Below are 71,589 nucleotides of genomic sequence, written 5' to 3'. Positions count from 1 at the left end.
CCGCGAAGATCTGAGTACAGGCCAGCCAGGGTGGGTTTAAATAGCCTCGGGCGCAGCCTAGCAGCGGAAAGGGCGGAGCTTCACTCCTCCTTTCCATCAGTCACCCCCAACTTTCCCAGGCTACACCTCGTAGGAAACTGTTCTCCTGCTTTGATTTCATGCGCCACCTTTGGGACAAGCTAAGAACTTACAAGTTTTCTTGGCCAGATATGTTAGGAATTGTATGCACTGAAACACTGAAAACCAACTAGTGGTTCTGTGGTTCCCACGTTGTGGTTTTGACACCAGCAGCATCCTTGCCACAATCAAAACCCGGAGATCCACAGATCTGCGTTGTAACAAGACCTCCCCCTGACCCTGATGCATGGCAGTTTAAGAAGTCTTTCCGTGTAAGCGAAAAGACTTTGAAGAAAAGGTGGAGATATGCGTTGTATAAACATTCTTTTGCTCTGGAACCACGTAGAGACTTGGGAGCCAGTTGGGTGGAGCATTCGTTGGATGAGGGTGCTCGGGTTAGGAATATCAAGGTGTGGCTCCAGATAATCCAATCATCTAATTAAGATTCCAGTTATGCTCATCTGTTTCAAAATTCCGTTTGGGTAAATTCTTTTAGTCAGACTGAGAATGGCAAAGCCTCAACCCCAATTTCCAGGGAGGGTTGAGAGCCTCAGGTGGAGTTGATCACCAATAGCCTATGGTTTAACCCATCATGCCTATAGAATGAGGTCTCCATAAAAACCCAAAAGGACTGGGATCAGAGAGCTTCTGGATAACACTTCCTGGAAGGTAGTGCGCCCCTCCCCACATGCCGGGCCCCACATTAATTTCTGAACTTTTTGCAATGTCCGCTAAAATACAACGGCAAATGTAAGTGCTTCCCTGCGTGCTGTGAGCTCTTCCAGCAAATGAATGCAACTAAATCTGGGAGTGGTGGCAACCTGATTTATAGCCAGTTGCTGAGAAGCACAGGTAAAACCACGTAGGGCTTCCCATTGTTATTAGTGTGGGAGGCCTGTGTGGCGGGACCCGGCCCTTTGGAATCTAATGCTATGTCCCGGTAGGTAGCGTCACCATTGAATTAGAAGACACACATATGTTGAGAATAATCTTTCTGGTCATTTGCTGCATGTCTTATTTACAATATGTAATCAAATTCTTTATCCTGACCTTATGGCACCTGGGTTGAGAACCATGATTTGAACCAAACATTGGTCTGTCACGTTCTGAGTTTGAAACTTTAGTTTGCCTTTAGCGTTTTGCTATTGCTTTTTCGTTTTCTTTGGTTTCGTTTCGTTTCTAAGTTCTGGGGTATATGTGCAGGATGTGCAGATTTGTTACTAAGGTAAACGTGTGCCATGGTGGTTTGCTGCACCTGTCAACCCATCACCTAGGCATTAAGCCCAGCATGCAGTAGCTGTTCTTCTTAACGCTCTGCCCCCCGAAAGGCCCCAGTGTGTGTTGTTCCCCTTCCTGTGTCCATGTGATCTCCTTTTTCAGCTCCCATTATAAGTGAGAATGTGGCGTTTGGTTTTCTTTCCCTGGATTAGTTTGCTGAGGATAATGACCACACATCACCACTGTTTTTGTTTTTTTAGTATAAAGAGTAGTATTTTATTGAATAAGATTTGCTCCCAGAAAAATAAGCTTAAATCTACAATGAATGCCAGACTCTACAGCAGAAAGCAACTTTCTCACTTTTCCACACACAATGGTTCCTACTAAGTGAAAAAAAGCCAGAAAATTTCATTCACAAATGTACTACTCTGTCTCAAAACATCTCACATAATCATGCACTCGACTAAAGCCATTAGATCAGTTCTTCAGTCAGGTTAAAGAAGTATCCCTCTAATAACTGACTTTTATAATGGTATCAATATCCACTCCCAGTCAGTCTGCCGTGGTTAATGGTGTACAGCATGACTGAATACAATGGAATTGATGACGCCCATATCCACGGACAAACCGTGACTTATGATGGTTTGATTTATGATTTTTCCACGTTATGATGGGTTTATTGGACTATTAGATGCGTTTCTGAGTTACACTGGGTTTATGAGCATGCGACCCTAGACTCCAGAAACAGCTGTATAAGGAAAAACAGGTGTACCTAATAAACATATGCTTAGTGACTTGGGATAAACCAATAGATGTTCACAACTGATGGAGAGCCGTGAAAGAGAGATAGCGGTAAATAGTTACAATAACACAATCTTCCTGCACCTGTCGTGGATTTCCCCAAAAAAATGCAGAATGTGGGATGCACCTAAGGCATATGAAAGAGAGAGGGCAGAAGGAGTAAGAGAGAAGTAGGAGGAAGGAAGGAAGGAAGGAAGGAAGGAAGGAAGGAAGGAAGGAAGGAAAGAAGGAAGGTAGGAAAGAAGGAAGGAAGGAAGGAAGGAAGGAAGGAAGGAAGGAAAGAAGGACGAAAGGAAGGAGAAAACACCCGGTGTTACTAAAACCCCCCAAAAAAATGGTTTCCCCCTGTGGGTAAGCCTACAATGTGGATGAATCTTGAAAATATTGTGCTACGTGTTATGTCAGTCATAACAGCTCACCTATTGTGCAATTCCGTTTATAGGAAATGTCTACAATATGGAAATCTATGCATATGGGATTGATGGCACTAGGTAGTTGCTACCTAGGGCTGAGGGTCAGGGAGAGGGTTTGAGACAGAATGAGGAGTGACTAATGTGTACAGGGTTTTTCTCTGGTCGGGGGTGATAAGACGTTCTACAATGGATTGCGAATTATAATTGAATGTGCACAACCACAGGTATACTAAAAGCCACTCAATTCATGACTTTTAATGGGGGAATCTTAAGTGGCGCACTCTCATGGAGACCACGGCAGACATAGTGAGAGAGAAAAAGGTGAGTAAATATCTGAAACGGAGGCAGAAACAGAGAGAACGAAAAGCCCTGTGAAAGGAAGGGAGAGCGAAAAGGGAAAATGGTCCTATTTAGAAATGACAGATGTGAAACTGGGGTTCACATCAACAGTGTCACTGCCAGGAAGGAGGGTCATGCTAGCCATGTCACCGGTAGTGTGGCCCGCAGGGACGCCGACCTGCTGGAGCGTCGTGCCAGCATGGGCTCTGGCAGCCACGTGGGCCAGCAGGAGGGACCCGCTGCACAGCTGTGGGGTGAGGATAGACTGGGTGGTGATATCGGCCATTACAGGGGCCTCTTCTGCTGGCAAGAGTGTGACAGTAGCAAGTAGATGGACATGCCTGCGTGTGAGGACGGAATGCAGGAGGAGCTCTTGTGCGGCTGGGCGTGGGGCCCTCACGGGAACCGTGGAGAAGTGGCCAGGTAACTGCGTCATGTGGGCTAGTAGATTGGCCAGGGCTTCGAACTGAAGGACAATAACGGCGAGTAGCTGTCAGGCCCTGGGAGTGTCTGAGTGTAAGTGGAGATGGGTTTGGGGTCACTGAGGGATGCGTGAGAGCCATCCCTGTGTAGGTACAGGTCATAGGGAGATAGTCTCGTGAGGCCTGTGAGTGTCTATGGTTGCCCTGGGTGCCTGGGGCTGACTGTGGCAGAAATCTGGGGAAGGCTGGAGAGAAGCTGGGAGGCCCAGGAGAGTCCCTTAAGGCAGGGGGTGAAGAGGTGAAAGAAATGGGGGAGGGTGGCAGTAAGGTCCGTGAGTTTGTAGATGATTCCTGGGTGCGGGAAGCTGACTCCAGGTGCAATCTGGAGATGGTTGGAGAGTAGCTGAGAGAGACAGAAGAGTCCCTGAGGGCTGGGGGTGAGAACATGAGGGAGACTGGGGAGTAAGTCAGTGAAATTCGTGAGTTCGGTGGTGTATCGTGGGTGCCTGGAACTGACTCCAGCTGGAATCTAGAGAAGTTTTGAGAGTAGCTGAAAGAGACACAAGAGTCCCTGTGGGCTGAGGGCAAAGACCTGAGAGAGACCAGGGAGGACCTCAGTGAAGTCTGTGAGTCTGTAGGTGATTCCGGAGTGTGGGAGGCTGACTCCCGCTGAAATCTGGGCGTGGTGGGAGAGTAGCTGGGACAGACAGGAGAGTCCCAGGGGGCTGGGGGTGAAGACATGAGAGAGACTGGGGAGTAACTCAGCGAAACTGCTGAGTTTGGTGGTGATACCTGGGTGCCTGGAACGGACTCCCGCTGAAATCTGGGCATGGATGGAGAGTAGCTGGGACACACAGGAGAGTCCCTGAGGGCTGGGGGTGAAGACATGAGAGAGACCGGGGAGTACCTCAGTGAAACTGGTGAGTTTGGTGGTGACTCCGGGGTGCCTGGAACTGACCCCAGCTGAAATGTGGGCGTGGTTGGAGAGTAGCTGGGACAGACGGGAGAGTCCCTGAGGGATGGTGAAGACATGAGAGAGACTGGGGAGTAACGCAGTGAAATTGGTGAGTTTGATGGTGATTCCTGGGTGCCTGGAACTGACTCCCGCTGAAGTGTGGGCGTGGTTGGAGAGTAGCTGGGACACACAGGAGAGTCCCTGAGGGTTGGAGATAAAGACGTGCTAGAGACTGAGGAGTAACTGAGTGAAACTGGTGAGTTTGGTGGTGAGTCCGGGGTGCCTGGAACTGACTCCAGCTGAAATGTGGGCGTGGTTGGAGAGTAGCTGGGACAGACGGGAGAGTCCCTGAGGGATGGTGAAGACATGAGAGAGACTGGGGAGTAACGCAGTGAAATTGGTGAGTTTGGTGGTGATTTCTGGGTGCCTGCAACGAACTCCCGCTGAAGTGTGGGCGTGTTTGGAGAGTAGCTGGGACAGACAGGCGAGTCCCTGAGGGTTGGAGATAAAGACGTGCTGGAGACTGGGGAGTAACTCAGTGAAAGTGGTGGGCTTGGTGGTGATCCCTGGGTTCCTGGAACTGACCCGCGCTGAAATGTGGGCGTGGTTGGAGAGTAGCTGGGACAGACTGGAGGGTCCGTAAGGGCTGGGGGTGAAGACGTGAGAGAGACTGGCGAGGATCCCACTGAGGTCTGTGAGTTTGTAGGTGTTTCTGGGGTGTGGGGTAGAGACTGCCGCTGAAATCTGGGCGTAGTTGGAGAGTAGCTGGGACAGACAGGCGAGTCATGGGTGGCTGGGGGTGAGCTGCTGGATGATGGCAGTAAGAACATATGGTATATTATTGATGAATGAGGTGACTGTGGAGAATCTCCAGAGGAGGACACGGGAGAACACAATGACATGAGTGACTGTCCTGCTTGGTTAGGAAAGGGAAACGTAAAGTTGTGGAGTTCTGTTGATGATGGATGTGAGAGTGGTGAAGCCCTGCGGGGTGATGTAGAGTACTTCCACATCCCTGGTGAGGAGCTGCCCCTTGGGTCTGAGTTTCTGGGAGGGGAGAGGGAGAAGCTGGGTGAGGCAGGCATGAATCTTGAGGAGTCAGGGCTGGGGGACCGCTCATATTCTCCCGAGACGTGTGAGTCTCTGGGGGACTCCTGGGTGCATGGGGCTGACTCCCGCAGGAACCTGGGGATGGCTGGAGAGTAACTGGGAGCCACAGGAGAGTCCCTGAGGCCTGGGGGTGAAGAGATGAAAGACACAGGGGTGGAGCACCGTGAGGCTCGTGAGTTTGTAGGTGATTCCTGGGTGTGGGGGGCTGACTCCAGCTGAAATCTGGGGTTGTTTGGAGAGTAGCTGGGAGACACAGGAGACCCCCCGAGAGCTGGGGGTGAGCTGCTGGGTGATGGCAGTAAGAACATGTGGTATATTATTGATGAACGTGGGGACTCTGAGGAATCCTCAGAGGAGGACACGGGAGAGCCCAATGGCTTCATTGATTGCCCATCACGGTGAGGACAGGGAAATGGGAGCTTGTGGGATTCTGGTGATGACAGAGGTGAGTGTGGTGAAGCCCTAGGGGATGGTGAATGGTAGCTCCGGATCCCTGGTGAGGAGCTTCCCCTTAAGCCTGAGTTTCTGATAGGGGAGAGGGAGAAGCTGGGTGAAGCTCACATGGACCTTGGGGAGTCCGGGCTGGGGGACCGTTCATAAGAAGAGCCAGACAAGACCCTACTGTTCTTAGGTGCAGACATGATTAGGAAACCTGCAGCTCCCAGGGGCCCCTACTAATTTTCTAACTCGCAGAAAGAAGGAGTGTGTGTGCGTGTGTGTGCGTGTGTGTGTGTGTGTGTGTGTGCGGTGTGAGGTATGTGCCCCTTAAGAAAATGGAAATCAACCAACCAATCAGACAGACAGACAGACAGACAGACAGACAGACAGAGATTCACTTGCCCAAGTGTTCTGTCCTGTCCTCTGAATCCGCTTCCAAGTCGCAAGACGCTGTGAGCTCCAAGTCCACGCAGAGTCCGCCAAACGCTCCGGCCGCTGATCCGCTCCGCGAAGATCTGAGTACAGGCCAGCCAGGGTGGGTTTAAATAGCCTCGGGCGCAGCCTAGCAGCGGAAAGGGCGGAGCTTCACTCCTCCTTTCCATCAGTCACCCCCAACTTTCCCAGGCTACACCTCGTGGGAAACTGTTCTCCTGCTTTGATTTCATGCGCCACCTTTGGGACAAGCTAAGAACTTACAAGTTTTCTTGGCCAGATATGTTAGGAATTGTATGCACTGAAACACTGAAAACCAACTAGTGGTTCTGTGGTTCCCACGTTGTGGTTTTGACACCAGCAGCATCCTTGCCACAATCAAAACCCGGAGATCCACAGATCTGCGTTGTAACAAGACCTCCCCCTGACCCTGATGCATGGCAGTTTAAGAAGTCTTTCCGTGTAAGCGAAAAGACTTTGAAGAAAAGGTGGAGATATGCGTTGTATAAACATTCTTTTGCTCTGGAACCACGTAGAGACTTGGGAGCCAGTTGGGTGGAGCATTCGTTGGATGAGGGTGCTCGGGTTAGGAATATCAAGGTGTGGCTCCAGATAATCCAATCATCTAATTAAGATTCCAGTTATGCTCATCTGTTTCAAAATTCCGTTTGGGTAAATTCTTTTAGTCAGACTGAGAATGGCAAAGCCTCAACCCCAATTTCCAGGGAGGGTTGAGAGCCTCAGGTGGAGTTGATCACCAATAGCCTATGGTTTAACCCATCATGCCTATAGAATGAGGTCTCCATAAAAACCCAAAAGGACTGGGATCAGAGAGCTTCTGGATAACACTTCCTGGAAGGTAGTGCGCCCCTCCCCACATGCCCGGCCCCACATTAATTTCTGAACTTTTTGCAATGTCCGCTAAAATACAACGGCAAATGTAAGTGCTTCCCTGCGTGCTGTGAGCTCTTCCAGCAAATGAATGCAACTAAATCTGGGAGTGGTGGCAACCTGATTTATAGCCAGTTGCTGAGAAGCACAGGTAAAACCACGTAGGGCTTCCCATTGTTATTAGTGTGGGAGGCCTGTGTGGCGGGACCCGGCCCTTTGGAATCTAATGCTATGTCCCGGTAGGTAGCGTCACCATTGAATTAGAAGACACACATATGTTGAGAATAATCTTTCTGGTCATTTGCTGCATGTCTTATTTACAATATGTAATCAAATTCTTTATCCTGACCTTATGGCACCTGGGTTGAGAACCATGATTTGAACCAAACATTGGTCTGTCACGTTCTGAGTTTGAAACTTTAGTTTGCCTTTAGCGTTTTGCTATTGCTTTTTCGTTTTCTTTTGTTTCGTTTCATTTCTAAGTTCTGGGGTATATGTGCAGGATGTGCAGATTTGTTACTAAGGTAAACGTGTGCCATGGTGGTTTGCTGCACCTGTCAACCCATCACCTAGGCATTAAGCCCAGCATGCAGTAGCTGTTCTTCTTAACGCTCTGCCCCCCGAAAGGCCCCAGTGTGTGTTGTTCCCCTTCCTGTGTCCATGTGATCTCCTTTTTCAGCTCCCATTATAAGTGAGAATGTGGCGTTTGGTTTTCTTTCCCTGGATTAGTTTGCTGAGGATAATGACCACACATCACCACTGTTTTTGTTTTTTTAGTATAAAGAGTAGTATTTTATTGAATAAGATTTGCTCCCAGAAAAATAAGCTTAAATCTACAATGAATGCCAGACTCTACAGCAGAAAGCAACTTTCTCACTTTTCCACACACAATGGTTCCTACTAAGTGAAAAAAAGCCAGAAAATTTCATTCACAAATGTACTACTCTGTCTCAAAACATCTCACATAATCATGCACTCGACTAAAGCCATTAGATCAGTTCTTCAGTCAGGTTAAAGAAGTATCCCTCTAATAACTGACTTTTATAATGGTATCAATATCCACTCCCAGTCAGTCTGCCGTGGTTAATGGTGTACAGCATGACTGAATACAATGGAATTGATGACGCCCATATCCACGGACAAACCGTGACTTATGATGGTTTGATTTATGATTTTTCCACGTTATGATGGGTTTATTGGACTATTAGATGCGTTTCTGAGTTACACTGGGTTTATGAGCATGCGACCCTAGACTCCAGAAACAGCTGTATAAGGAAAAACAGGTGTACCTAATAAACATATGCTTAGTGACTTGGGATAGACCAATAGATGTTCACAACTGATGGAGAGCCGTGAAAGAGAGATAGCGGTAAATAGTTACAATAACACAATCTTCCTGCACCTGTCGTGGATTTCCCCAAAAAAATGCAGAATGTGGGATGCACCTAAGGCATATGAAAGAGAGAGGGCAGAAGGAGTAAGAGAGAAGTAGGAGGAAGGAAGGAAGGAAGGAAGGAAGGAAGGAAGGAAGGAAGGAAAGAAGGAAGGTAGGAAAGAAGGAAGGAAGGAAGGAAGGAAGGAAGGAAGGAAGGAAAGAAGGACGAAAGGAAGGAGAAAACACCCGGTGTTACTAAAACCCCCCAAAAAAATGGTTTCCCCCTGTGGGTAAGCCTACAATGTGGATGAATCTTGAAAATATTGTGCTACGTGTTATGTCAGTCATAACAGCTCACCTATTGTGCAATTCCGTTTATAGGAAATGTCTACAATATGGAAATCTATGCATATGGGATTGATGGCACTAGGTAGTTGCTACCTAGGGCTGAGGGTCAGGGAGAGGGTTTGAGACAGAATGAGGAGTGACTAATGTCTACAGGGTTTTTCTCTGGTCGGGGGTGATAAGACGTTCTACAATGGATTGCGAATTATAATTGAATGTGCACAACCACAGGTATACTAAAAGCCACTCAATTCATGACTTTTAATGGGGGAATCTTAAGTGGCGCACTCTCATGGAGACCACGGCAGACATAGTGAGAGAGAAAAAGGTGAGTAAATATCTGAAACGGAGGCAGAAACAGAGAGAACGAAAAGCCCTGTGAAAGGAAGGGAGAGCGAAAAGGGAAAATGGTCCTATTTAGAAATGACAGATGTGAAACTGGGGTTCACATCAACAGTGTCACTGCCAGGAAGGAGGGTCATGCTAGCCATGTCACCGGTAGTGTGGCCCGCAGGGACGCCGACCTGCTGGAGCGTCGTGCCAGCATGGGCTCTGGCAGCCACGTGGGCCAGCAGGAGGGACCCGCTGCACAGCTGTGGGGTGAGGATAGACTGGGTGGTGATATCGGCCATTACAGGGGCCTCTTCTGCTGGCAAGAGTGTGACAGTAGCAAGTAGATGGACATGCCTGCGTGTGAGGACGGAATGCAGGAGGAGCTCTTGTGCGGCTGGGCGTGGGGCCCTCACGGGAACCGTGGAGAAGTGGCCAGGTAACTGCGTCATGTGGGCTAGTAGATTGGCCAGGGCTTCGAACTGAAGGACAATAACGGGGAGTAGCTGTCAGGCCCTGGGAGTGTCTGAGTGTAAGTGGAGATGGGTTTGGGGTCACTGAGGGATGCGTGAGAGCCATCCCTGTGTAGGTACAGGTCATAGGGAGATAGTCTCGTGAGGCCTGTGAGTGTCTATGGTTGCCCTGGGTGCCTGGGGCTGACTGTGGCAGAAATCTGGGGAAGGCTGGAGAGAAGCTGGGAGGCCCAGGAGAGTCCCTTAAGGCAGGGGGTGAAGAGGTGAAAGAAATGGGGGAGGGTGGCAGTAAGGTCCGTGAGTTTGTAGATGATTCCTGGGTGCGGGAAGCTGACTCCAGGTGCAATCTGGAGATGGTTGGAGAGTAGCTGAGAGAGACAGAAGAGTCCCTGAGGGCTGGGGGTGAGAACATGAGGGAGACTGGGGAGTAAGTCAGTGAAATTCGTGAGTTCGGTGGTGTATCGTGGGTGCCTGGAACTGACTCCAGCTGGAATCTAGAGAAGTTTTGAGAGTAGCTGAAAGAGACACAAGAGTCCCTGTGGGCTGAGGGCAAAGACCTGAGAGAGACCAGGGAGGACCTCAGTGAAGTCTGTGAGTCTGTAGGTGATTCCGGAGTGTGGGAGGCTGACTCCCGCTGAAATCTGGGCGTGGTGGGAGAGTAGCTGGGACAGACAGGAGAGTCCCAGGGGGCTGGGGGTGAAGACATGAGAGAGACTGGGGAGTAACTCAGCGAAACTGCTGAGTTTGGTGGTGATACCTGGGTGCCTGGAACGGACTCCCGCTGAAATCTGGGCATGGATGGAGAGTAGCTGGGACACACAGGAGAGTCCCTGAGGGCTGGGGGTGAAGACATGAGAGAGACCGGGGAGTACCTCAGTGAAACTGGTGAGTTTGGTGGTGACTCCGGGGTGCCTGGAACTGACCCCAGCTGAAATGTGGGCGTGGTTGGAGAGTAGCTGGGACAGACGGGAGAGTCCCTGAGGGATGGTGAAGACATGAGAGAGACTGGGGAGTAACGCAGTGAAATTGGTGAGTTTGATGGTGATTCCTGGGTGCCTGGAACTGACTCCCGCTGAAGTGTGGGCGTGGTTGGAGAGTAGCTGGGACACACAGGAGAGTCCCTGAGGGTTGGAGATAAAGACGTGCTAGAGACTGAGGAGTAACTGAGTGAAACTGGTGAGTTTGGTGGTGAGTCCGGGGTGCCTGGAACTGATTCCAGCTGAAATGTGGGCGTGGTTGGAGAGTAGCTGGGACAGACGCGAGAGTCCCTGAGGGATGGTGAAGACATGAGAGAGACTGGGGAGTAACGCAGTGAAATTGGTGAGTTTGGTGGTGATTTCTGGGTGCCTGCAACGAACTCCCGCTGAAGTGTGGGCGTGTTTGGAGAGTAGCTGGGACAGACAGGCGAGTCCCTGAGGGTTGGAGATAAAGACGTGCTGGAGACTGGGGAGTAACTCAGTGAAAGTGGTGGGCTTGGTGGTGATCCCTGGGTTCCTGGAACTGACCCGCGCTGAAATGTGGGCATGGCTGGAGAGTAGCTGGGACAGACTGGAGGGTCCGTAAGAGCTGGGGGTGAAGACGTGAGAGAGACTGGCGAGGATCCCACTGAGGTCTGTGAGTTTGTAGGTGTTTCTGGGGTGTGGGGTAGAGACTGCCGCTGAAATCTGGGCGTAGTTGGAGAGTAGCTGGGACAGACAGGCGAGTCATGGGTGGCTGGGGGTGAGCTGCTGGATGATGGCAGTAAGAACATATGGTATATTATTGATGAATGAGGTGACTGTGGAGAATCTCCAGAGGAGGACACGGGAGAACACAATGACATGAGTGACTGTCCTGCTTGGTTAGGAAAGGGAAACGTAAAGTTGTGGAGTTCTGTTGATGATGGATGTGAGAGTGGTGAAGCCCTGCGGGGTGATGTAGAGTACTTCCACATCCCTGGTGAGGAGCTGCCCCTTGGGTCTGAGTTTCTGGGAGGGGAGAGGGAGAAGCTGGGTGAGGCAGGCATGAATCTTGAGGAGTCAGGGCTGGGGGACCGCTCATATTCTCCCGAGACGTGTGAGTCTCTGGGGGACTCCTGGGTGCATGGGGCTGACTCCCGCAGGAACCTGGGGATGGCTGGAGAGTAACTGGGAGCCACAGGAGAGTCCCTGAGGCCTGGGGGTGAAGAGATGAAAGACACAGGGGTGGAGCACCGTGAGGCTCGTGAGTTTGTAGGTGATTCCTGGGTGTGGGGGGCTGACTCCTGCTGAAATCTGGGGTTGTTTGGAGAGTAGCTGGGAGACACAGGAGACCCCCCGAGAGCTGGGGGTGAGCTGCTGGGTGATGGCAGTAAGAACATGTGGTATATTATTGATGAACGTGGGGACTCTGAGGAATCCTCAGAGGAGGACACGGGAGAGCCCAAAGGCTTCATTGATTGCCCATCACGGTGAGGACAGGGAAATGGGAGCTTGTGGGATTCTGGTGATGACAGAGGTGAGTGTGGTGAAGCCCTAGGGGATGGTGAATGGTAGCTCCGGATCCCTGGTGAGGAGCTTCCCCTTAAGCCTGAGTTTCTGATAGGGGAGAGGGAGAAGCTGGGTGAAGGTCGCATGGACCTTGGGGAGTCCGGGCTGGGGGACCGTTCATAAGAAGTGCCAGACAACACCCTACTGTTCTTAGGTGCAGACATGATTAGGAAACCTGCAGCTCCCAGGGGCCCCTACTAATTTTCTAACTCGCAGAAAGAAGGAGTGTGTGTGCGTGTGTGTGCGTGTGTGTGTGTGTGTGTGTGTGTGTGCGGTGTGAGGTATGTGCCCCTTAAGAAAATGGAAATCAACCAACCAATCAGACAGACAGACAGACAGACAGACAGACAGAGATTCACTTGCCCAAGTGTTCTGTCCTGTCCTCTGAATCCGCTTCCAAGTCGCAAGACGCTGTGAGCTCCAAGTCCACGCAGAGTCCGCCAAACGCTCCGGCCGCTGATCCGCTCCGCGAAGATCTGAGTACAGGCCAGCCAGGGTGGGTTTAAATAGCCTCGGGCGCAGCCTAGCAGCGGAAAGGGCGGAGCTTCACTCCTCCTTTCCATCAGTCACCCCCAACTTTCCCAGGCTACACCTCGTGGGAAACTGTTCTCCTGCTTTGATTTCATGCGCCACCTTTGGGACAAGCTAAGAACTTACAAGTTTTCTTGGCCAGATATGTTAGGAATTGTATGCACTGAAACACTGAAAACCAACTAGTGGTTCTGTGGTTCCCACGTTGTGGTTTTGACACCAGCAGCATCCTTGCCACAATCAAAACCCGGAGATCCACAGATCTGCGTTGTAACAAGACCTCCCCCTGACCCTGATGCATGGCAGTTTAAGAAGTCTTTCCGTGTAAGCGAAAAGACTTTGAAGAAAAGGTGGAGATATGCGTTGTATAAACATTCTTTTGCTCTGGAACCACGTAGAGACTTGGGAGCCAGTTGGGTGGAGCATTCGTTGGATGAGGGTGCTCGGGTTAGGAATATCAAGGTGTGGCTCCAGATAATCCAATCATCTAATTAAGATTCCAGTTATGCTCATCTGTTTCAAAATTCCGTTTGGGTAAATTCTTTTAGTCAGACTGAGAATGGCAAAGCCTCAACCCCAATTTCCAGGGAGGGTTGAGAGCCTCAGGTGGAGTTGATCACCAATAGCCTATGGTTTAACCCATCATGCCTATAGAATGAGGTCTCCATAAAAACCCAAAAGGACTGGGATCAGAGAGCTTCTGGATAACACTTCCTGGAAGGTAGTGCGCCCCTCCCCACATGCCCGGCCCCACATTAATTTCTGAACTTTTTGCAATGTCCGCTAAAATACAACGGCAAATGTAAGTGCTTCCCTGCGTGCTGTGAGCTCTTCCAGCAAATGAATGCAACTAAATCTGGGAGTGGTGGCAACCTGATTTATAGCCAGTTGCTGAGAAGCACAGGTAAAACCACGTAGGGCTTCCCATTGTTATTAGTGTGGGAGGCCTGTGTGGCGGGACCCGGCCCTTTGGAATCTAATGCTATGTCCCGGTAGGTAGCGTCACCATTGAATTAGAAGACACACATATGTTGAGAATAATCTTTCTGGTCATTTGCTGCATGTCTTATTTACAATATGTAATCAAATTCTTTATCCTGACCTTATGGCACCTGGGTTGAGAACCATGATTTGAACCAAACATTGGTCTGTCACGTTCTGAGTTTGAAACTTTAGTTTGCCTTTAGCGTTTTGCTATTGCTTTTTCGTTTTCTTTTGTTTCGTTTCGTTTCTAAGTTCTGGGGTATATGTGCAGGATGTGCAGATTTGTTACTAAGGTAAACGTGTGCCATGGTGGTTTGCTGCACCTGTCAACCCATCACCTAGGCATTAAGCCCAGCATGCAGTAGCTGTTCTTCTTAACGCTCTGCCCCCCGAAAGGCCCCAGTGTGTGTTGTTCCCCTTCCTGTGTCCATGTGATCTCCTTTTTCAGCTCCCATTATAAGTGAGAATGTGGCGTTTGGTTTTCTTTCCCTGGATTAGTTTGCTGAGGATAATGACCACACATCACCACTGTTTTTGTTTTTTTAGTATAAAGAGTAGTATTTTATTGAATAAGATTTGCTCCCAGAAAAATAAGCTTAAATCTACAATGAATGCCAGACTCTACAGCAGAAAGCAACTTTCTCACTTTTCCACACACAATGGTTCCTACTAAGTGAAAAAAAGCCAGAAAATTTCATTCACAAATGTACTACTCTGTCTCAAAACATCTCACATAATCATGCACTCGACTAAAGCCATTAGATCAGTTCTTCAGCCAGGTTAAAGAAGTATCCCTCTAATAACTGACTTTTATAATGGTATCAATATCCACTCCCAGTCAGTCTGCCGTGGTTAATGGTGTACAGCATGACTGAATACAATGGAATTGATGACGCCCATATCCACGGACAAACCGTGACTTATGATGGTTTGATTTATGATTTTTCAACGTTATGATGGGTTTATTGGACTATTAGATGCGTTTCTGAGTTACACTGGGTTTATGAGCATGCGACCCTAGACTCCAGAAACAGCTGTATAAGGAAAAACAGGTGTACCTAATAAACATATGCTTAGTGACTTGGGATAGACCAATAGATGTTCACAACTGATGGAGAGCCGTGAAAGAGAGATAGCGGTAAATAGTTACAATAACACAATCTTCCTGCACCTGTCGTGGATTTCCCCAAAAAAATGCAGAATGTGGGATGCACCTAAGGCATATGAAAGAGAGAGGGCAGAAGGAGTAAGAGAGAAGTAGGAGGAAGGAAGGAAGGAAGGAAGGAAGGAAGGAAGGAAGGAAGGAAGGAAAGAAGGAACGTAGGAAAGAAGGAAGGAAGGAAGGAAGGAAGGAAGGAAGGAAAGAAGGACGAAAGGAAGGAGAAAACACCCGGTGTTACTAAAACCCCCCAAAAAAATGGTTTCCCCCTGTGGGTAAGCCTACAATGTGGATGAATCTTGAAAATATTGTGCTACGTGTTATGTCAGTCATAACAGCTCACCTATTGTGCAATTCCGTTTATAGGAAATGTCTACAATATGGAAATCTATGCATATGGGATTGATGGCACTAGGTAGTTGCTACCTAGGGCTGAGGGTCAGGGAGAGGGTTTGAGACAGAATGAGGAGTGACTAATGTCTACAGGGTTTTTCTCTGGTCGGGGGTGATAAGACGTTCTACAATGGATTGCGAATTATAATTGAATGTGCACAACCACAGGTATACTAAAAGCCACTCAATTCATGACTTTTAATGGGGGAATCTTAAGTGGCGCACTCTCATGGAGACCACGGCAGACATAGTGAGAGAGAAAAAGGTGAGTAAATATCTGAAACGGAGGCAGAAACAGAGAGAACGAAAAGCCCTGTGAAAGGAAGGGAGAGCGAAAAGGGAAAATGGTCCTATTTAGAAATGACAGATGTGAAACTGGGGTTCACATCAACAGTGTCACTGCCAGGAAGGAGGGTCATGCTAGCCATGTCACCGGTAGTGTGGCCCGCAGGGACGCCGACCTGCTGGAGCGTCGTGCCAGCATGGGCTCTGGCAGCCACGTGGGCCAGCAGGAGGGACCCGCTGCACAGCTGTGGGGTGAGGATAGACTGGGTGGTGATATCGGCCATTACAGGGGCCTCTTCTGCTGGCAAGAGTGTGACAGTAGCAAGTAGATGGACATGCCTGCGTGTGAGGACGGAATGCAGGAGGAGCTCTTGTGCGGCTGGGCGTGGGGCCCTCACGGGAACCGTGGAGAAGTGGCCAGGTAACTGCGTCATGTGGGCTAGTAGATTGGCCAGGGCTTCGAACTGAAGGACAATAACGGGGAGTAGCTGTCAGGCCCTGGGAGTGTCTGAGTGTAAGTGGAGATGGGTTTGGGGTCACTGAGGGATGCGTGAGAGCCATCCCTGTGTAGGTACAGGTCATAGGGAGATAGTCTCGTGAGGCCTGTGAGTGTCTATGGTTGCCCTGGGTGCCTGGGGCTGACTGTGGCAGAAATCTGGGGAAGGCTGGAGAGAAGCTGGGAGGCCCAGGAGAGTCCCTTAAGGCAGGGGGTGAAGAGGTGAAAGAAATGGGGGAGGGTGGCAGTAAGGTCCGTGAGTTTGTAGATGATTCCTGGGTGCGGGAAGCTGACTCCAGGTGCAATCTGGAGATGGTTGGAGAGTAGCTGAGAGAGACAGAAGAGTCCCTGAGGGCTGGGGGTGAGAACATGAGGGAGACTGGGGAGTAAGTCAGTGAAATTCGTGAGTTCGGTGGTGTATCGTGGGTGCCTGGAACTGACTCCAGCTGGAATCTAGAGAAGTTTTGAGAGTAGCTGAAAGAGACACAAGAGTCCCTGTGGGCTGAGGGCAAAGACCTGAGAGAGACCAGGGAGGACCTCAGTGAAGTCTGTGAGTCTGTAGGTGATTCCGGAGTGTGGGAGGCTGACTCCCGCTGAAATCTGGGCGTGGTGGGAGAGTAGCTGGGACAGACAGGAGAGTCCCAGGGGGCTGGGGGTGAAGACATGAGAGAGACTGGGGAGTAACTCAGCGAAACTGCTGAGTTTGGTGGTGATACCTGGGTGCCTGGAACGGACTCCCGCTGAAATCTGGGCATGGATGGAGAGTAGCTGGGACACACAGGAGAGTCCCTGAGGGCTGGGGGTGAAGACATGAGAGAGACCGGGGAGTACCTCAGTGAAACTGGTGAGTTTGGTGGTGACTCCGGGGTGCCTGGAACTGACCCCAGCTGAAATGTGGGCGTGGTTGGAGAGTAGCTGGGACAGACGGGAGAGTCCCTGAGGGATGGTGAAGACATGAGAGAGACTGGGGAGTAACGCAGTGAAATTGGTGAGTTTGATGGTGATTCCTGGGTGCCTGGAACTGACTCCCGCTGAAGTGTGGGCGTGGTTGGAGAGTAGCTGGGACACACAGGAGAGTCCCTGAGGGTTGGAGATAAAGACGTGCTAGAGACTGAGGAGTAACTGAGTGAAACTGGTGAGTTTGGTGGTGAGTCCGGGGTGCCTGGAACTGACTCCAGCTGAAATGTGGGCGTGGTTGGAGAGTAGCTGGGACAGACGGGAGAGTCCCTGAGGGATGGTGAAGACATGAGAGAGACTGGGGAGTAACGCAGTGAAATTGGTGAGTTTGGTGGTGATTTCTGGGTGCCTGCTACGAACTGCCGCTGAAGTGTGGGCGTGTTTGGAGAGTAGCTGGGACAGACAGGTGAGTCCCTGAGGGTTGGAGATAAAGACGTGCTGGAGACTGGGGAGTAACTCAGTGAAAGTGGTGGGCTTGGTGGTGATCCCTGGGTTCCTGGAACTGACCCGCGCTGAAATGTGGGCGTGGTTGGAGAGTAGCTGGGACAGACTGGAGGGTCCGTAAGGGCTGGGGGTGAAGACGTGAGAGAGACTGGCGAGGATCCCACTGAGGTCTGTGAGTTTGTAGGTGTTTCTGGGGTGTGGGGTAGAGACTGCCGCTGAAATCTGGGCGTAGTTGGAGAGTAGCTGGGACAGACAGGCGAGTCATGGGTGGCTGGGGGTGAGCTGCTGGATGATGGCAGTAAGAACATATGGTATATTATTGATGAATGAGGTGACTGTGGAGAATCTCCAGAGGAGGACACGGGAGAACACAATGACATGAGTGACTGTCCTGCTTGGTTAGGAAAGGGAAACGTAAAGTTGTGGAGTTCTGTTGATGATGGATGTGAGAGTGGTGAAGCCCTGCGGGGTGATGTAGAGTACTTCCACATCCCTGGTGAGGAGCTGCCCCTTGGGTCTGAGTTTCTGGGAGGGGAGAGGGAGAAGCTGGGTGAGGCAGGCATGAATCTTGAGGAGTCAGGGCTGGGGGACCGCTCATATTCTCCCGAGACGTGTGAGTCTCTGGGGGACTCCTGGGTGCATGGGGCTGACTCCCGCAGGAACCTGGGGATGGCTGGAGAGTAACTGGGAGCCACAGGAGAGTCCCTGAGGCCTGGGGGTGAAGAGATGAAAGACACAGGGGTGGAGCACCGTGAGGCTCGTGAGTTTGTAGGTGATTCCTGGGTGTGGGGGGCTGACTCCTGCTGAAATCTGGGGTTGTTTGGAGAGTAGCTGGGAGACACAGGAGACCCCCCGAGAGCTGGGGGTGAGCTGCTGGGTGATGGCAGTAAGAACATGTGGTATATTATTGATGAACGTGGGGACTCTGAGGAATCCTCAGAGGAGGACACGGGAGAGCCCAAAGGCTTCATTGATTGCCCATCACGGTGAGGACAGGGAAATGGGAGCTTGTGGGATTCTGGTGATGACAGAGGTGAGTGTGGTGAAGCCCTAGGGGATGGTGAATGGTAGCTCCGGATCCCTGGTGAGGAGCTTCCCCTTAAGCCTGAGTTTCTGATAGGGGAGAGGGAGAAGCTGGGTGAAGGTCGCATGGACCTTGGGGAGTCCGGGCTGGGGGACCGTTCATAAGAAGTGCCAGACAACACCCTACTGTTCTTAGGTGCAGACATGATTAGGAAACCTGCAGCTCCCAGGGGCCCCTACTAATTTTCTAACTCGCAGAAAGAAGGAGTGTGTGTGCGTGTGTGTGCGTGTGCGTGTGTGTGTGTGTGTGTGTGTGCGGTGTGAGGTATGTGCCCCTTAAGAAAATGGAAATCAACCAACCAATGAGACAGACAGACAGACAGACAGACAGACAGAGATTCACTTGCCCAAGTGTTCTGTCCTGTCCTCTGAATCCGCTTCCAAGTCGCAAGACGCTGTGAGCTCCAAGTCCACGCAGAGTCCGCCAAACGCTCCGGCCGCTGATCCGCTCCGCGAAGATCTGAGTACAGGCCAGCCAGGGTGGGTTTAAATAGCCTCGGGCGCAGCCTAGCAGCGGAAAGGGCGGAGCTTCACTCCTCCTTTCCATCAGTCACCCCCAACTTTCCCAGGCTACACCTCGTGGGAAACTGTTCTCCTGCTTTGATTTCATGCGCCACCTTTGGGACAAGCTAAGAACTTACAAGTTTTCTTGGCCAGATATGTTAGGAATTGTATGCACTGAAACACTGAAAACCAACTAGTGGTTCTGTGGTTCCCACGTTGTGGTTTTGACACCAGCAGCATCCTTGCCACAATCAAAACCCGGAGATCCACAGATCTGCGTTGTAACAAGACCTCCCCCTGACCCTGATGCATGGCAGTTTAAGAAGTCTTTCCGTGTAAGCGAAAAGACTTTGAAGAAAAGGTGGAGATATGCGTTGTATAAACATTCTTTTGCTCTGGAACCACGTAGAGACTTGGGAGCCAGTTGGGTGGAGCATTCGTTGGATGAGGGTGCTCGGGTTAGGAATATCAAGGTGTGGCTCCAGATAATCCAATCATCTAATTAAGATTCCAGTTATGCTCATCTGTTTCAAAATTCCGTTTGGGTAAATTCTTTTAGTCAGACTGAGAATGGCAAAGCCTCAACCCCAATTTCCAGGGAGGGTTGAGAGCCTCAGGTGGAGTTGATCACCAATAGCCTATGGTTTAACCCATCATGCCTATAGAATGAGGTCTCCATAAAAACCCAAAAGGACTGGGATCAGAGAGCTTCTGGATAACACTTCCTGGAAGGTAGTGCGCCCCTCCCCACATGCCCGGCCCCACATTAATTTCTGAACTTTTTGCAATGTCCGCTAAAATACAACGGCAAATGTAAGTGCTTCCCTGCGTGCTGTGAGCTCTTCCAGCAAATGAATGCAACTAAATCTGGGAGTGGTGGCAACCTGATTTATAGCCAGTTGCTGAGAAGCACAGGTAAAACCACGTAGGGCTTCCCATTGTTATTAGTGTGGGAGGCCTGTGTGGCGGGACCCGGCCCTTTGGAATCTAATGCTATGTCCCGGTAGGTAGCGTCACCATTGAATTAGAAGACACACATATGTTGAGAATAATCTTTCTGGTCATTTGCTGCATGTCTTATTTACAATATGTAATCAAATTCTTTATCCTGACCTTATGGCACCTGGGTTGAGAACCATGATTTGAACCAAACATTGGTCTGTCACGTTCTGAGTTTGAAACTTTAGTTTGCCTTTAGCGTTTTGCTATTGCTTTTTCGTTTTCTTTTGTTTCGTTTCGTTTCTAAGTTCTGGGGTATATGTGCAGGATGTGCAGATTTGTTACTAAGGTAAACGTGTGCCATGGTGGTTTGCTGCACCTGTCAACCCATCACCTAGGCATTAAGCCCAGCATGCAGTAGCTGTTCTTCTTAACGCTCTGCCCCCCGAAAGGCCCCAGTGTGTGTTGTTCCCCTTCCTGTGTCCATGTGATCTCCTTTTTCAGCTCCCATTATAAGTGAGAATGTGGCGTTTGGTTTTCTTTCCCTGGATTAGTTTGCTGAGGATAATGACCACACATCACCACTGTTTTTGTTTTTTTAGTATAAAGAGTAGTATTTTATTGAATAAGATTTGCTCCCAGAAAAATAAGCTTAAATCTACAATGAATGCCAGACTCTACAGCAGAAAGCAACTTTCTCACTTTTCCACACACAATGGTTCCTACTAAGTGAAAAAAAGCCAGAAAATTTCATTCACAAATGTACTACTCTGTCTCAAAACATCTCACATAATCATGCACTCGACTAAAGCCATTAGATCAGTTCTTCAGTCAGGTTAAAGAAGTATCCCTCTAATAACTGACTTTTATAATGGTATCAATATCCACTCCCAGTCAGTCTGCCGTGGTTAATGGTGTACAGCATGACTGAATACAATGGAATTGATGACGCCCATATCCACGGACAAACCGTGACTTATGATGGTTTGATTTATGATTTTTCAACGTTATGATGGGTTTATTGGACTATTAGATGCGTTTCTGAGTTACACTGGGTTTATGAGCATGCGACCCTAGACTCCAGAAACAGCTGTATAAGGAAAAACAGGTGTACCTAATAAACATATGCTTAGTGACTTGGGATAGACCAATAGATGTTCACAACTGATGGAGAGCCGTGAAAGAGAGATAGCGGTAAATAGTTACAATAACACAATCTTCCTGCACCTGTCGTGGATTTCCCCAAAAAAATGCAGAATGTGGGATGCACCTAAGGCATATGAAAGAGAGAGGGCAGAAGGAGTAAGAGAGAAGTAGGAGGAAGGAAGGAAGGAAGGAAGGAAGGAAGGAAGGAAGGAAGGAAGGAAGGAAAGAAGGAACGTAGGAAAGAAGGAAGGAAGGAAGGAAGGAAGGAAGGAAGGAAAGAAGGACGAAAGGAAGGAGAAAACACCCGGTGTTACTAAAACCCCCCAAAAAAATGGTTTCCCCCTGTGGGTAAGCCTACAATGTGGATGAATCTTGAAAATATTGTGCTACGTGTTATGTCAGTCATAACAGCTCACCTATTGTGCAATTCCGTTTATAGGAAATGTCTACAATATGGAAATCTATGCATATGGGATTGATGGCACTAGGTAGTTGCTACCTAGGGCTGAGGGTCAGGGAGAGGGTTTGAGACAGAATGAGGAGTGACTAATGTCTACAGGGTTTTTCTCTGGTCGGGGGTGATAAGACGTTCTACAATGGATTGCGAATTATAATTGAATGTGCACAACCACAGGTATACTAAAAGCCACTCAATTCATGACTTTTAATGGGGGAATCTTAAGTGGCGCACTCTCATGGAGACCACGGCAGACATAGTGAGAGAGAAAAAGGTGAGTAAATATCTGAAACGGAGGCAGAAACAGAGAGAACGAAAAGCCCTGTGAAAGGAAGGGAGAGCGAAAAGGGAAAATGGTCCTATTTAGAAATGACAGATGTGAAACTGGGGTTCACATCAACAGTGTCACTGCCAGGAAGGAGGGTCATGCTAGCCATGTCACCGGTAGTGTGGCCCGCAGGGACGCCGACCTGCTGGAGCGTCGTGCCAGCATGGGCTCTGGCAGCCACGTGGGCCAGCAGGAGGGACCCGCTGCACAGCTGTGGGGTGAGGATAGACTGGGTGGTGATATCGGCCATTACAGGGGCCTCTTCTGCTGGCAAGAGTGTGACAGTAGCAAGTAGATGGACATGCCTGCGTGTGAGGACGGAATGCAGGAGGAGCTCTTGTGCGGCTGGGCGTGGGGCCCTCACGGGAACCGTGGAGAAGTGGCCAGGTAACTGCGTCATGTGGGCTAGTAGATTGGCCAGGGCTTCGAACTGAAGGACAATAACGGGGAGTAGCTGTCAGGCCCTGGGAGTGTCTGAGTGTAAGTGGAGATGGGTTTGGGGTCACTGAGGGATGCGTGAGAGCCATCCCTGTGTAGGTACAGGTCATAGGGAGATAGTCTCGTGAGGCCTGTGAGTGTCTATGGTTGCCCTGGGTGCCTGGGGCTGACTGTGGCAGAAATCTGGGGAAGGCTGGAGAGAAGCTGGGAGGCCCAGGAGAGTCCCTTAAGGCAGGGGGTGAAGAGGTGAAAGAAATGGGGGAGGGTGGCAGTAAGGTCCGTGAGTTTGTAGATGATTCCTGGGTGCGGGAAGCTGACTCCAGGTGCAATCTGGAGATGGTTGGAGAGTAGCTGAGAGAGACAGAAGAGTCCCTGAGGGCTGGGGGTGAGAACATGAGGGAGACTGGGGAGTAAGTCAGTGAAATTCGTGAGTTCGGTGGTGTATCGTGGGTGCCTGGAACTGACTCCAGCTGGAATCTAGAGAAGTTTTGAGAGTAGCTGAAAGAGACACAAGAGTCCCTGTGGGCTGAGGGCAAAGACCTGAGAGAGACCAGGGAGGACCTCAGTGAAGTCTGTGAGTCTGTAGGTGATTCCGGAGTGTGGGAGGCTGACTCCCGCTGAAATCTGGGCGTGGTGGGAGAGTAGCTGGGACAGACAGGAGAGTCCCAGGGGGCTGGGGGTGAAGACATGAGAGAGACTGGGGAGTAACTCAGCGAAACTGCTGAGTTTGGTGGTGATACCTGGGTGCCTGGAACGGACTCCCGCTGAAATCTGGGCATGGATGGAGAGTAGCTGGGACACACAGGAGAGTCCCTGAGGGCTGGGGGTGAAGACATGAGAGAGACCGGGGAGTACCTCAGTGAAACTGGTGAGTTTGGTGGTGACTCCGGGGTGCCTGGAACTGACCCCAGCTGAAATGTGGGCGTGGTTGGAGAGTAGCTGGGACAGACGGGAGAGTCCCTGAGGGATGGTGAAGACATGAGAGAGACTGGGGAGTAACGCAGTGAAATTGGTGAGTTTGATGGTGATTCCTGGGTGCCTGGAACTGACTCCCGCTGAAGTGTGGGCGTGGTTGGAGAGTAGCTGGGACACACAGGAGAGTCCCTGAGGGTTGGAGATAAAGACGTGCTAGAGACTGAGGAGTAACTGAGTGAAACTGGTGAGTTTGGTGGTGAGTCCGGGGTGCCTGGAACTGACTCCAGCTGAAATGTGGGCGTGGTTGGAGAGTAGCTGGGACAGACGGGAGAGTCCCTGAGGGATGGTGAAGACATGAGAGAGACTGGGGAGTAACGCAGTGAAATTGGTGAGTTTGGTGGTGATTTCTGGGTGCCTGCTACGAACTGCCGCTGAAGTGTGGGCGTGTTTGGAGAGTAGCTGGGACAGACAGGTGAGTCCCTGAGGGTTGGAGATAAAGACGTGCTGGAGACTGGGGAGTAACTCAGTGAAAGTGGTGGGCTTGGTGGTGATCCCTGGGTTCCTGGAACTGACCCGCGCTGAAATGTGGGCGTGGTTGGAGAGTAGCTGGGACAGACTGGAGGGTCCGTAAGGGCTGGGGGTGAAGACGTGAGAGAGACTGGCGAGGATCCCACTGAGGTCTGTGAGTTTGTAGGTGTTTCTGGGGTGTGGGGTAGAGACTGCCGCTGAAATCTGGGCGTAGTTGGAGAGTAGCTGGGACAGACAGGCGAGTCATGGGTGGCTGGGGGTGAGCTGCTGGATGATGGCAGTAAGAACATATGGTATATTATTGATGAATGAGGTGACTGTGGAGAATCTCCAGAGGAGGACACGGGAGAACACAATGACATGAGTGACTGTCCTGCTTGGTTAGGAAAGGGAAACGTAAAGTTGTGGAGTTCTGTTGATGATGGATGTGAGAGTGGTGAAGCCCTGCGGGGTGATGTAGAGTACTTCCACATCCCTGGTGAGGAGCTGCCCCTTGGGTCTGAGTTTCTGGGAGGGGAGAGGGAGAAGCTGGGTGAGGCAGGCATGAATCTTGAGGAGTCAGGGCTGGGGGACCGCTCATATTCTCCCGAGACGTGTGAGTCTCTGGGGGACTCCTGGGTGCATGGGGCTGACTCCCGCAGGAACCTGGGGATGGCTGGAGAGTAACTGGGAGCCACAGGAGAGTCCCTGAGGCCTGGGGGTGAAGAGATGAAAGACACAGGGGTGGAGCACCGTGAGGCTCGTGAGTTTGTAGGTGATTCCTGGGTGTGGGGGGCTGACTCCTGCTGAAATCTGGGGTTGTTTGGAGAGTAGCTGGGAGACACAGGAGACCCCCCGAGAGCTGGGGGTGAGCTGCTGGGTGATGGCAGTAAGAACATGTGGTATATTATTGATGAACGTGGGGACTCTGAGGAATCCTCAGAGGAGGACACGGGAGAGCCCAAAGGCTTCATTGATTGCCCATCACGGTGAGGACAGGGAAATGGGAGCTTGTGGGATTCTGGTGATGACAGAGGTGAGTGTGGTGAAGCCCTAGGGGATGGTGAATGGTAGCTCCGGATCCCTGGTGAGGAGCTTCCCCTTAAGCCTGAGTTTCTGATAGGGGAGAGGGAGAAGCTGGGTGAAGGTCGCATGGACCTTGGGGAGTCCGGGCTGGGGGACCGTTCATAAGAAGTGCCAGACAACACCCTACTGTTCTTAGGTGCAGACATGATTAGGAAACCTGCAGCTCCCAGGGGCCCCTACTAATTTTCTAACTCGCAGAAAGAAGGAGTGTGTGTGCGTGTGTGTGCGTGTGCGTGTGTGTGTGTGTGTGTGTGTGCGGTGTGAGGTATGTGCCCCTTAAGAAAATGGAAATCAACCAACCAATGAGACAGACAGACAGACAGACAGACAGACAGAGATTCACTTGCCCAAGTGTTCTGTCCTGTCCTCTGAATCCGCTTCCAAGTCGCAAGACGCTGTGAGCTCCAAGTCCACGCAGAGTCCGCCAAACGCTCCGGCCGCTGATCCGCTCCGCGAAGATCTGAGTACAGGCCAGCCAGGGTGGGTTTAAATAGCCTCGGGCGCAGCCTAGCAGCGGAAAGGGCGGAGCTTCACTCCTCCTTTCCATCAGTCACCCCCAACTTTCCCAGGCTACACCTCGTGGGAAACTGTTCTCCTGCTTTGATTTCATGCGCCACCTTTGGGACAAGCTAAGAACTTACAAGTTTTCTTGGCCAGATATGTTAGGAATTGTATGCACTGAAACACTGAAAACCAACTAGTGGTTCTGTGGTTCCCACGTTGTGGTTTTGACACCAGCAGCATCCTTGCCACAATCAAAACCCGGAGATCCACAGATCTGCGTTGTAACAAGACCTCCCCCTGACCCTGATGCATGGCAGTTTAAGAAGTCTTTCCGTGTAAGCGAAAAGACTTTGAAGAAAAGGTGGAGATATGCGTTGTATAAACATTCTTTTGCTCTGGAACCACGTAGAGACTTGGGAGCCAGTTGGGTGGAGCATTCGTTGGATGAGGGTGCTCGGGTTAGGAATATCAAGGTGTGGCTCCAGATAATCCAATCATCTAATTAAGATTCCAGTTATGCTCATCTGTTTCAAAATTCCGTTTGGGTAAATTCTTTTAGTCAGACTGAGAATGGCAAAGCCTCAACCCCAATTTCCAGGGAGGGTTGAGAGCCTCAGGTGGAGTTGATCACCAATAGCCTATGGTTTAACCCATCATGCCTATAGAATGAGGTCTCCATAAAAACCCAAAAGGACTGGGATCAGAGAGCTTCTGGATAACACTTCCTGGAAGGTAGTGCGCCCCTCCCCACATGCCCGGCCCCACATTAATTTCTGAACTTTTTGCAATGTCCGCTAAAATACAACGGCAAATGTAAGTGCTTCCCTGCGTGCTGTGAGCTCTTCCAGCAAATGAATGCAACTAAATCTGGGAGTGGTGGCAACCTGATTTATAGCCAGTTGCTGAGAAGCACAGGTAAAACCACGTAGGGCTTCCCATTGTTATTAGTGTGGGAGGCCTGTGTGGCGGGACCCGGCCCTTTGGAATCTAATGCTATGTCCCGGTAGGTAGCGTCACCATTGAATTAGAAGACACACATATGTTGAGAATAATCTTTCTGGTCATTTGCTGCATGTCTTATTTACAATATGTAATCAAATTCTTTATCCTGACCTTATGGCACCTGGGTTGAGAACCATGATTTGAACCAAACATTGGTCTGTCACGTTCTGAGTTTGAAACTTTAGTTTGCCTTTAGCGTTTTGCTATTGCTTTTTCGTTTTCTTTTGTTTCGTTTCGTTTCTAAGTTCTGGGGTATATGTGCAGGATGTGCAGATTTGTTACTAAGGTAAACGTGTGCCATGGTGGTTTGCTGCACCTGTCAACCCATCACCTAGGCATTAAGCCCAGCATGCAGTAGCTGTTCTTCTTAACGCTCTGCCCCCCGAAAGGCCCCAGTGTGTGTTGTTCCCCTTCCTGTGTCCATGTGATCTCCTTTTTCAGCTCCCATTATAAGTGAGAATGTGGCGTTTGGTTTTCTTTCCCTGGATTAGTTTGCTGAGGATAATGACCACACATCACCACTGTTTTTGTTTTTTTAGTATAAAGAGTAGTATTTTATTGAATAAGATTTGCTCCCAGAAAAATAAGCTTAAATCTACAATGAATGCCAGACTCTACAGCAGAAAGCAACTTTCTCACTTTTCCACACACAATGGTTCCTACTAAGTGAAAAAAAGCCAGAAAATTTCATTCACAAATGTACTACTCTGTCTCAAAACATCTCACATAATCATGCACTCGACTAAAGCCATTAGATCAGTTCTTCAGTCAGGTTAAAGAAGTATCCCTCTAATAACTGACTTTTATAATGGTATCAATATCCACTCCCAGTCAGTCTGCCGTGGTTAATGGTGTACAGCATGACTGAATACAATGGAATTGATGACGCCCATATCCACGGACAAACCGTGACTTATGATGGTTTGATTTATGATTTTTCAACGTTATGATGGGTTTATTGGACTATTAGATGCGTTTCTGAGTTACACTGGGTTTATGAGCATGCGACCCTAGACTCCAGAAACAGCTGTATAAGGAAAAACAGGTGTACCTAATAAACATATGCTTAGTGACTTGGGATAGACCAATAGATGTTCACAACTGATGGAGAGCCGTGAAAGAGAGATAGCGGTAAATAGTTACAATAACACAATCTTCCTGCACCTGTCGTGGATTTCCCCAAAAAAATGCAGAATGTGGGATGCACCTAAGGCATATGAAAGAGAGAGGGCAGAAGGAGTAAGAGAGAAGTAGGAGGAAGGAAGGAAGGAAGGAAGGAAGGAAGGAAGGAAGGAAGGAAGGAAAGAAGGAAGGTAGGAAAGAAGGAAGGAAGGAAGGAAGGAAGGAAGGAAAGAAGGAGGAAAGGAAGGAGAAAACACCCGGTGTTACTAAAACCCCCCAAAAAATTTGTTTCCCCCTGTGGGTAAGCCTACAATGTGGATGAATCTTGAAAATATTGTGCTACGTGTTATGTCAGTCATAACAGCTCACCTATTGTGCAATTCCGTTTATAGGAAATGTCCACAATATGGAAATCTATGCATATGGGATTGATCGCACTAGGTAGTTGCTACCTGGGGCTGAGGGTCAGGGAGAGAGTTTGAGGCAGAAGGAGGAGTGACTAATGTCTACAGGGTTTTTCTCTGGTCGGGGGTGATAAGACGTTCTACAATGGATTGCGAATTATAATTGAATATGCACAACCACAGGTATTCTAAAAGCCACTCAATTCATGACTTTTAATGGGGGAATCTTATGTGGCGCACTCTCTTGGAGACCACGGCAGACGTAGTGAGAGAGAAAAAGGTGAGTAAATATCTGAAACGGAGGCAGAAACAGAGAGAACGAAAAGCCCTGTGAAAGGAAGGGAGAGCGAAAAGGGAAAATGGTCCTATTTACAAATGACAGATGTGAAACTGGGGTTCACATCAACAGTGTCACTGCCAGGAAGGAGGGTCATGCTAGCCATGTCACCGGTAGTGTGGCCCGCAGGGACGCCGACCTGCTGGAGCGTCGTGCCAGCATGGGCTCTGGCAGCCACGTGGGCCAGCAGGAGGGTCCAGCTGCACAGCTGTGGGGTGAGGATAGACTGGGTGGTGATATCGGCCATTACAGGGGCCTCTTCTGCTGGCAAGAGTGTGACAGTAGGAAGTAGATGGACAGGCCTGCGTGTGAGGACGGAATGCACGAGGGGCTCTCGTGCGGCTGGGTGTGGGGCCCTCACGGGAACCGTGGAGAAATGGCCAGGTAACTGCGTCATGTGGGCTAGTAGATTGGCCAGGGCTTCGAACTGAAGGACTATAACGGGGAGTAGCTGTCAGGCCTTGGGAGTGTCTGAGTGTAAGTGAAGATGGGTTTGGGGTCACTGAGGGATGCGTGGGAGCCATCCCTGTGTAGGTACAGGTCATTGCGGGATAGTCTCGTGAGGCCTGTGAGTGTCCAGGGTTGTCCTGGGTGCCTGGGCCTGACTGTGGCAGAAATCTGGGGAAGGCTGGAGAGAAGCTGGGAGACCCTGGAGAGTCCCTGAAGGCAGGGGGTGAAGAGGTGAAAGAAATGGGGGGGGGTTGCAGTAAGTTCCGTGAGTTTGTAGGTGATTCCTTGGTGCGGGAAGCTGACTCCAGGTGAAATCTGGAGATGGTTGGAGAGTAGCTGAGACAGAAGAGTCCCTGAGGGCTGGGGGTGAGAACATGAGGGAGACTGGGGAGTAAGTCAGTGAAACTCGTGAGTTCGGTGGTGTATCGTGGGTGCCTGGAACTGACTCCAGCTGGAATCTAGAGAAGTTTTGAGAGTAGCTGAAAGAGACACAAGAGTCCCTGTGGGCTGAGGGCAAAGACCTGAGAGAGACCAGGGAGGACCTCAGTGAAGTCTGTGACTCTGTATGTGATTCCGGAGTGTGGGAGGCTGACTCCTGCTGAAATCTGGGCGTGGTGGGAGAGTAGCTGGGACAGACAGGAGAGTCCCAGGGGGCTGGGGGTGAAGACATGAGAGAGACAGGGGAGTAACTCAGTGAAACTGCTTAGTTTGGTGGTGATACCTGGGTGCCTGGAACTGACTCCCGCTGAAATCTGTGCATGGCTGGAGAGTAGCTGGGACACACAGGAGAGTCCCTGAGTGCTGGGGGTGAAGACATGAGAGAGTCCGGGGCCCCCAGTGCGCTCTGGAGAGTCATGCTGCCTGTTTTGTCTGAGCTCTGATCCAAGAACCCCCATCCTTGGTGGTCACCAGTTCCCAAATCCTGCTCAAGGACTGGGGACTCAATAGTGGTAAAGGCCACGCTGAGGCCCTAGAGTCAGAGCCCTGCCTGCCAGGCCAGTGCTCTTGGGGACCTCCCGGGCGGTCAATGCTCCCCAGACCACCTCCTGCCTCCATCATCCCTACAGCTCCTCCTACTCAGTCATGGGTGTTGCAACACCCTGCGATCATACCCAGTGTCACCTGGTTTTACATAGGTTTACGGAGAGGTGACACTTGCTTCTGGGGTCCTTTGGGATAAGTGGGACAGAGGAGAAAGGTGTTGAGGGCCCAGGTCAGGTGATGAGAGGGGGCACAGTGGTTTGCAGGAGCGGGAGCCATCTTCGGGGTTGAGGGTGCCCCATTTTGTGCATGTGGTGCTGCAGCTTGTGCCGCGCGTCCTCCAGCTCCTCACAGCGGCGCCCGAAGGCCAGGTTCACGGCCTCACACTGGAGTCCCAGGTCCTCGGAGGTTTTGCGAAGGCTGCAGTCCACCAGCACCCACAGGTTGGCCGAGTCCAGGCGCTCGCGCTGGGCGCGGCACAGATTGTCCTGCGTGAACTTGGTCCAGGTCTCCGGGGTGGAGGCGCTGCGGGGTGGGAGACAGCCAGGGGAGGGTCGGGAGGCTCTGCCAAATGCTGGGGGCCCTGCCACGCCCCCATTCCCTGTCTGTGCCCCATGCTCCTGGAGGAACTGCATGGACTCCAATGCACCCCGTGCAGACCCACGAAGCCCAGTCCCCCAAGCTGCCTGCCTCCGAGTGCCCCCCGCCCACAACTCCCCTGAGTCCTCCCACACCCTACCCACCCCGGGCACTTAGTCCCCTCCTGCCCCCGCAACCCCGTTCCCAGCACCGCTGCCCCCGAGGCCCCCTCTGCAGCACCTCCGTCCCCCACAGCCTCCCTTCCCTAGTACCCAGCGCCCGCGTCCGCTTCTCGCACCCAGGAGTTTGCCGCGCTCAAGTGGGCGGTGGTCGCGCTCCCTCTGCTGGCCTTGGGTGGAAATGCAATCCTGCCGGCGCCTGGGGCTGACCCCACCCCACCCTGTCCTGTCTACGGGCAACCAGGCTGTGCACGCGCTGGGCACTTGAGGAGGTCTTGCTCGCTTACTCATGCCAGGGGCAGACAGTTGCCCAAGTGCCCTCTGGGGCGAGGGCCTCTGGGCCAGGCTGGGGGAAGGAGCCCCGCTGGGGCCCCCAGGCAGAGGGAGGCGAGACCACAGCCAGGGCAAGCGCGGGGGCAGAGCTGGCCCCCCCTCTCTTGGAAGGTGGTGGAGTGCCAGATGAGTCTACACCTCGGTGCTCTGGCTGTGGTGGCGCCCGCAGGTCTTGTCGAGGTTGTAGGCCTCCACCTTGTCCGACCAGTGCATCTTGCAGATCTCCGTGTGCTCCCGGTTCAGTCTGGGGCGGGGTGGGGCAGGGCATTGGTGTGTGGCCAGGGAGGGCCCCGCCGGGGACCCTCCATGCTGCAGGCTAGGCCTTCATGCCCGCTTCAGGAGGGAGCTCTGGGCCGGCTGTCCTCGTGCTCAGCAGTGACCAAGAGCTGCCGCCCATGCTGGGAAGCTGCAGATCAGTTGTGGCACTGGGCTTTGGCCACTCAAACTCAGGCTGGGCCGGAACCTCCCCCACCCAGCCCTGTGCTCCCACTGTGACCTGGGACAGCCCCTGCCGGCTCTGAGCTTCAGGGTCCTGTCGTTCAATGCCTTGCCCCAGGACCAGCCGTGGGTGGGGTCAGGAGTCATCCCTTGGGCAGCCCTCGACCCACCGGATCTGGCTCACTGCTTGCACGATGGCTCTCTTCAGCAGCTCCTGAATGTTCCGGATGAGCTCAGCTTCCTGAGGGAGGAGACGCCCTGAGCACCAGAGCCGGTCCTTGGTGAGGATCCCAGGAGGCCCAGCTGCTGCAGGCCTTGGTCTACACCTGAGCAACCAGAAGGAGTTGAATGCCGGGCCTGAGCTCTGACTGTGCAAGTTCTGCTCTCTCACTGGGTTTATCCTGGGCTTTTGGGCATTCTCCTTGGTGCATTGTAAGTGGGGTGTTTTCCTCCAGGGCCTTCTATGGGCTGCTGGGAAGGTCCCTCAGCGGCAGTTCCCACGCCCCAGGCCTCAAGAGTCATCACTGCTGCTCACTCACTGCACCCAGGAACGTTGGCCTGCCCCTGGCCTCTGGACAGCCCCTGAGGACCCTAACTCTGGGGGCCCAGATGCCCACCCAGGCTGCCCCTCAGGGTTCTGTGTTGGGAAAGACCATCCTCACACCAAGAACAGGAGGAAGACCCTGTGTTTCTTCTTACTGCCTGGCCAGTTTAATTTTCTGTGTGTAGGAATAAGCCTTTTTTCCCTGTGATTGGGGTCTTTGCCTGGACCACCAGCTACCTCCTTGTGTGCCAGGGCCCGAGTCCTGCACCCCTCTGTCCCTGGGTTTTCCTCTTCCTGCACTGTCAGTGTCTCCGTCACTTCGCAGGCACCCTTGTTGCAGGCAGAGGGTTTGTGGGAGCTGCAGCAGTTCTTGAGGCACTGAGAGGGTGCAGGGGGATAGGCCTGCAGAAGGGGAAGGGAGGGAGGAGGGAAGGCATGAGGGGAGGGAGGGACTCAAGGGTTCTTGCCTGAGTTTGGGGGTATGGCAGGAGACCAGCTGCCTCCACCCCACATCTTTCACAAATGTCTACAGGCCTTTAGTGGTTCTCATGGAGGCCCCAGGCTCTGAGAGCTCAGGGAATTCTCCAGAGCCAGCATCAGGGCCAGGACTGAGTTACTCTCTCACCCTATGGGGTTGCCCCATAGACAAGCTGGGCTGGATTGGGAAGTTACAGGTGACATGGAGAAGGGGACCTGTGGGTGCAGATCTTCGTGTCCCCGGCTCTGTATAGGATGAATGGGAGCAGTAGATCCCAGCCTATCCCACCCTACCTGTCCACACCCGCAGTGCTGGCCCAGACCTGGGTTTCCACCTTGGGAGCAACTGTCCCAACCAGGGAGCATCTCTGGGGAGCCCAGGGTCAGGATGACTATGCCAGGACTCAAAGGGATTGGAGGACGAGAGGAGAAACAGCTGCTTGGAAGTCAGGGGCCTTCTGGGGCAAAACTGCCTCCTGTCACTAAGGGGCCAGATTTCGGGACTCAGGGGTCTCACGCACAGAGGGCTGGTCTCCCGTGTGCTTGCAGCAGCACGTGGCTTGTCCACATGAACTGCCGGGGGCTCCTCCTCTCTGTGCCCACAAGTCCTGGCCACCCAAGGCTGCTGGCACCTTCAGCAGCTCCGTCTCCACATGGTCACGCACGAGGTTGGCGTGCTGGTGGCGCTGGCTGCACTGCATGTTGTCAGTGGCGATGGAGAAGGGCACCTCCATGGCATCCAGGGCGCGCTCCAGCCGTTTCTTCTGGGCCAGCAGCAGGTCGGTCTCCGCAGCCAGCGCCTCCACCTTGCGCTGCAGCTCCGACTTCCAGCTGTGCGTGTCCTGCAGTCGCTCGCCCACTCTGCACGTGGAGTCTTGTTGTGTCGGCTGCGTCAGCGCCTGGGTCTCTGCGGCCAGCTGATGGCTCTCATGCCCCTGCAGCTCCCGCTCTGCTGGTTGCAGTCGGCGAAGGCCTGGTGGTAGCGAGCATAGCAGTTCTGGAACCACACCTCCAGCTGGCGGTGGCCAGGCCGGAGGACGTGTAGGCGCCCGTGTTGCGGGCCACGTCATACTCTTTGCAGGGCAGCTCGCAGGGCGGCACTTTCTGCGGGGCCGGCTCTGGTAGGAGCACATCCGTCTGCACCATGGTGTCTGCCGCCCACCAGGACCAGGGGAGTGAGGAGTGTGTGTGGTCAGCTTGCTGCGGTCAGCCCAGTGCAGTCATCGGTCGGCTCCAACCGCTCAGTCCCAGAGCAGGACGCGGCTCCCAGTCGCTTGGGTGACGCAGTAAACCAAGAGCTTCCTGTTGCCAAGAAACGGGATCTCTTCTCCAGTGGCTAGGGGAGGGGTCATTCAGGGCGGTGGGCAGAATTGCCCTCTTAAAGGGCCAGGCAGCCCCAGCCCCACCTCGGGGCAATCAACAGTGGCCAAGGGTTCCTGTCACTTAGAGGATCCCAGGGCCAGCCCGTCTCCAGCCTCTGTGTCCCACCCTTAGGGTTCAGGGTGTGGGTGGGGACCTACTGCCCTGGCCCCTTCGTCGATTCATCCATTTGTTCCTGGTTTGCTCTCTGATCCTGTCCTGTGCGGAGCTCCGCGCTCAGGGTGAACAAGACAGAGGAGGCTCTGCCCACCTGCCCCCTCAGGGCAGAGGGCTGTGGTTGTTGTGTGGGTGTTGGGTGTGCTGAGTGATAGTGTTACTTGATGCCGTACAGGTGGCTGCTCTCCCTGCCCTCCTGGCCCCAACAGCAGCCTGGTAGCACAGGGAGGGTCCCAGGCCAGGCCCCCTCAGGGGCAGTCTGAGGCAGTTCCTGCAGGGACTCCGCTCCATTTTCTCCTGGACCTAGTGCCTGAGAGCCAGGCCCTGGCCTCTGGCCTTCTCCTCCCAAGTCCCAGCCAGGGTCCCCTCAGGCTGGGCACAGTGGGGAGGGAGGGAGTCTGAGTGTGCTTTTCCCTGGGGAGTTGAATTCAGCCTCTGGGTAAGTGTCCAGAGTCAGATGCCCAAATCTGCCCCACAGGGCGGAGGCAGGCTCTGTGCTGCGGAGGCTGCCCTGAAAGCCACCCAGGGCCATGCTGCCTGGCGGAGACTGGATGGGCAGTAAGCGCCCCAGGACACATCGGCCTCCCCCAAACCTGGGGCGAGGGGAGCCCCAGCCTAGGCGCGATTCCCCACGCAGCCAGCGGAGGGCGGCTTTGGTCTGGCGGTGAGAAGCCTGTGGCTCCTGGCTCGGCCTCCCCTCCGCCTGCCTGGTGCATGCACTCCTGGGGACCCCAGCCCCTCCAGCCTCCTCTTCCCTGAGAACCCCGCACCAGAAAGTCCTCGCTAGGAAGTCCATGCCTTTCCTACAGCACAGGCCACTGGGCCCCTGTTCCTTCCACCTTCACCTCCTCTCCCACCACAGCCCGCACCCTCACTCCAGCCACAGGAGCCGGGGCTCCTCCTGGGCCATTCCCACCACCCCGCCCAGGTCTCTCCAGCACCGCCATGTGCCGGCCAGTGCCCTCCTCCTGGACCTGACCTCCCCCGGTCCTGACCTCTCCCGCGGCCAGAACCCTCAGTCCATGCTGCTGTCACCACGGTGTGCCTGGCCTGACACAGCCTCCTGATGGGGCTTTGAGGACAGCAGCCGGGAGACTTACCCCAACCCAGGCCGAGCCAGAACCTATTGCAGGTGGCCTGGGAACCTCTTCTCACTGTCCGTCAAGATTGGGAGGTCAGGGGACCTTCAGGGACTGGTGTGGTCTGAGAAACATCCTTGAGCCTCGCCATGACTCAGTTTCCCCAGATGGCAGCAGGCTGGAGCCCACGCAGGGCAGGATGCCAGGCTCCACCTTTTGTCTGGAACCTGCATTCACTGGGCACCTCTCTGTAGGCATAGCAGAGCAGAGCTGCCTGTTTCTGTCCCTGATCTGCAGCCCCAGGAGCCCGAGAGACCACCTAAGCCAAGGAGAAGGCCTCTGGGCCAGAGCCCAGCTCTGCGAAGTGGGAGACCTCTCAGCCTCCACTTCCAGGTGCCCTGAAGTCATTGGCAGGGGGTGCTGCCTACTTGGGGCTCCCAGACTAAGGGAACACATTAACCTGGTGACCGCAATAGGCCCTGCAGGCTGAGGCACAGGATCTGACCAAGGACGCATCAGAGTTAGGGGACTGGGCCCTGACTCCTGCCAGCTGCAAACTCCCAAAGCCTCCAGCCCTCTCATGGGGTGAAGACACCCTGAAGGACACTCCAGTGTGCTCCCACCTCTGGGTTCTGCCAGCCAGAGAGTGGGACTCTCAGGCCACGTGTGTCTTGCTGGATCTCAGCTTCAGGGACCCAGGGTGCTGTCAGCTCTCTGAGACCTGGGTTGGGGGTGTCCATTAGAGCACCTTGGTCAGGACCCAGAGATGGGGAGGGCACGGCTAAGAGCACCCCAGGCAGTTGGCATCTCCAGAAAGCAGGAGATAGCGCATGGCTCTGTGACAGATGTCCCGTGACAGGGAGGATTGGAGGGACAGATGGACGTGCTCAGGGCTGAGGGGCAGACGAGACCACCAAAGGGCAACTTGGACAGTGGATGGCCCCAGGAAGGCCCCTGAACCCCATCCTGATTGATCCAGGGCCAGTGACCTTGGCCCAGACTGCAGGCCTGGGGACTCAGGTTCCTTTAGTTTCTTAAGAAACTACTATACTCCTTTTTGGCATAGCTGTACGATTTTACATTCCAACCAGTCATGTGTGAAAGCTCCAGTTTTTACTCATGCTCCCCAGCATTTGATGTTTTATTTTTATTTTAGCTATTCTTGTATATATGTGTTAGTCATTGTGGTCTTAATTTGCAAATTTCTAATGACTAATGACATTTAACATCTTTTCATGTTCATAATTAAATACCATCTGTGTTCCTTTTCACATATGATTAGCACAAATGTGAAAAATCAGAACAAAATTTTTCACACAACTTCAAAATTTTTAGAACAATACTCAAGGGAAAAGGTGTTTATTTAGAACAATGAAAACAATGAGACATTAACTTCCAGCTTAAATAAAGTTGATTGTGTGCATAAAAATGGTGAAAATATTGGACTTTCTTGGCAAAAGAAGAAAGGGGAAGACTTTATATTTTCTGACATAATATTTATCATTTGTCTTTGGTTTGTGTATTATGTGTATGATTTTGAAAAAATGCATCAAAGATATAACTTTCTGGTGTTTTCTTTGATATTATCCTTGCAAACAGAAAAGTTGGCACATGTTTCTGTATAAAACTGGTCAAAGTTGGCCTAGGAATGATCTTACATTGTACTTTCACTTTACATCATACTGTAAGAGTTTAATAATAGCTAAGGCATCAGCATTGATGTGGACTTATTATCCCTATTCAAGAGATGGTGTGAGGTTTAGGAGAGTTATGTGCCCTTTATCATAAAACGAATCTATGAAGCATTTATATAAAAACCCAGTATTTCTGGTTTCAAATTCAGTACTGTGCCGTCTGCTTGATAGATTTGTTCGCAGGTTAGAGACATTTTATTGCACAACTTCCATGAAATATCACAGTTGTACTCTTGACTATGTTTGAATCACAAAAAGACTTTAATCTGCACTCAGTTCTTGTAACTAAAATCTTCAGTTTGAATATGAATTTCACTTAAAGAACATCGCTAGAAATTTCAGAGAGAAAAAGATTTTACTTGCAGAATACAATCTGCATTTGCTTTGACAACTAGTTAGTTCACATATGTAAAATAAGTCTACCTGTCTGTATGCATAATTAAGATGTAACAGTAGTGTGGTAATGACTTGTTAAAGCAATTAGAATGGCAGTGGATCATGGCACAATTTACCTTAAAAGCCATGAGCAGAATACATCACAAGCTATGATACAATAAATAGTCATTAGGTTTAAAGTAGTATCCACATATAAAAACACAAAGCATATTTTAGCCCTTTAAATGAAAGCTTCATTCAGTCAATATTGGTCTTCCTGTAGATGCATTTATGAAACAAAACCACAAAACATACAGCTTACCCGTTTCTCAAAACTCATTGCACAATAGGTTGAGGGACTTCTCTACACCAGGACCTATTATTAAAACCAGTAAGTCCTCAGTGAAAATCATTTATTTGCCTGCAGTGTCATCTGATGTGTCTGTTGTAGGCAGCTGTGGCAGTGGTGGGTGGTTTAGTGACACGGACCCTGCCCACGTCTGTCCGTCCATCAGTGGGCTAGTGTCTCTCTGGCTGCCCCTGAGAAGGGTCTATAGGAGTTAACGGCATTAGCATGGGATTGAAAAGAAATCATCTTGGATTCAAACTTCCATTTCAGTATTCATTTCCAGCTAAGTTTGTGTAGCATGCTTAATGTTTCTGAAGCTCAATTTTAGTAATGGTAAAGTATATCTGCCTAAAAGACAGGGACACATCCCAGTTTTGTGTTTTTTTATTTTTATTTTATTGTATTTTTCTTGAGACGGATTTTTGCTCTTGCTGCCCAGGCTGGAGTGCAATGGTGCAATCTCGGCTCACCACAACCTCCGCCTCCTGGGTTCAAGGGACTCTCCTGCTTCAGCATTCTGAGTAAATGGAATTACAGGTGCCTGCCCCCACACCCAGCTAATTTTTTGTATTTTTAATAGAGACGGGTTTCACCATGTTGGCCAGGCTGGTCTTGAACCCCTGACCTCAGATGATCCACCCACCTCAGATGATAATCCCGCCAAGTGCTGAGATTACAGGTGTGAGCCACCATGCCCGGCCTTATCCTCAAAAAAGAATTTATCAAAAATGTATGTGTGTGTGTGTGTGTGTGTGTGTGTTTTAAGTAGAGTAACACTATATTAAAATGCCACTATAGATGTTCTAACAAAAAACCTCAATTTAACAAATGTATGTGGGGAGAGGGAGAGAGAGAGGGAGAGAGAGAGGGAGAGAGGGAGGGAGAGAGAAGGAGGGAGGGAGAGAGAGAGGGAGAGAGAGAGGGAGAGACGGAGGGAGAGAGAAGGAGGGGGGCAGAGAGAGAGAGAAGAGAGAGAGAGATATCTCTTGTGTCTCTACCTTTTTGGATGATGACCCCAGTCCTAACAGATTAGGGCCTTACCCTTTTGCCCGTATTTAACCTTTACCTTCTTAAAAGCTCCTTCTCCAAATACAGTCACACTGGGAGATAGGGCTTCAGGTTAGGAATTCTGGGGGGACATAATTCTCTCCAGAACAGACACTAATATCATGAGTGCTCAGATTGCTAGTGAATGTGTTCTTGTTACAATTATTTTTGCTTTGCAGTTTTAGATAATGAATACTTGGATAATAAATACCCACTGTAATCTAATTTTTTCAACACTTCTTACTTGCATGGATTCTAAACAGGAGTCCAATGTAATTCTTATGTCTGTTTCTCTGTAGACACTGTGTTTCTTCCTCTGCCTTATTTTAATCTTTTATCTTTGTTACAGGTTTTCTACAGTTTGAATATGATATTCCTAGGTATATTTTTAAAATATTCATCCTGCTTGGTGTTCTCTGAGCTTTTTGGATTTGTAATTTGGTGTCTGTCATTAATTTGTGTTTTTTTCCTAGTTAAAAAAATGAACTTTATAGATTTTACATTCTCAACTTTCACTTATTTTCAAAATGAGAGACAAGACACCTAAACTCCAAGATTTCAGTCCTGAATGCAATAGTACCAGATTTTCAAGTTACATAAGTGAACTGCATAAACACCACTAGTATCAAGTGTACCCTATAAGAAACACATGGACATACTTGCGTTGTTTAACCCCACGGTGTCATATCAATAAACATCAAAGTATCTGACACATATTTGTCCATTAAAGGTAAACACAACTCTGAGTATCAAATTAAATTAACCATTTGCCTTTTATAATCTAAATCAGAAATTGAAAAACAGGAAGAATGTAGAGGTAAGTGGCTGAAAATGCTCTGCTTACTGCACACAAGCACATCATGACAAAGAATGCTAGAAGTAGCTTTCCTCAGAAGTAATAATTGAACATTTAAAATATTATTTTCTCAGAAAAGTTAAAGCTTTTAGTGTAAAAAGCATGGTAAATGACATTTTAACTTAATAGTTAACTATATAGCAAATTATAGATTTCAAGCAATTAGTTACCCGCATTTCACCAGAACCTTCAGTGAAAGTGTCTACTCTCAACATTGACCAGACCCTTCCTGTTCTGAAGTGTCTACTCTTTAGAGTTGCTTCAGCTTTACATATCTGTAAAACCTAAGATTACTCAATGAGAAGTTACAGCTTATTCTGTACTAGATACAGAAAATACATATAGATTTAGAACAAATGGATGTTTTTCAACTTAAAAAAAGTATTTTTATTTACACAATGTTAGATTGTTTTTCACCTATGTGTATACATAACAGTGTTTCCCAAATTCACAGGGTCCACTTCCATAATTCTAAAGCAAAAATAGAGGCACAGAAATGGATAATAATTCATAGCTTTATGCCTTTTTTTAAAAACATATCTTTAAAGAAATTCAGTTGCCATTTAGACAAAGATGTGATGAACCTGTAACAAATTTCTATGACTTGGAAAATTAAAGGTCTAAAAATCCTGAATGTTGTAACACTGGGCAGTTTGCAATCTGTGCATGGGTTCACTCACCCTATGGTCCGTGAACTCCCTTATCCTGCAAGCTGTAGGTAGTTTCAGCAAATATGAGACTCAATAAGACTAAGGAAGGGCTTGTTTAAATTAGTTCCCCTCACAGTTGATTCTAATCTTGCAATGAACAGATTTAATGTACTAGTGAGTTAAATTTTAAAGTAATTATAAAGCCATTTACTCTATCATAAATGAATGAAATGTAAGAATCACACTTGAAACAAGTCTTTCATTTTAATGAATGGTATCTTTCATTTATATACAAAGGAATTCACTTGCAAGCAGCATTTAAATATAGAAATAGTCTCGTCTTTTCTCTAGTGCCTTTTATAAAGCAGTGCCATTTCTAACTAGGTGTATTTGTTTCCCAGCTATTCAGTAACTACACTATAGGTATCTAATAGACTCAAGAAAAGATTGGAAAATTGAGAAGATTTAGCATTTTAAACATTTGAAAAGTGTTGCTACAAAGCATCGATTATGAATGCATTAGTAAAATAAATTGACACCTTATGTGAGAATCATTAAGTTGGTTTAATTATATCGCACAAGTATGGGCTCACTAATATTTATAACAATTTATGCTAATTAAACCAGAAAGTTTCTGTAGGTAATTCAGCTCTGAGCACCATTTAATAAGGTTATGCCAAATAGAACCAATGGTTATGTAATACCCAGAATATAAACCTCAGCAAATTCAAACTTTTGGAATGGCAACACAAGTGAGAATGAGAGGCAATATTTCATTTCAAAGTACCATAGGCTGCTTAGAGTGTTCTTTTCTTTTAAAAATTTGTGTGGTTGTTAGTAATGTGCCTTAACACTGGTCCTCCTTGACAGCGGTGTTAGAGATGGTTAGGTAGAACCTATATTACGGAAGTCAGCGTTGCCCATTTCTTTAGTTCAGTGATTAAAATTGAAATTGCTTTTACAAAACAATTGAACTGCTGCTTACAATATAAATAGAATACCAACAGGTTTCCTGTTGTATTCACATTCTTCTCTAATTAGTATTTTTGCATTTCCACTCTGACCTGACCTTCAGTAGTTCCTTTATTTTTATTTTCAAGCATTTTTATGAGTATATAATAGGCATATATATTTATGGGGTGCATGAGATATTTTGATACAGGCAATGCAACATGAACTAATCACATCATGGAGAGTGGGTATCCATCCCTTTAAGCATGTATCTTTTGTGTTACAATCCAATTAGATTCTTTTAGTTATTTTAAAATGTACAATTATTGACTAGAGTCCCCCTCTTGTGCTATCAAACAGTATGTCTTATTCATTCCTTCTGCCTGTTTTTGTACCCATTACCCGTGCCCTGTGTCCCCCCACCAGCCCCCTAGTACTTAGTATGTCCATGAACTTAATTGTTTTGATTTTTAGATCCCACAAATAAGTGAGAACATGCAATGTCTGCCTTTCCATGCTTGGCTTATTTCCCTTAACATAATGATATCCAGTTCCTTCCATCTTGTTGCAAATGATTGAATCTCATTCTTTTTTAGGGCTGAATAATACTCCACTCTGTGTATCTACCACATTTTCTTTAATACATTAATCTGTTGATGGACACTTAGGTTGCTTCCAAATCTTAGCTATTGTCAACAGTAGTGCAACCAACATGGGAGTGCAGATAATTTCTTCGATATACTCATTTCTTATTTTGGGGGTATATATCCAACAGTGGGATTGCTGGATCATGTGGCACCTCTATTTTCAGTGTTTAGAGGAACCTCCAAACTGTTCTCCACCGTGGCTGTACCAGTAGTACCTTAAAATGCAAATGCAATTGGTAAAAGAACAAGACAGCATGTAGTACTTGCACTTACAAATACTACCAGTTTTGTACAAATTTGCATTTTTCTGTCCTTGAAAGAGTAACCACTTAATAAAACAGATAATTAAAAGCGCAATGTTCCTTCCTTTGCATGGCATGCAGGAATGGTGAAAGCAAAGAAACAGTCATCCCTTCTCTTCCCCCCACTTCTGGTCTCCAGAAATAGGAACGCCAGGTCAGACAGGTGGAGGAGGGAAATGGGGCACAGGTCAAAGTATGATGAATCTCTTAAAAAGAAATCCAGCCAGGCGCAGTGGCTCATGCCTCTAATCCCAGCACTTTGGCAGGCCGAGGCGGGCGGATCACGAGGTCAGGAATAGAGACCATCCTGGAGAACACGGTGACACCCTGTCTCTACTAAAAATACAAAAAAATTAGCCGTGTGTGGTGTCGGACGCCTGTAGTCCCAGCTACTGGGAGGCTGGGGCTGGAGAATGGCATAAACCCGAGGGGAGGAGCTTGCAGTGAGCGGAGATGGCGCCACTGCATTCCAGCCTGGGTGACAGAGCGAGACTCCTTCCCCCCACCGCCAAAAAAAAAAAAAACAACAACAACAAAAACAAACAAACAAACAAAAAAAACACTTTCCCTGGAATGCTAACCTGATGGGAACTCCACCCCATCCATTCCAACCTAGTAAGGATAGTTTAGTTTGTCTTTTCTGGTCTCACTTCCTGACGTCTAATGTTCTTTTTTTGTTTCTGTTATTAAATTTCAGAAGACAAACCTTAGCATTTTCTAAAAGAAATTATTTTTTACCTAAATACATTGGACTTTGGTCTTAATTTGAAGGAATAGGATAAGTGGCCTTTAAGAGAGTGTTCCTACTCCTTCTCTTCCAGTGGTTGCTCTGGGTCCCTGAAAGAGGGTGTGATGTGAACCATCTGGGTTGTGAAGTGGATTTTGTTGAGCCTGTGTTTTTTAAGTCCATTAGTCCTGCCCGAGGCTGTGCGCCCTGGAATCCTTGGCTTCACGTCTGGACCACCTTCAGCCAAGTGGTGATGGTGGAGAGGGTCCACCCATCTTCCAGGACGTGTCAGAGTTTGTAGGTGGTGAGATGGAGGGGGCAGCTTTTAAATCTTCCAGTACCCACCCCCGCTGCTGGCGGTGCTCTCCCCATCGTCCTTGTCCAGGACTCCCATCAGGGTCTCAATCTCTTCTGTGATGCTCTGACTCACATGCTGGGAGGCCCTTTTCCCAATGTAGTCCCTGATATCCACATCGGCGTCCTATGTCCCCACTAGCAGCTTCACCATCTCCAAGGTACATGGCTGCCAAGTGCAGGGCGGTGTAGCTCTGGCCTTGCTGTTCCCAGGCAGCAGAGGCTCGTTGGGGAAGTTGACCAGCATGGCCAGAAGCTCCAGCCTGCAGTGCTAGGTGCCTGCGCAGGCAGGTGAGGCTGTGATGAAGCCCAGAGTGGCCAGCAGGCCGGCTGGCACGGCGGCAACCCCCTAAGCTGTCCACTCCCCATCGGAGGCCGAGAGCAGCCAGCCGTGCTTCCTGGTCCAGCTCACCCAGCCCCACAGCTCTCCTCCGTGGACGGGAAAGCCAGCCCTGCGCCGCCAGAGTCACTCGCCTCTGCCGTGTCCTCGGAGGAGGAGCTCCCAGGCTGCTGCCTCCAGGACACAGGTTCCTCTTCAAGGGCAGGGCACTGCGCCTTCCCAGGTCGCTCAAGTTCTGGCGGAATGGCCTCGGGGCGGTAGCCCCCCAGGAGCTGCCCCTGTCCGCCTCCTGGCAACCGTGGGGCGGGGGCTCCAGGTCCTCGCTGGTCTGAGGTCCCGCATCTGGGGTAGGGGCTGGTGGAGCCGGCGAGCTCTTCCTGCGTCTCCGCCGCTCAGGGCGGCCCGTGCAGGGGCTGGGCTCCCCCTTGCCCAGCTCGGCCCTGCCTGTGGAGCACTTCGGGGACCGCTGTTTCAGGGAGGGGATGGTGAATGCTGCGCTCCGCGTTCACGTGGACGCGGGACAGGTACGAGGGGCGCGGCCTCAGGCGGAGGACCCGCCAGAACCTCTTCCTGAGACGCAGGTACTGGGCGCCATCGGCGGGGTCCGTGCAGTGGCCACAGCGTTCACCCGGAGATACATTTAAACAGTTTTATTCTCCTGTTTTTTATTTTTTCATTCCAGAAACCATTACTACTATGCAACGAAGTAAAAATATCTAGTTTAAATAATAATTTGATACGGTCAGGTGGGGATGAGTGCACACGTGTGTGTACACACACACACAGGCCCTAAATGGGATATTTTGGTGGAGCAGAGGGATAAGGCTTTTATTTCGTTGGTGTGTTGAGTTAGAATCGCCCTTCTCACAATTAAATAATTTAAATCAGGAGTTTTATTAAAGCTAATTTGTACAACTAGGCAACATCTTTTCTCCTTATATTTATACACATATACACATCTCTAATATTTGCATTTATTACTTCATCTAAAAGAGCCTGGAAAAAGGGTCCTAGGTCTTGGCTAGTTAAGGTAAAAATCTATATTTTAAGGTAATAAAAACGTTTGCTATGGACAGAGACCTGCAGACACTGTGGGTGAAGCTGATTCATGTTCCATTGAAGGAAATGACATGGGGTTTTCTAAGGGAAAGCCCAGCATTCTGCAAGGAGAGGGGAGGTCCCAGGGGGGAATTGGAGTCAGCATTAGGATCTAAGTGTCACAGGGGAGTGTGTTCCCAAAAAAGACTGTGACTGTTTCTGTGTGCATCCTGAACTGGTTACCATGAGTGTGTGTGTGTGTGTGTGTGTGTGTGAATTAAAAGAGGAGTTACATGCTGGGGTATTCCTGGTATCTCAACTGGCATCTCAGCTGCTGGTGATGATGGCTATACATTTTCCTCAGTATTCAATGTGCGCATTTTGAGTTAACACTCCACCCATTGGCTGAGGCAGGTGGATCATCTGAGGTGAAGAGTTCGAGACCAGCCTGGCCAATATGTGAAACTCTGTCTCTACTAAAAATACAAAAATTAGCCAGGCATGGTTGCAGCACCTGTAATCCCAGCTATTCGGGAGGCCAAGACAGGAGAATTGCTTGAATCCAGGAGACAGAATTTGCAGTGAGCTGAGATGGACCGCTGCACTCCAGCTTGGGCAGCAGAGTGAGACTTGGTCTCAAAAAAAAAAGTTATTGTGACATGCTGTACACATGCTGTGCACATTCACAAATTCAGTGTCTCCCAGAAGTCTGAGATTCTTTCTTTCTTTCTTTTTTTGTTTTTTTGAGAAGGAATTTCACTCTTGTTGCCCAGGCTGGAGTGCAATGGTGTGATCTCGGCTAACTACAACCCTTCCTGGGTTCAAGCGATTCTCCTGCCTCAGCCCAAGTAGCTCCTGCCTCCCAAGTAGCTGGGATTACAGGCATGTGCCACCATGCGCAGCTAATTTTTTATTTTTAGTAGAGTTGGGGTTTCTCCACGTTGATCAGGCTCATCTCGAACTCCTGACCTCAGGTGATCCACCCGCCTTGGCCTCTCGAAGTGCTGGGATTACAGCCATGAGCCACCATGCCCAGCCAGAAAGTTTTAAGGCTATGATTATTAGACCATCATACACACAAAAAGTACTTAAAAAGTCTCAGGAATGCAGTCCCTCATTGGCCTGGTATGACAAAGATAAAAAGAAGTTGGTCGTGAAAATTTCTGAATGTGGTTTAGGAGAAGGAACCCCAGTAAGATTCAGAGACAACCTAGAAAATTGAAAGACAATTTTACTACCCAAATCACCCTTCTATAAAAAATAATAGAAGATGTCAAATATGAAAATAAAACTGTCCTCTGGGCCCTCAATTTTCCGTGTTATTGGGAAGGCAGACAGCTACTCAGCAGTTATATCCCATAAGAATGGATAACACTAAAACAACTGACAGCATCAAGTATTGGTTAGAAAGTGGAACTGATTCTCTCAAACATTTTCATTGTAGTTTAAGATGGCACAACCACTTAGGAAAATGTCTCCCTATTTCATACAATGCCAAATGTATACTTATTTTATAACCCAGAAAATCCACTCTTATGTACTTAAACTCAAGAAAAGTGAAAATATTATTACAGAAAAATGTGTATATCTGATTTGTTCGTAGCAGGTTTATTCATGATAGCCTCAAATCAGAAACTGCTTTTGTGTCTATCAATAGTGGAGTGGATTATAAACAAAACAAGCAAAGGCCTCAAACCTGTGGTATAGTCATAAAATTGAGTATTACAAAATAAAGTTAATGAATAATCAATAGGAACAAAATGATGTCACAAGCATGTTTAGTGAATGAACATAAAAATTATATAATTTATAGTTTCACTTATGTAAATGGTGAAAACAGACAAAACTATCCTTTTGTGGAAAGAATCAAAACCATGGAAGCCTCTGTGTTCAAATATTGAATGGAAATGGGCATGAGAAAACGTGTTTCTGCCAGATCTTCTATATGCCTGAGGTACATTCACTCGATGTATTTTGCATATACTATTTTTGCAAATAAAACTGAGATAGACGCAAAATAACTCAAGAGAAAATAGCTAGAAATAGGTAGAGTTGGGATAGAGGCCTTGGAAGCTCCCCCCTACCTTGCTCACCTGGCACAGGCCGAGGAAGCCCTGGGACAATGCTGTGAGCGATCTGAGGGCCATCCAGGGGAGCCTCGCCAGCCCATGCCGGTGCCCGAGCTGCCCGCCGCCATCTGAATATGTTGCAAAGACAGTGCTGGCCTGGCAACTGGTGATGCTCCATGCCCCACCCCGACCCTCACTTCTACCCAAGTAGTGGCAACCCCAGAGACAGATGCTTGGGCGGCAACGGCTAAGTCTGGTAGTTGGCCAGGCGGCCAAAGGACGGGAACTGGCCGTTCACCCCATCCCAGTTTCCACGGAGAACTCAACCACCATGGCCCCTGAGCGGACCCTCAGGCCTGGGCTGTGCTCTGTGCCTGCAAACCTGACGCCTTCCAGGGGAGCTCCGCCTTCCCACGCCAGCGCCTCAGCTGCTGCAGAAAACTGCAAAACTGCAAGTTGCACACAGGCAGAGATGACGGAGCAACCCCTGACCCTCCGTGCCACTCACCCTACCCGCACACACACCTGCCACGCGGACCCTGAGGCCAGTGTCTGGGCGCCCAAGTCAGGCAGTCCGCACAGCAGTGGCACCAGGGTGAAAACCTGCTGCTCAATACCATCCCAGTTACCACGAAGAGCCAGCCCTGGTGGCCCCTGAGTTCTTGGAGGAGGCCAAGTCACAGCAACCCCTCAAGTGGGCGGGCGATGCACTTGACCCTGAGGACATCAGGTACCAGGCCCGCCAGCTGACGCCGGCATCGGAGCCGCAGCTGCAGTCCAGACGTGGTGCACCGGCAGTAAGTGACTGGACACCCCAGACCAGGCCCGCCCCCCAGTAGCGTGGATCTTGAGGCCAGACCCCCAGGCGGCAAAATCAGGCGATGGGCCCCGCCAGCAGCCGCTCAGTTTCATCCATGTGGATACAGAGTGCCCAGCTCCCGGGCCCAGGATCCAGAGAGATGCCCAAGAGGAGCGGAACTTGAGGCCAGGTGGGCTGTGCGCTCTGCGACCCTGAGGCCATCCAAGGGAAGCTCCGCTGTCCCACGCCAGTGCCAGATCTGCCGCTGCAAACTGCGCGTGGGGCACTGGCAGCAGTGAGGGCTGGTGGGGGAAGGAGCAGCCCCTGACTCTCCCTCCATGCCTCTCCAGCTACCTGACACTAGCCACACAGACTCCAGGGCCAGAGCCTCAGCGTGAAGCCGGGCCATCTGCGAAGCCACCCAGGTGGCCGCGGAGTGCCCTTGCCAGCACCCTATCTCCCTTCCGAGGAGGAGTGGGGCGGGCTGCAAGGCCAGACAGGCCCTCCTTCTCAGGCCGGGCTGGCGGCGCTCCTGCGATCCTGGGGCCGCCCGGGCGATCCCAAGAGGACCTGCGATCCCATCGGCGCCGGCCCAGAGCTGCAGCCCCACCTGCCGGCGCACGCTGCCGGGGAGCGGCTTCCAGGAGCCGGGCAGCAACCGCGGTGCAGGCGCGCGCCCAACGGCTTTGCGAGGCTCACTCGGTCTGAGAGGTCGGAGGCTGCGAGTGTCGCTGCTGAAGGCTGTGGTGGACCCAGCTGGATCGCGGACTGTGGAGTAGATCACAGATTTGGGATCGCGGATTGGGGGTTGATCGAGGATTTGGGGTTGGATCAGGGATTTGGGGTTGGATAGGGGATTTGGGGCTGGGTCGGCCGGGGTCGGGGGATGGGGTGGGTGAAAAGGTGACAGGGAGCTGCCCCCGCTCAAGAGCCAGAGGTTGGGGGTCTGAGAAGTCACCACTATGAAGTTATTCGGCTTCGGGAGCCGCAGGGGCCAGACGGCCCACGGCTCCATAGAACATGTCTACACGGGTGCCGGATACCGAATCTGGGACTCCGAACTGCAGAAGATCCACAGGGCAGCTGTCAAGGGCGACGCCGCGGGGGTGGAGCGCTGCCTGGCGCACAGGAGCGGAGACCTGGACGCCCTGGACAAGCAGCACAGGTAGCGGGGGCTCAGCCCGGGGTAGGAGGGGGTCCCCAGGCCCGGCTTCCCCGCAGCCCCTGGGATGGGGCCTTTCAGGGCTCCGGGCACCCTCAGAGCGGCGGAGCCAAACGGACTCTCGGCTGTTTTCCATCCCTCATAATTCCATGGCTGGAGCAGTTGGAGAATTTGAGTGATTTAACTCACAAAGTTAAGCGTACACAGTGTTGTTATTTTTAACGTACACGTTGAAAACATGGTTTATATACATTATAGGAGGTGCCTAATGAGAGAACTCGTTCCCCTATCAAAAATACCGTGAGTTATTTCAGTAGGCAAAAAGTTCTCAGATAAGAGAGCTTACTTGAAAAATATTTACTATATTTTATATATATATAAATATATATATATGTATTCTCAGATGAAAAGTATGTTTTCATTTTATAGGGAATTCATTATATTCTTTTGTTTTTGTTTTTGAGTCGGAGTCTTGCTTCTTTGCCCAGGCTGGTGTCCAATGGCACAATCTTGGCTCACTGCAACCTCTGCCTGCCGGGTTCAAGCAATTCTCCTACCTCAGCCTCCCAAGTAGCTTGGATTACAGGCAGGTGCCAGCGTGCCTGGCTAATTTTTGTATATTTAGTAGAGAGGGGGTTTCACCACGTTGACCAGGCAGGTCTCAAACTCCTGACCTCAAGTGATCTGCCCGCCTCTGCCTCCCAAAGTGCTGGGATTACAGGCGTGAGCCACCGCGCCCGGCCTATGTTGTTTATTATATATCATAAGTTATATATATATATATATATATATATATATATATATATATATATATTACTGATACGTATACATATATACCAGATATAATATGTCATATATATCAGTTATATATACACATTAGATGTAAAGTACATTTTCATTTGACAGGGAATTCTTTCAAATCAAATCATCAAACACTCTAAAATTGGGCAAAGTACACTTTTCCAGATCTGCAAGTTACTTGTGTACATAGGAAAAAGGCCTTCGCATTTCTGGTATAAGAATTTAAATTAAAAGAGGAATGAAACAGTTTTCTATCCACAATATTTGTGGGGATGTTTTATACTCCTGCTTAAAGTTTAAGTTGCTGATTACTTTTCAAATAGATAATTTGGTGGTAAGTACAACAATTAAAAAATATGTATGCCCTTTACCCATCAATTCCATTATACTAAAACACCCTTAGGAAATAAAGATACATGCACTTTATTTTTCACCTCACTTATTTTAAAAAGAACCCAAAGAATGGATCCTATAAATAAACTTCAGTTGCATCCACAGGATGGAATAATATCTGACCATTGAAGGTGGCAATAGATACAGAAGTATATTGATGTGCGAAGATGTATTTTGTTATAGCTAGTGAGAAAAAAATCAATTAAGTTATACATACAAATATACTATGGTCTTGTTTTATCAAAAAATATGTACAAAATATAAAATTTGTAATTTCTGAGCATATGTATTTTAAGTAAAGTTCTTTTCCTTTTTCTTATCTGTGATTGCTGCAGTGAGCATGTACAAAACTTCTAGTAAAGTTTATTAATAAAGGAATAATCCTTGGGAAGACAGGAATATGAATCTTACAATATTAAAAATAATTTCTCACTTTCTATTTTTTATCATTATTGAGTGTATTGTTATCTTCTTTGAACTTTTAGCCTCTTCAGAAGTAAAAAGGGAATATTTTTATCTGTTTCCAGATTTTATTATCTATATATTTTATTATGTACATATGTTTTTCTTATGTATTCATTCAATTTATGCAAACAATGATAGATTAATCATTTCATTTTAATTGTATTCTTAAATAAAAATAACATATAAATATTACTATTGCAAAAATATTGCTTTATAGGAGTTTATTTAAAAATATTGAACTCCCCAACTGTATTTATCCATTCTTTCATTCCATTTATTCATCAAACATAACCTGAGTGCTTGTTATGTAGCAGACATATTCTGCTATCTCTCAGGACCCTTCTATCCTTAAAAACTTCATGTTTACCTGCCCTGCCTGCACAAGCTGAGAGATTTAAAATAGGAATATTGGGACTTAATCTCCTTGAAACTTTGTCACCCAACTTTCAAACAAAAGCATTTCTGAAGTTAGAAAATGTAGAAGATAAGCTTTAACTGCCCACTCAAAAGTTTATCAGTCTTAAATACTAATATTAATCATGGAAATGTCTTATTTGCATATATTCTGTAAGCATAAATATTGAATAAAATGAGCCATATGTATTCATTTGAATCATGAGTTTCCTTTGTCTTTAATTTGTTTGAAAATCAAGGAATTAATTTGTTTGAAAAATGCATTATTATTATTTCAGTGTTCTATCCCCATAGTACCTTTAAGCAGGCAGACAAGCCAGCAACCTCACCCACTCAAGGAAGTCCAGATGGCCAGGTTCCAACAGCATGAGTAGCTGCCACCTGATGGCTGATGGAGCAGAGTCCTGAGGAAAAGCAGATGGCACTGGGGCCCTAACTCTAGGGCAGAAGAACTGATGTACTGTGACTGGCAGCATGTGAGGTTGGTGATTGGCCCACCTGTTCCTCGCACACCCTTGCAGAGGTGGCTGGTTGCTCTTTGAGCCAGCTTGGGCTTGCCTGGCATGCACAAGCCTCGGTGCAACAACGGTGCTACAAATGGAGCCATATATAGGAAAGGAGCAGGAGGCTCAGGAGCAGGGTGTGCACTGCCTTTGGGGCTCCAGTGCATGCCTCAGGGCTCCTATGGCACTGCAGACTTCTTTGTTGCCAAGAGGCAGACCACAGGCCATCTTGAGGAAGACTTTATGTACAAGTGCAGAAAGCAGCCAGGATTACCACCCAGGGGACTCGGCCTTCTGTGGCCCTGGCCTGACAGAATTTAGCCCAAGGCAGGACAAGGTCACTCAGAGCAGTGTGTCAGTAGGTGGGGCCTGTGCATGCGAGGCAAGGCCAAGCTGGCTCAAAGAGCAAGCAGCCACCTCTGCAAGGGTGTGCCTGGAGCAGGTGGACCAGCCACCAACCTCACCCACTGAAGGAAGCCAGGATGGCCAGGTTTCCACAGCCTGAGTGGCTGCCTCCTGATGGCTGATGGAGCAGAGGCCTGAGGAAAAGCAGGTGGCATATTTAACTCTTTAATCCATCTTAAGTTAATTTTTGTATAAAGCAGATGGCACCAGTCCATGCCTCAGGGCTCATATGGCACTGTGGGCCACAGAAGGGTGAGTCCCCAGGGTGGTAATCCTGCCTGCTTTCTGCACTTGAACATAAAGTCCTCCTCAAGATGGCCTGTGGTCTGCCTCTTGGCCCCACCTTTAGGGTAGAAGAACTGATGTACCACATCTGGCAGTGAGTGAGGTTGGCAGCTGGTCCATCTGCTCCTGGCACACCCTTGCAGAGGTGGCTGCTTGCTCTTTGAGCCAGCTTGGCCTTGCCTGGCATACACAAGCCTCGCTGCAACAAGTGTGCTACAAATGGAGCCATATAGAGGAAATGATCAGCAGGCTCAGGAACGGGGCGTGCACTGCCTTTGTGGCTCCAGTCCATGCCTCAGGGCTCGTATGGCACTGTAGGTTTCTTGGTCGCCAACAGGCAGACCACAGGCTTTCTTGAGGAGGACTTTATGTTCAAGTGCAGAAAGCAGCCAAGATTAGCACCCAGGGGACTGGGCCTTCTGTGGCCCTGGCCAGAATTAGAATTTGACCCAAGGCAGGACAAGCTGACTCGGAGCAGAGTGTCAGTACCTGGGGCCTATGCATGCCAGGCAAGGCCAAGCTGGCTCAGAGCAACTAGCCACATCTGCAAGGCTGCACCTGTAGCAGGCAGACAAGCCAGCAACCTCAGCTACTCAAGGAAGGAGGGATGGCCAGGTTCCCACAGCCTGAGTGGTTGCCGCCCGATGACTGATAGAGCAGAGGCCTGAGGAAAAGCATATGACACTGGGGCCCTACCTCTAGGGTAGAAGAACTGATGTAACCTGACCGGCAGCAAGTGAGGTTGGTGGCCGGTCCACCGGCTCCTGGCACAACCTTGCAGAGGTGGCCGGTTGCTTTTTGAGCCAGCTTGGCCTTGCCTGGCATGCACAAGTCTGTGCAACAACTGTGACACAAATGGAGCCACCCAGAGAAAATGGGCAGCAGGCTCAGGAGCAGGGTGTGTGCTTCCTCAGGGGCTCCAGTCCATGCCTAAGGGTTCATATGGCACTGTGGGCTTCTTGGTTGCAAAGAGGTAGACCACAGGCCAGCTTCAGGAGGTCTTCATATGGAAGTGCAGAAAGCAGCCAGGATTACCACCCGTGGGACTCGGCCTTTTGTGGCCCTGGCCTGACAGAATTTGGCCCAAGGCAGGACAAGCTCACTCGGAGCAACATGTCGGAACCTGGGGCCTGTGCATGCCAGGCAAGGCCAAGCTGGCTTAAAGAGCACCCAGAGCATCCATTCTGGTGGATGAGCCAACCACATGACCAGCTTCTGGGTGTGGACACAGTGCCACATCTTCCATCGCTTTCTGACGTATCCCACCAACACTGAAGGGACAGCCTGGACAGAGTGCAAGAGGAAGGCTGAGAAGGATGAGATAGTGAGTGCCGGCTTCTTTCTGACCCTCAGCACACCCCCAGGTGGTGACCATCAACCTTTAGGGGTGGGAGAGCAAGAATGATGGCTTCAAATGCTTCCCCAAGAAGATGGACACAGGCCACTCAGCTCATCCTCACAGCCAATGAGTTGACAAGCAAGCAGATGACAGTGACAGGCTTTTAGAAAGAGCATCAGAAGGTGGCCAGTTTTTCTTCAGCCTCAGCCAGGCCTTGGAACTTGACTAGGCCATCCACTTCACCAGAGATGCCTTCAAGAACATCAGTAAGCTCCTTGCCAATGAGTCCAGGAAGGACCTGGACCCAGCCATGGACCTGTTAGTGCTGTCTCAGGGACACCAGACCAACATCCTGGACATCATCCTCATACACAAGGAAGCTCTTACCAAAGTCGCGGAGAACAGGCAACATGTGGCAGAAGGGAAGACAGAGGTGCAGAGGCTGATGGCGTCATTATCACAGGAACAGGATTTCTTTGGCCACTTTGGCTGAAATTCACCACTTCCATCCAATTCACTCAAGCGAGAGACTTGAAATCACAAATGGACCATTTCTTGCAACAAGAGATACTATTTTTTCAAAAAGTCACCTAAAATTTGATAGTGTTGAATGACTAGCTATTCTATTGTGGACTTTTTCCTGTTCACGGGTACTTTCTACAGCAGAATGATAACAGTATCAAAGAGCTAGTGCCAGCTATCAGTGGTAGTACAAGGATGACTTTGTGCTCAACTGAAACCCAGCTGAATATAGAATTGTGTAGGAAAGTGTTAATATGGTGATAGAATAGAAACAGTAACAAATGAACTAAATCATACTATGAATGCCTATACTACCATTATAACTTTTTGAAGAATGATAATACCACTTACTTTATTGCCTTTTGAAGTAGGAATATTTTAGTGGATATGCTATAGACCTGAAACCCTAGAAAGAATCCCAAAGAAGCTGGCTGGATAAAGCCTGCTATGGATGTCTTTATACTCAAAGACTGATGAGGCAATTCGAATATGTGTCCCCACCAAATCTCATGTTGAGTTATGCTTCCTAATGTTGGAGGTGGATCCTGGTATAAGGTGATTGAATCATGAAGGCAAATTTCTCATGAGTGGTTCAGCACTATCCCCTTGGTACTGTCCTCACAATCATGAGTGAATTCTCGTGAGATCTGGCCACTGAAAACTCTATATCACTCCCTACTGTCCGTGATTTCCTCTTGCCATGTGAGACAATTCACTCTTTCATTATCTTGCACAATGATTGAAAGATTTCTGAGGCCCCCCAGAAGCAGAAGCACTAAGCTTCCTGTCCACTCTGCAGAACCATAAGCCAATTAAACCTCTTTTTCAAAATAAATCTTACCAAAAATGGCAAATGAGGACTGGAGCATTGCTATAAAGATACCTGAAAATGTGGAAGCAACTTCGGAACTGGGTAATGGGTAGAGGTTGGAAGAGTTTGGAGGGCTCCAAAGAAGACAGACAGATGAGAACATTTTTGGACCATCTTAGAGACTGGTTAAATGGCTGTGACAAGAATGCTGACAAAAACATGGACAGTGAAGGCCAGGCTGAGGGGGCCTCAGATAAAAATAAGAAGGTTTCTGGAAAATGTCTCCCTTTTGGATATGGAAAGCTTACACAATGCCTGTACCATCATTGTACCTTAGACGCAGTAAACTTGCTTTTTTATTTCAGAGACTCGTAGGCAAAAGAGAATGTAGCCTTGACCCAGATGAGACTTTGGACTTTGTATCTTTGAGTTAATGCTGAAATGAGTTAAGACTTTGGGAGACTGCTGTCAAGGCATGACTGTATTTTGCAATGTGAGAAGGACATGAGATGTGTGAGGTCAGGGACAGAATAATACGGTTTTTCTCTATGCTCCTTCCAAAACTCATGTGAAAGTACACTCCCTAATGTTAGAGTCGGGGCCTAGGTGGAAAAAGCTTTAATCTTAAAGGGGTGGGAGTGGATCCTTCACAAATGGCAAAGCACCAAGCCCTTAATGCCATCCTCCTGATAGTGAGTGAGTTCTCATGAGATCTAGTAGTTTAAAAGGCTGTGGAACCTCTTTCCTCTCTCTGTCTTGTTCCAACTTCTGCCATATGAAACATGTCATTGCTGCTTGGATTTCCGGTGTGGTTAGGAGGGGCCTGATCAGTGTGGGCCTGGTCAGTGGACCTAGGTCAGTGAGGACTATTTAGTGGGATCGTGGTCAGCAGGGGTCTGCTTAGAGAGGGTCTCATTAGTGGGGTCTAGTAGTGGGGGTTTTGGTGAGTGGGGACCTATTGGCTGCCAGTTGTTTGGTGTCTGGTCAGTGCAAACCTGGGTTGTGGGGCTTGATCAGTGGAGACCTGGTCAGCTGGGGCTTAGTGCTGGCCTGGTCAGCATGGGCTGGGGCACTGGTGACCAGGTCAAGGGGTGCTATTCAGTGGAGGACTGGGCACATGGGACCTAGTCAGCAGACCCTGGTGGGCGTGTCCTCATCAGTGAGGCCCTTGTCAGTGGGGCCCTGGTCAGGGCACCTTGTCAGCGGGACCTAATCTGTAGTGTCCTTGTCAGAGAGGACTTGGTCAGTGGTGACTTTTGTAGCACTGGTCTACAGGGTGACCTGGTCAGCGGGGATCTCAGCATTTGGTGCCAGTTCAGTGGGGTCTACTCACTAGGGTCCCAGTCAGGGGCATCTGGTGACCTTAGGCCTGGTTATTAGGGGCCTGATCATTGGCAACCTGTTCCCTGGAGGCCTGGTCAGTGGGGCCTCATCTTGGGGGCCAGGGAATGAGGTCATGATCAGTGGAACCTGATCAGTGAGGCCTTGTCAATAATGACCTAGTCAGTGAGGACTTGTCAGTAAGGACTTGGTCCGTGAGGCCTTGTCAGTGAGGCCTTGTCAGTAAGGTCGTGGTCAGTGGGGTCCTTGTCATTGTGTGCCTGGCAGTGGGGGCCTTGTTAGTGGGGCCTGGTCATGAGGGTCTAATCAGTGAGGGTGTCATCAGGGAGGACCTGATGTGCGGGGTCTGGTCAGCAGGGACCTGGTCAATGTGGGCTGCTGAGCACTGCTTGGATAGGCCAGGTGCCATGTGCATTATTGAAGGCCCTGTGGACAGCTGGGATAGCCCAGTGATGCCCAAGGGCCTAGTCAAAAGTGGACAAAGCACGTGTTTGGATGGACCTGGGAGATCCTGCTCAGAGATTCTGACAGGACAAAGGTAAAGGAAGGGCCAGAGTGGCTGCAGAGATGGTCACAGTCTATGGGCTGCACAGGATGAAGGAGGCCAGGGAACAGGCAGGGTGGGCAGTTGGGGATCAGGGAGAGGCAGGTGCATGCTGGGAGGTCAGACCCTGTGAGGGCTTTGGGGGCGTCAGGTTGGGTAGGCTCCAGGCACTCTCACTCACATAGGATTCCAGAACACTGCTACAAGGCTCTGAGTGTTTGTCCCTCACATAGGATTCCAGAACACTGCTGCCATTGTCTGAATGTTTGTCCCCCACATAGGATTCCAGAAGCCTGCTGCTGGGGTCTGAATGTTTGTCCCTCATCTAGGATTCCAGAACACTGCTGCGAGGGTCTGAATGTATATCCCTCACATATGATTCTAGAACATTGATGCTAGGGTCTGTATGTTTGCCCTTAACATATGATTTCAAAACACTGCTCCTGGATTCTGAATGTTTGTCCCTAACATAGGATTCCAGAGCACTCCTGCTGTGCTCTGAATGCTTCTCCCTCACATAGGATTCCAGAACACTGCTACAAGGGTCTGAATGCTTATCCCTCATATAGGATTCCAGAACACTCCTGCTGTGTTCTGAATGTTTGTTCCTCACATAGGATTCCAGAATACTCCTGCCGTGGTCTGAATGTTTGTCCCTCACCTAGGATTCCAGAACATTCATGCTGGGGTCTCAATGTTTCCCTTAACATAGGATTTCAGAACACTGCTCTTGGGGTCTGAATGTTTGTCACTCACATAGGATTACAGAACACTGCTGCTGGAGTCTGAATGTTTGTCAGTCACATAGAATTCCAGAACACTGCTACAAGGGTGTGAATATTTCTCCCTCACCTAGTATTCCAGAACACTGTTGCAAGGGTCTGAATGTTGGTCCGTCATATAGGATTCCAGAACACTGATGCTGTGGTCTGAATGTTTGTCCCTCACATAGGATTCCAGAACACTGCTACTAGGTTCGGAATGTTTTTCCCACACCTAGGATTCCAGAACACTTCTGCTGGTGTCTGAATGGTTGTTCCTCACATATGATTCCAGGACACTGCTACGAGAGTCTTAATGTTTGTCCTTCACATAGGATTCTAGAACACTGCTCCCGTGGTCTGAATGTTTGTCCTTCACATAGCATTCCGGAACACTGCTGCTGGGGTCTGAATGTCTGCCCCTCAAATCAGATTCCAGAACACTGCTGCTGGGGTTTGAATGTCTTTCCCTCACATAGAATTCCAGAACATAGCTGGGAGGGTCTGAATGTTTGTCCCTCACATGGGATACCAGAACACTGCTGCGAGGGTCTAAATGTCTCTCCCTCACATAAGATTTCAGGACACTGCTACGAGGTTCTGAATGTTTGTCCCTCACATAGGATTCCAGAACACTGCCACGTGGGTCTGAATGTTTGCCCTCACATAGGATTCCAGAACACTACTGCTGGGGTCTGAATGTTTGACCCTCACATAGGATTCCAGAACACTCCTGCTGTGGTCTGAATGTTTGACCCTCACATAGGATTCCAGAACACTCCTGCTGTGGTCTGAAAGTTTGTTCATCACATAGGACTCCAGAACAGTGCTAAGAGGGTCTGAATGTCCCTCACATTGTATTCCAGAACACTCCTTCTGTGGTCTGAATGTTTGTTCCTCATATAGGATTCGAGAACACTCCTGCTGTGGTCTGAATATTTGTCCCTTACCTAGGATTCGAGAACATTCACGCTGGGATATAAATGCTTGCCCTTAACATAGGATTTCAGAACACTGCTCCTGGGGTCTGAAAGTTTGTCCCTCACATAGGATTCCAGAACTCCCCTGCTGTGGTCTGAAAGTTTGTACCGCACATAGGATTCCAGAACACTGCAGCTGGGTTCTGAATGTTTGTCCCTCACATAGGATTTCAGAACACTGCTACGAGGGTCTGAATGTTGGTCCCTCACACAGGATTCCAGAACCCTCCTGCTGGGGTCTGAATGTTTGTCCCTCACAAAGGATTCCAGAACACTGCTATGAGGGTCTGAATATTTGTCCCTCACATAGGATTCCAGAACACTCCTGCTGTGGTCTGAATGGTTGTCCCTCACAAAGGATTCCAGAACACTCCTGCTGTGATCTGAATGGTTGTCCCTCACATAAGATTCCGGAACACTTCTGCTGTGGTACGAATGTTTGTGTCTCACATAGGATTCCAGAACACTGCTACGAGGGTCTCAATGTTTGTCCCTCATATAAGATTTCAGAACACTGCTGCTGGGGTCTGAATGCTTGTCCCTCACATACGATTACAGAACACTGTTGCTGGGGTGTGAATGTTTGTCCCTCACATGGGATTCCAGACCACTGCTGCTGGGGTCTCAATGTCTGTCCCTCAAAAAAGGATTCCAGAACACTGTTATGAGGGTCTGAATTTTTGTTCCTCACTTAAGACTGCAGAACACTGCTTCGAGGGTCTAAATGTCTGTCCTTCACATAGGATTCCAGAACACTGCTACGAGGGTCTGAATGTTTGTCCTTCACATAGCATTTCAGAACTGCCATGGTCTGACTGGTTGTCCCTCACATAGTATTGTAGAACACTGCTATGAGGCTCTGAATGTTTGTACCTCACATAGGATTCCAGAACACTGCTATGAGGGTCTGAAAGTTTGTCCCTCACATCGGATTCCAGAACACTGCTGCTGGGGTTTGAATGTCTGTCCCTCACATAGAATTCCAGAAGACTGCTGGGAGGGTCTGAATGTTTGTCCCTCACATAGGATTCCAGAACACTGCTACGAGGTTCTGAATGTTTGTCCCTCACATAGGATTCCCGAGCACTCCTGCTGTGGTCTGAATGTTTTTCCCTCACATAGGATTCCAGAACACTGCTACGAGGGTCTGAATGTTTGTCCTTTACATAGGATTCCAGAACACTCCTCCTGGGGTCTGAATGTTTGTCCCTCACATAGGATTCCAGAGCACTCCTGCTGTGGTCTCAATGTTTGTTAATCACATAGGATTCCAGAACACTTCTACAAGGGTCTGAATGTTTGTCCCTCACATAGGATTCCAGAATACTCCTGCTATGGTCTTAATGCTTGTCCCTCACATAGGATTCCAGAACATTCATGTTGGGGTCTGAATGTTTGCCCTTATCATAGGATTTCAGAACAGTGCTCCTGGGGTCTGAATGTTTGTCCTTCATATAGGATTCCAGAACTCTCCTGCTGTGGTCTGAAAGTTTGTCCTTCACGTAGGATTCCAGAACACTGCTGCTGTGGTTTGAATGTTGTCCCTCACATAAGATTCCAGAACAGTGCTACGAGGGTCTGAATGTTTGTCCCGCAAATAGGATTCCAGAACACTTCTGCTGGTGTCTGAATGTTTGTACCTCACATAGGATTCCAGAACACTGCTGCTGGAGTCTGAACGTCTGTCCCTCACATAGGATTCTAGAACACTGCTGTTGGGGTTTGAATGTCTGTCCCTCACATAGAATTCCAGAACACTGCTGCAAGTGTCTGAATGTTTGTCCCGCAGATGGGATTCTAGAACACTGCTGCAAGGGTCTAAATGTCTGTCCCTGACATAACATTCCAGCACACTGCTACGAGGTTTTGAAATGTTTGTCCCTCACATAGGATTACAGAGCACTCCTGCTGTGGTCTGAATGTTTGTCCCTCACATAGGATTCCAGAACATTCCTGCTGTGGTGTGATTGTTCCTCACATAGGATTCCAGAACACTGTTATGAGGTTCTGAATTTTTGTCCCTCACATAGGATTGCAGAACACTGCTACAAGGGTTTGAAAGTTTTTCCCTCACATAGGATTCCACAACACTACTGCTGGGGTCTGAATGTTTGTCCCTCACATAGGATTCCTGAGCACTCCTGCTGTGGTCTGAATGTTTTTTCCCTCACATATGATTCCTGAAGACTGCTGCTGTCACTATAGTCGTTGAGAGTGTCTGAATGTTTGACCTTCACCAAACACTAAATATCCTGCCCCTTTAGTCTTGGACTTTCCAGCCTCCAGATCTGTGAGCAATAATCTCTGTTGCATATGAATTACTCAGTCTAAAGTATTTTGTTATAGTAGCCTAAAGAGACTAAGAGAGCATCACCTGCCCTGTCACCTCATCACCGCATTACTAAAGCTATACTAACAGCAGTCACCTTTAATGGGTGCTTCATGTATGAGAATAAAGGGAAAAAATTGCAAGGCATACTAAAATCCAAAAAAAGAAAAAAATACAATTTGTGTCAACAGAGCAAGCTTCAGAAGCAGACAAAGATATGATTTTGGAATTTTTTTTAAACCTCTGGAGAATATGCTAAGGGCCTAATGAATGAAGTAGACAGCATTCAAGTGTAGATGGGTAATGTAATCAGAAAGACAGACATCGTAAGAACCTTCAACATAATGTAGTGGTAAAAAATGTGGTAAATAACTGAAGAATACCTCTGATGGCTTATTAGTAGACTGGACTCAGCTGAATAAAGAATCTCTGAGCTTGAGGATTTATCATCAGAAACTTCAAAAACTAAAGAAAAGAAACACTGAAAAGAACAGAAGATGATATCCAAGACTGTGGGACAACTACAAAAGGTGAAACAGAGTAATGAGAATACCAGGAGGAGAAGAAATAGAAGAAAGTTCTGCAACAACCATGTCTGAGAACTTCCAGTATTAATGTCAGACACCAAACCAAAGATCCAGGAAGCTCCGAGAACACCAGGCAGAATAAATGCCAACAACCTACACTTGGACATATAATTTTCAAACTATATGAAATAAAAGATAAAGGAAAACTCTGAAAGAAACCAGAGGTGGGGCAGAAAACACCTTACCTACAGAGACACAAAGATAAGAACTGCATTCAACATTGCAGAAACTGTGAAAGCAAGAAGACAGTGAAATGAAAAATTCAAACTGTTGACAGAAAAAAACCCACCAGCCTAAGTTTCTGTACCCACTGAAACCACCCTTCAAAAGTGAAGGAGAATTAAGGCCTTCCTCAGAAAAATAAAAATTCAAGAAACTTGTTACCAGGAGACCTGTCTTGCAAGAAATGTTAAATGAAATTCTTTAGAGGGAAACAAAAGATATATAACTGAAACCTGGATCAACATTTTTTAAAAAAGAGCATTAAAGAATTGTGGTACAATAAAAACCTATGTATTTATTCTTAATTGATCTGACCAAGAAGTTCATAGACAATAACAAACACACACAGATAGATTATGTATGCGTATACACAAGTGAAATGAGTAACACTAATACAAGGAATGGAATGGAAGGATGGGAGGGAGGAATTGTGGTACAATAAAAACATGTATTTATTCATAATTGATCTGACCAATAAGTTTGTAGATAATAATAAATACACACAGATAGATTATGTATGCTTATACACAAGTGAAATAAGGAACAATAATACAAGGAATGGAATGGAAGGATGGGAGGGAGGAATCAGGTGTTTTCTTTGTTAAGCAGGTAGTCACCCGTGAAGTGGGATAGTGTTATCTGAAAGTGGACTTGAATTGGTTGTAAATGTATATTGAGGAATTAGGTGTGTTCTTTGTTAAGCAGGTAGTCTTATTTGTGGGATAGTGGGATAGTGTTATTTGAAAGTGGACTTGAATTTGTTGTAAATGTTACTGAGGAATTGGGTGTTTTGTTTGTTAAGCAGGTATTCTTATTTGTGGGATAGTGGGATAGTGTTATTTGAAAGTGGACTTGAATTGGTTGTAAATGTATATTGCAAATTCTGTGGCAACTAGTTAAAAAAAAGTTTTAAAAAGAGAAGTACATGCTAAGAAAGACAGGGAAAATGTAGTCATCTAAAATCATCAATGAAAACTGCAAAAGGCAGAAAAAGAGTGGTAGACAAAAGAATGGAGACTGAGGAGAATGAATAGAAAACAGTAACAAATATAGTAGATATTAATCCAATGATATCAATAATCACTTTGAATGCTAATGGTATGAATGTACCAATTCAAAGATAGAGATTGTCAGAGTCTATCAAAAGACAGACACATCTTCTTTCACTGCACTTTGCTTTATTGTGTTTTGTGACCATGTGTTTTACATATTGAAGGTTTGTGGCCACCCTGCAATAAGCAGGTCTCACTGGCACCATTGTTCCTACAGCACGTGCTCACTTCACGTCTCTGTGTCACATTTTGGTCATTCTCACAGTATTTTAAGCTTTTTATTATTGAATCTGTTATAGTGATCTGTAATCAGTGATCTTTAATGCTACTGTTGTCATTGTTTTGGGAACCACAAATCACACCAGGATAAGACAGCAAACAATTGACAAATGCGTTTGTTCTGACTGCCCCACCAATGGGCCATTTCTCTTTCTCTCTCTTTTTCTCAGGCTTCTTTTTATTAATATTAAAATGTGGCCAATTAATAACCCTACAATAGCCTCTATATGTTCAAGTGAAAGAAGAGTTGCATGTCTGTCACTTTAAACCAAAAGGAAGAAATAATTAAGCTTAGTGAGGAAGGCATGCTGTAAGCAAGACAGGCCAGTAGCTAGACCTCATGCAACAAACATTAGCCGAGTTGTGAATGCAAAGGAAGTGTTCTGGAAAGAAATTTAAAGTACTACTCCAGTGAATACATGAATGATAAAAAGCTAAACAATCTTGCTGCTGTTATGAAGAAAGTTCAATTGGTCTAGATAGAAGATAAAAAAACAAAAAAAATTCCATTAAGCCTAAGCCTAACTCTCTTTTTACTTTTTTTCTTTGTTTTTGAGACAGAGTTTCATTCTTCTTGCCCAAGCTGGAGTACAATGGTGTGATCTTGGCTCATCGCAACCTCTGCCTCCCAAGTTCAAGCCATTCTCCTGCCTCAGCATCCCGAGTAGCTGGGATTACAGGCATGCACCACCACGCCTGGGTAATTTTTTGTATTTTTAGTAGACACGGGGTTTCTCCACGTTGGTCAGACTGGTGTCGAACTCCCGACCTCAGGTGATCTGCCCACCTCGGCCCCCCAAAGTGCTAGGATTACAGGTGTGACAGCCACCGCACCCGGCCTCCCTTCAATTCTATGAAGACTTAGAGAGGTGAGGCAGCTGCAGAAGAAAAGTCTGAAGCTAGAAGAGCTTGTTTCTTGAGGTTTAAGGAAAAAAGTCATCTCCATAACATAAAAGCGCAAGATAAAGCAGCAAGTACTGATGGAAAAGCTGCAGAAAGCTATCTAGAAGATAATTGATTAAGATGGCTACACTAAACAGATTTGCAATGGAGACAAAACAGCCTTCTACTAGAAGGAGATGCCATCCAGGATGTTCCCAGCTAGAGAGGAGTTGATGCCTGGCTTTAAGGCTTCAAAGGACATGCTGACTCTTTTGTTAAGGCCTAATGCAGTTGGTGATGTTAACTTGAAACCAATGACGATTTACTATTCTGAAAATCCAAGGGCCCTGAAGAATTATGATAAAACACAGCTCTGCCTGTACTCTACAAATGGGAACAAAGCCTGGATGACAGACTATCGGTTTACAAATATGGTTTACTGAATATCTTAAGCCCACTGTCGACAACTACTGCTCAAGAAATAAGATTCCTTTCAAAGTATTACCGCTCACTGACAATGCCGCTGGTACTCAAGGGCTTTTACAGAGATGTATAAAGAGCTGAATATTGTTTTCATTCCTACTAACCCAACATTCATTCTGGTGCCCTTGGATCAAAGAATAATTTCAACTTTCAAGTCTTATCACTTAAGAAATATATTTCATAAAGCTATAGCTTCTCTAGAAAGTGATTCCTTTGATGGATCTGGGCAAAATAATTGAAAACCTACTGGAAAGGATTCACCATTCTAGATGCCATTGAGAACATTCATGATTTAAAAAAGAAGATCAAAATAGCAACATTAGGAGAAGTTGGGGCTGAGCTTGGTGGCTCACGCCTGTAATCCCAGCACTTTGGGAGGCCAAGGCACGTGGATCACGAGGTCAGGAATTTGAGACCAGCCTGGCCAACATAGTGAAATCCTGTCTGTACTAAAAACACAAAAAAAATTAGCTGGGCCTGGTCGGGGGTGACTGTAATCCCAAACACTTGGGAGGCTGAGGCAGGAGAATTGCTTGAACACGAGAGGTGGAGGTTGCAGTGAGCTGAGATCACATCACCGCACTCCAGCCCAGGCAAGACTTCATCTCAAAAAAAAAAAAAAAAGAGAGAGAGAGAGAAGTTGGGAAGATTATTCCAACCCTCACAGATGACACAGGGGTTCACGACTTCTGTGGAGGAAGTAACTGCAGATATGGTGGAAATAACAAGAGCACTAGAATCAGAGAAAGGGCCTGAAGATCTGGCGAGACTGCAGCAGCCTCTGGAGAAAACGTGAGAGGATGAGTTACTCCCACGGATGAGCAAAGAAAGTGGTTTCATGAGATGAAATCTACTCGTGGTGAAGACAGTGTAAACAATGTTGAGATGACAACAGATTTAGAATAAACTTGGTACAGCAGAAGGAAGACTTGACAGCATTGAACCCAATGATTTACAATAATACATAAACTTAGTTGGTACAGCAGTACGAAGGTTTGACAGCATTGAAACCAATTTTGAAAGTTCTACTGTGGGTAAAAAGCTATCATCGTATGCTACAGTTAATTCTTTTGTGAAAGGGAGAGTCAATTGACACAGCAAACTTCAATGTTGTCTTATTTTAAGAAATTGCCACAGCCACCCCAACGCTCAGCAACCACCACCTTACATTAAGGTAAGACCCTCCATCAGCAAGAAGACTGAAACTTGGCCAGGTGCAGTGGCTACACCTGTCATCCCAACACCTTGGGAGGCCAAGGTGGGTGGATTGCTTGAGCCCAGGACGTCAAGGGAACATGGCAAAACCCCATCTCTACAAAAAAAAAAAATACAAAAATTAGCTGGACACGGTGGCATGCACCTGTAGTCCCAGCTAGTCAGGAGTCTGAGGTGGGGGTTTGATTGAGCATGAGGTTGAGGCTGCAATTACTCCAGCCTGAGCCACAGAGTAAAACCCTGTCACACACACACAAAAAGATTCTAGCTTTCTGAAGGCTCAGATGACTGTTAGCACTTGTTAACAATAAAGTATTTGTAAATTACAGTGTGCACACTTTGTAGACATATGCTATTGCACACTTTATACAGCACAGTATAAACATACTTTTACATGCACTGGGAAACCAAAAGAAATTGTATAACACTTTATTGCAGTGGTCTGGAACCAAATCCACATATATCTCTGATGCATGGCCGTCCTGTATTGTACACTTAAAAAAATACTTAAGAGGGTATATTTTAGGTGAAATGGTCATCTCATTTTTTTTTTTTTTGAGACGGAGTCACACTCTGTTGCCCAGGCTGGAGTGCAGTGGCACGATCTCGGCTCACTGCAAGCCCTGCCTCCCGAGTTCACACCATTATCCTGCCTGAGTCTCCCGAGTAGCTGGGACTACAGGTGCCCGCCATCACGCCTGGCTAATTTTCTGTATTTTTAGTAGAAACGGGGTTTCACTGTGTTAGCCAGGATGGTCTTGATCTCCTGACCTCGTGATCCACCTGCCTTGGCCTCCCAAAGTGCTGGGATTACAGGCGTGAGCCACCACTCCCGGTCTCATTTCTTAAAAAGGGTGAGAATGAGAAATATATGGGGGGTGATGGTCAAGTTTACGGCATTATTTGTTGTGATGAGTCCTGGGGCGAATATTTATCTCTATACTCATTAAGATGTATATATTCGGTGTCACACGCCTGTAATCCCAGCACTTTGGGAGGCCGAGGCAGGTGGATCATCTGAGGTCAGGCGTTCGAGACCAGCCTGGCCAACATGGTGAAACCCTGTCTCTACTAAAAAAATATGAAAATTAGCCGGGCGTGGGGGCGCACGCCTGTGATCCCAGCTACTCAGGAGGCTGAGGCAGGAGAATTGCTTGAACCTGGGAGGCGGAGGTTGCAGTTAGCTGAGATCGTGTCACTGCACTCCAGCCTGGGCAACAAGAGTAAAACCTCCATAACACACACACACACACACACACACACACACACACACACACGGTATATATTTAATATGTGTAATTTTTGTATGTCAACCACACCTTAGTTTTATTTTATTTTATTTTTTTGAGACAGAGTCTCGCTCTGTCACCCAGGCTGGAATCCAGTGGTGCAATCTTGGCTCACTGCAAGCTCCACCTCCCAGGTTCACACCATTCTCCTGCCTCAGCCTCCGGAGTAGCTGGAACTGCAGACACCCGCCACCATGCCCGGCTAATTTTTTGTATTTTTAGTAGAGATGGCGTTTCACAGTGTTAGCCCGGATGGTCTCAATCTCCTGACGTGATCTGTCTGCCTCAGCTTCCCAAAATGCTGCGATTACAGGTGTGAGCCACCGCGCCCAGACAATTTTTATTTTTTTGAGACAGAGCCTCACTCTGTCACCCAGGCTGGAGTGCAGTGGCACTATCTTGGCTCACTGCATCCTCTGCCTCCCATGTTCAAGCAATTCTCCTGCCTCAGTCTCCCCAGTAGCTGGGACTACAGATGCATGCTATCACGTCTGACTAATTTTTTGATTTTTAATAGAGATGAGGTTTCACCATGTTGGCCAGGCTGGTCTCAAACTCCTGACCTCATGTGATCTGCCCACCTCAGCCTCCCAAAGTGCTGGGATTACAGGTGTAAGCCACTGCACCCGGCAATTTTTAAATATATATAATTAAAAATTAATAAAAAACAGGTATTTGCAAGTTTCTGTTTTGTTATATGCATATTATTCTTTATCTTTATGTCAGGTTGCTGTGTCAATACACTTAGGAGATCATAGTTTCTAAATTGAAATACAAATAAATATGTTTGAAATTTTTTCTTTTTTCTTTTTTTTTGAGATGGACTCTCATTCTGTCACCCAGGCTGGAGTGCAGTGGTGCCATCTCAGCTCACTGCAACCTCCGCCGCCCAGATTCAAGTGATTCTCCTGCCTCAGCCTCCAGAGTAGCTGGGATTACAGGCACCCACCATGACACCCAGCTAACTTTTATATTTTTTTTTCTATTTTTAGTAAAGACAGGGTTTCACCATGTTGGCCAGGGTGGTCTCCAACTCCTGACCTCAGATGATCCTCCCGCCTTGGCCTCGTCAAGTGCTGGGATTACAGGTGTGAGCTACTGTGCCTGGCCTGGAATTTTTTTCTAAAATTTACATTTCTGAGTTAAGAATGCTTAAAATATTATAAAAACAGAAGCACAATTCATTATGTGTTTCATTAATTATCTTTATTAAAAACAACACAATTATATTACAATAGGACAAAAAATGTTTAAGCAAATGAAAACGAAACCATGACATACCCAAACTCAGGAGGAGGCAACAAAGGCAGTGCTAAAGGGAAGCTTACAGCTGCAGATGCTTAAATTAAAAAGAGGAAAGATCTCAAACCCACGCTAAAGGGAAGCTTACAGCTGCAGATCCTTAAATTAAAAAGAAGAAAGATCTCAAACCCATGCTAAAGGGAAGCTTACAGCTGCAGATGCTTAAATTAAAAAGAAGAAAGATCTCAAACCCATGCTAAAGTGAAGCTTATAGCTGCAGGTGCTTAAATTAAAAAGAAGAAAGATCTCAAATCAATAACCTAACATTACACCAAAAGGGGGAAAAAAAACTAATGACAAACGAAGCAAAAGGAAGAAAATAACAGATTAGAACAGAGATAAGCAGAATAAGACCAGAAAGAAAAGGAAAAAAACACTGAGTTTGTTTTTTTAAAGATCAATAAAAATTTTAAAACTCACAGCTATATTAAGAAAAAAAGAGAAATCTCAAATACTAAAATCATAAATAAAAGAGGTGACAGTACAACAGATGCCACAGAAATGAAAAAGATTACAAGAGACTAATGTGAGCAAGCATAGGCAACAAAACTGGGCAACCTAGAATAAATTTATAAATTCCTAGAAACACAAACCACCATACTGCATCATGGAGAAATAAAAAATCCAAAGAGACCTGTAACTAGTAAGAAGATTCAACCAGTAATCAAAAACCCCACCAAAAAGAAAATTCCAGTTCCACATAACTTCACTGGAAAATTTTACCAAACATTTCAAGAAGAATTAATGCCAATCCTCTGCAAAATATTCCAAAAGTGTTCAAAAACCAGAAGGGGACATTCCAATCCATTCTATCAGGTCAACATTTATCTGGTTCCAGAGCCAGATGAACACCTTTTGTAATAAAAACACTCAAAGAATTAGTAATATATAGAAACTCCTCAGTAAATAAAGATTATACATGAAAAGCTCGCAGCTAACATCATACTCAATGGTGAAAAACTAAAATCTTTTCCTCTAAGATCAGGAATAAGATAGCAACATCTCTTCCTGTCACTTCTATTCATCACAGTACTGGAATTTCTACTCAGAATAATTAGTCAAGAGAAAGTAATAAAAAGGATGCAAATGGGAAAGGAAAAAGTATAAAATTTTGTTCACAGACAACAGGATGTAATGGGTAAAAATCCTGAAATTCCCAAAATACTGGTAAAATAATGAAATTCAACAAAGTTTCAGGATACAGTAACACACACAAGTCAGTTGCATTTCCATAAACTAACAATGAACAATCTGCAAATAAAATTTTAAAAAGAGAGGCCAGGTGCAGTGGCTCACACTTATAATCCCAGCACTTTGGGAGGCCAAGGCGGGTAGACCACTTGAGGTCAGGAGTTCGTGACCAGCTGGGCCAAACCCATCTCTAAAATAAATAGTAAAACTCTGTCTCTATTAAAAATACAAAAATTAGCTGGGCGTAGTGGCAGACACCTGTAGTCCCAGCTACTTGGGAGGCTGAGGCAGGAGAATTGCTTGAACTTGGAAGGTGGAGGTTGCAGTCAGCTGAGATTGTGCCACTGCGCTCCAGCTTAGGAAACTGAGTGAGACGCCATCTCAAAGAAAAGAAAGAAAGGAAAGAAAGAGAGAGAAAGAAAAGAAAGGTAAAACAAAAGAAAAGAAATTTTTAAAAAGAATGACATTTGGCCGGGTGCAGTGGTTCATGCCTGCAATCCCAGCAGTTTGGGAGGCCGAGGTGGGCAGATCACCTGAGGTCACAAGTTCAAGACTTGCCTGGTCAACATGGAGAAACCCTGTCTCTACTAAAAATACCAAAAAATTAGCTGGGCGTGCTGGCGTGCACCTGTGATCCCAGGTACTTGAGAGGCTGAGGTTGGAGAATCGCTTGAATAAAGAAGGCGCAGGTTGCAGTGAGCTGAGATAGTGCCACTGCACTCCAGCCTGGGAGACAGAGCAAGACTCCATCTCGAAAAAAAAAAAAGTATTACATTTACAACAGCATTATAAAAATTAAAAATAAGCTTAACCAAAAGGGCAAAAGATTTGAACACAGAAAACTACAAAACATTGTTGAAAGAAATTAAACACAAATAAATGAAAAGAAAAGCTGGGTTTGCAGATTAGATGATTTCATCTTGGAATGATGTCAACACTACTTAAGTGACCTAGATTCAATACAATCCTTATAAAGATTCCAATGACATTTTTGATAAACAGAAAAACCTATCCTAAAATTCATATTGAATCTCCAGGGCCCATGAATAGGCAAATCAATCTTGAAACAGAACAAAATTAAAGGTCTCAAAACAATTACAAAACTGCAATAAGCCAAAAAAAAAATGTGGTCATGGCATAAAGACATACTTGACACACTTATGGACCAACACAACAGAGACCTCAGAAACCAACCCTGGCATATATGGTCTGATGATCTTCCACAAGGATGCCAAGACCACTCAAAGGCGAAGGACACTTTCTTCAACAAATGGTGTTGGGAAAATTGTACATCTACATGCAAAACAATGAAGTTGGACTCTTACCTTACACCACGTTAAAATTAATTCAAAGTGAATTATAAACCTAAATGTAAAACTAGAACTATCAAACTCCTAGGGAAAACAAATTTGGAAAATGCTTTATGACGATGAATTTGTCAATAATTTTTAGGATATGACATTAAAAGCTCAGGCAGTAAAAGCAAAAATATATCAAACCTAAAAACTTCTGTACCTCAAAGGTCACAACCAACAGGGTAAAAGGCAAACTGTAGAATAAAAGAAAATACCAGTTGAGTGTCCCTTATTTGAAATGCTTGGTATGTGTTTCAGATTTTGTAATATTTGCTTTATTCTTACTGGTTGAGCATCTCGAATTCAATCCCCTGAGTCTGAGATGCTCCAATAAGCATTTCCTTTGAGTGTCATGTTGGCACTCAAAAAGTTTCAGACTTTGGAGCATTTGGGATTTCAGATTTTTGGATCAGAGACATTCAACCTATAGTTGCTCATCATTTATCTCATAAGAAGTGAACATTCAGAATACGTAAAGAACTCCTACAGAGAGACTACCAGAAGCAGAGAGGAGCAAACACATTTTCACAGTAGGGCACCTCCTATCTCTCCTGGATTCCAATTAGGGCAGAGTAAGTGCTAGTTCTCTGCCAATCCAGGATTAGGCCCTGCAGCTGCAGTGAAAATAATCACAGAAGAAAACTAAGAAATAAAAAATGGAGAAAGTGAGACATCAAACTAGAATTACTAGAAACCCCCAGGAAGAAGGAAAAAAAAAACCCAAGAAAACAGAAAAACAATCAAACCAGTTAATTAAACCTTGGCATGACCAGAAGATCAGAGTTTCCTAAAGGAGTGGAAATTTATTGATTTGAAGAGGATTTATTAATTACTGATTTGAAGAGGAAGAAAAACCATGAATGGTCTAAAGCAAAAGCCTAGTGTCTGAAGAAGTCAGTAGGGTGAAAACAAGAGCTGGCCAGAATATCCACAGATGGTGACAAGTTGGCAAAGCCTTTACTAGACTACTCATGAGGCTAACTAGAGGCCAAGGAGCCAACACTGCCCCTGTCCTTACAGAGAGACCCTACACAGGATTCCCAGATATACATGGAAGGACAACATCTTATCAGGTCCTCCCTGTGCAGATGTGGTTATCATTCCAAATAGTGAGCTCCAGCCCCAAGACTGTTCCATCCTCAATTGCTTTGAATGGGCAATGTAGGCTCTCCACACACGAGCTATATGTAGGTTCCTTGGGTACCCAGATGGGAGCCGTGAAACACAAACCCTCCATGGTCAGGTCCGTATCTGTTTCCTGCCTTTTTCCCAGCAATCCCCAGGCCTCAGCAGCAGTGGTCTACCTCTGCTGATTCTCATTCAGAATCTAAACTTAGAAACAATTAGAACCTAGACCCAAATTCTACCCGAAAGTAACAGAATAACATAATCTATACTCTGCAGCATGACTGTTTGCCCAACGTAATGAGGATGAACTGAGAGATAATGAATGATCATGACCCTGGCCCAAGTAACGAGAATGAACTGTGAGATAAATGAATGATCATGACCAGAAAACCCCGCTACAACACAACAAAATAAAGTGATTAAAAAATGGACAAAGAACATTTATCCAAAGATGCAAAGATGATATACAAATAGCCAACAGATACATGAGATATATGAGAAGATGTGTAACATCACTAGTCATTAGAGAAATGCAAATAGAAACCACAATGGGACATCACTTCAAACC

General features: G+C 47.9%; 1 protein-coding gene and 1 pseudogene across 1 annotated transcript; both read right to left on the bottom strand.

The window, feature by feature from the left end:
* Nucleotides 1-29,851: 29,851 nt before the first annotated feature.
* LOC134808427 (tektin-4-like) lies at nucleotides 29,852-33,367 on the bottom strand (annotated as a pseudogene).
* A 6,704-nt stretch (nucleotides 33,368-40,071) lies between these two features.
* LOC134808426 (ankyrin repeat domain-containing protein SOWAHC-like) lies at nucleotides 40,072-46,310 on the bottom strand. The gene is made up of 2 exons (XM_063793954.1): nucleotides 46,207-46,310; nucleotides 40,072-43,572 (listed from the first exon to the last, which is right to left on the bottom strand). The coding sequence occupies exons 1-2, from the start codon at nucleotides 46,308-46,310 to the stop codon at nucleotides 42,783-42,785; spliced, it is 894 nt and encodes a 297-aa protein (XP_063650024.1). The 3' UTR covers nucleotides 40,072-42,782.
* Nucleotides 46,311-71,589: the final 25,279 nt, after the last annotated feature.

The sequence above is a fragment of the Pan troglodytes genome, chromosome 15, assembly GCF_028858775.2.
Source record: "Pan troglodytes isolate AG18354 chromosome 15, NHGRI_mPanTro3-v2.0_pri, whole genome shotgun sequence".
Lineage (NCBI taxonomy): Eukaryota > Metazoa > Chordata > Mammalia > Primates > Hominidae > Pan > Pan troglodytes.
Note: the sequence above shows the minus strand (reverse complement) of the source record. Positions and strands in the feature narration are given on the sequence as shown.

Excerpts from the sequence above, each read along its gene's own strand:
- LOC134808426 (XM_063793954.1), bottom strand. The coding sequence starts at position 46,310 with ATGGCGGCGGGCAGCTCGGGCACCGGCATGGGCTGGCGAGGCTCCCCT. Across the intron at positions 43,573-46,206 it reads GCTTCCTCGGCCTGTGCCAG|CGCAGCATTCACCATCCCCT; the intron begins GTGAGCAAGGTA and ends GTGAACGCGGAG.